This window comes from Protopterus annectens, chromosome 10.part0 (assembly GCF_019279795.1).
Source record: "Protopterus annectens isolate FY-2018-M chromosome 10.part0, PAN1.0, whole genome shotgun sequence".
In the NCBI taxonomy this organism is placed as follows: domain Eukaryota; kingdom Metazoa; phylum Chordata; order Ceratodontiformes; family Protopteridae; genus Protopterus; species Protopterus annectens.
Genome location: NC_056744.1, coordinates 846993482 through 847065570, shown reverse-complemented (window position 1 = coordinate 847065570; position 72089 = coordinate 846993482).

Here is a 72089-nt window from a genome sequence, read left to right as displayed (position 1 = left end):
ACCATTCCCATTATAAGAACATGCTGCTTGTTGAATGTCTTCCCTGCTATCTCTTCTTCTAAATCCCCTTCTCTTTGTCCTATTAATAGTCAATCCCGTCTGCACTAGCATGTGTTTCATAACCAGCAACATCACCTTTTGTAACCGTTGCTTATCTTTTTTTATTAAATCATTAGCATATATAAAATGTCTATGAATAGTTTCCTCTCTTATCTGCCAAGACAAGTCCTCCCCAACATGCCATCTACCTCTGTGATGACCACATTATTGACAAAACAACACAAAAAATGGTAACATTCCCTTTCCAGCTCAGCATATCTGCATTACCATACATTCACCAATACAGAAACATTACTGTGCAGCCAAATTAATAACAGATAAAGTCCTACCACAAAAACACAGGTTAGTAAGGGAAAGGAGGGGAAAAATCGAATACTATCATGGAAGTATCAAATAGAGAAAACCATAAAGCAGTTAAGACAAGAAGTGTCTCTGTTAGAAGAGCATAGAAGAGGGAACAGTTAAAAAAAATATTCAGAAAGATAAACATGATAAAAAAATCAGAAGAGGCAAAAAAAACTTGGAAGATACATAGATAAATATAAAGGAAAAGTACAAAATAAGCAATTTATTGATGACACCAAAAATATTCTAGAAAATTGGGAAACAAGGTAAAAGGAATTGAAAGACCACCAAAAACAGAAGAAATAAATGCATTTTGGAAAAATATTTATGAAAATCCTATGGAACATAACAAAGATGCTAAATGGATAGAAGAAGTAACAGAAAGAATAAGATGTTCAAATATACAAGATATGAAATGGGATGAAGTAACGATCAGTGAGATTGAAACAAAGTTAAGAAAAGCCTCTAATTGGAAAACCCCAGGCCCAGATGCGGTACCTTAACATTTTTGCATGAAGATTTAGTCATGAATAAGAACAAATTTATATGCGCACCCCAAAAAGAGACCAGCCTGGCTAACAACAGAAAAACAATGCTCCTACTTAACAGTGAACCTGCAAGTTACCCTAAAAGCTATAGACCAATAACTAGCTTTCCAATGATGTATAAACTATACATTGGAAGTGACCGCAACAGAGTTTATAGTCATTTAGAAGAAAACTCAATTATGGCAGTAGAACAAAAGGGCAATAAAAGAAAGTCATATGGAACAAAGTATCATTTGTTGTTAAATAAAGTCATAGTGGAGAACTGTAAAAAGGGGAAGAATCTAAGTATGGCATGGATAGACTACAAAAAAGCATTTGACAGTATACCACATTCATGGATAAAAGAGTGTTTAAAAATGTATAAGATACACCCTACACTGATAAACTACATCACAGCAACCATGAAACAGTGGCAAACCACTTTGTAGCTAAGCCATGCTAAAGGACAAATTATTATTTCAGGGATAAAAATCCAAAAAGTGATATTCCAATGTGACTCTCTGTCACCACTGCTCTTTTGCCTTGCCCTTAACTCATTAAGCTGTCTGCTTAACAGATTAGGTCATGGCTATAATTTGGTTCTCAGAAAGCAACAGAGTGTAAAGACTTCTCATCTTCTTTTTGTCGATGATTTAAAACTGCATAGCTCATCAGATGAAGAACAGAAAGCACAACTGCAAGTAGTTAAAACTTTTTCAGATAATATAAGAATGCTCTTTGGTCTTGATAAATGTGCAAAAGCAACCTTTAAGGCAGGAAAACTGCAGCACCATGAAAACATTAATTTGGGTAAGAATGTGATATAAAAGAACTTGAGCAAGAGGGAGTGTATAAATATTTGGGAATTGATGAAGGATCAACAAAAAACACAAACAAATGTGAATAAAACTCAGTAAGGAATATTTTAGAAGACTTACATTAATCGTGAAAATAGCATTGACATCTAGGAACAAAGTTCAAGCTGTAAACCAATTTGCTCTTCCTGTCCTAACTTATAGTTTTGGAGTGAGTGACCGGCCCCAAAAGGTGTTGGATAGATTATACAGGAAAACAAGAAGGATGCTTCATGTTTATCAAATGATTTTTAAAAATCAGTGAATACCAGGATTAGATATTCCTCATTCTAAAGGAGGTATGGTCCTCCTTGAAATTGATTGCATGTATAGATCTGCAATTGTGGGATTGCATACATATCTGCTGACCTCACAAGACCCAAACACAGTGAAAGTTTTGAAACATAAAGAGAATAAATCTAAGATGACTTCCCTGCTTAGTCTAGCAGAAGCTTATCGGTGTCAAGTGGGAATGGAAATCAAACCAGAAGTAGATAAAAATCAGGCAGCAACTGATGAATGAGCCAAAAAAAAAAAAAAAAAAAAAAAAAACAAAAGAAAGAATATAAGGTGAAGGATTAAAAAGAATCTTCTTAAATCCCGCAGTATGCTATTTGCATTACAGGTTAATATACAAATGTTATACATATCCTTTAACTTTGTTCTTCCTTCCCTGGACATTTTTTTCATCATCTTAATGCCTTTGTTTTCATAGAGTAACCCCCTCTGCAGTCAAACTACTTGTGCTTGTTAAACCCCAAAGGTATTGTGTATCTTTATTGTGGGTGTTTTTTTCAACTGTAAAGAAAAAGTGTTCCTCTCCCACCACCTTTGGATGTAAGGAAACTTTCAGCTGTTTCACTGTCCGATTCCATTTTTTCAGCAATCTTCTGTTCTCCTCCATGACTCCAATTGTTTCTTGTTCATTTTGACTAACTAATGTGGTCTGTGTTCTGTGCTTAGAAAAGCATTTACAAGATCTACATCATAACAGTCAAACCATGTGTTTTCACACTTTCAAAACATTTCGGCACATATTTGTTTACAGTATGTCCTTTCTCCCTACATTGCTGTCATAAGCACAGAACACAGACCACACTAGTTGTTAAAGAGGAGAGTTATGCTTCCTCTCCTCATTTCCAAATTCTCTTTTCATCAACAATTTTATTTATAGTAAACACAGAATTACAAGTCTTTTAAATAATGCTCTAAATCTGTTTGTTCGACATCTGATGTACTGAACTGCAAAGAAATTCTGAGCTTCGGGCTTAAATGTAAACATGAGATTAAATAAATAGTCCAAAATTCCCTTTTCTCACAAGCTGCAAAAGTTGTTATAAACTTATAGGCCAAGTCATTAGATTCAAAAAATGTCTGCAAAACCTTCTGTACCAGATGTATTATGATGCTAACATCTTGAATGATAAAGCCCGATGGTTGTACATTTGTGTCCTCCAGTACATACTAACTAATAACAGCATCAGTTTTAGTCCTTATCGGAATAATAGACTTGCTGAATTTTTTAGTTATCATTCACTTCTCCACAGCCTGTTTTACTACAACTGCAGTGTAAGATCACCTATCTTGTATCTCAGTGACACTCTCTCCTGGAAGAGGATTGGAAAAGATGTCATTCTATCTTTTGAAAACAGAAGCTGCAACTGGCTTGTGTCCAAAGGGTAATGTCCTATTCATTATTGTACTACATGAAATAATATTTTCAGGACTAGGTAATCTGAAATAATTCTTTTCAGCACCTTGCCAACAAGTCCTCATGGCGTTAAAGTAATAGCAAAAATTTCTTCTGTAAAATACCATTGTTCAAACCATTATCATGAAGAATGGAACTGTCAGTGCTAGCAGGAGCCACAGTCTCCACGACATAGATCCTTGCTCTTCCTCAATCATATGATCAGAAGAGTAGGGAAAATCTCCTGGTGCCCTGACCAGATTTCTCCTAATCAGTGTAAATGTCATCTCAGATTTCTCCTGAAAAGAGACCACTAGCCTAGTGTGCCTAACATGGCCAACAAAAGATAATTAAATAAATAAAATAATTAATAAAAAAATGGTCAGGGCCATTATAAGTACAGAAGCACTGTGAGAAGAACAGTACCTGAAAGCATTGTGGCCCAAAGTAGCTGAAAAATTGCCAGTTAGCAGATTATGATTTGGTAAGGGCTTGGATATTGTTACATCTCAGCCATTCTTGACAAACATTAATAATACCCTTGTTATAACATATGTGCACTATATCTGTTATTTGTATTTTTTGGAGGCTGAGGATTCATTTCTTGGCAGTGCACATGCATGGTTCTCATCCATATTATTCATTAGTAATATGCACTAGAGATCCACTAGTAAATCACTTCTTAATACCCTAGGAGTCACCACTCGCACCATAATCAGCACGCTGCTATGTTATGACAACATATCCATTATGCCAGTATTAAAACAAAGGGCTAATGAAATTTAATGTTTGCTCAGACTTGCAGTATTTTAAATTAAAGTTTGATGCGTTTGTATAGTTTGTATTTTTACATACATAAACACATTTATTACCTTTGAAATGAAATTAAGTTTTTATAAGGTATATATTTTATATTAAGTTATTAACTGACTATATTAATCTATATACACAGTTTTAAGTTTTGCATATTTAATTAGGTATGATAATATAAATTATTGATGTCTGTTACTGAATTTATTAAATATTCATTAGGAGTGTGTAGTGATTGGATAGACAATGTGCTTTATGAGTATTTAGGAAGTGATGTTTTTGACTCTTATTAACTCTGAAGAAGCCATTTGCAAATGGCGAAAGTGCTTAGTTTTTAAGAGCACCGTAATAAAGAAGTGGATTTACTTGTCCGTTTTTTGGTTTTGGTACTTCTTATATAACATATACATGTAGCCTGCAGTGGATTTTTCTTGTCCGAGTCATATTAATAACAAGCCTTTGCCTATATATATGGCATGCTGGAATGTACTATATACGCCCTTGGGGTCCAGTGGACACTTTCAGAAGCTTAACCATCACAGAATGACTACATAACATGGACTAGCGAGTAATACTTTCCCTTAATGACTTTTCATAGGCTTTTTAATGGAAAGTTTCTGTTTTTTTTTTTTTTTTGTAATGTAGGCCAGTTACATGAACAATGGATGTAAGCATGGGCTGCCAAATGTCTTAATCACATTCCAGGTTTCAGTAATTATCTACAATTAAACAGGATGGTAATATGTAAACTTGAGAAATACACAACTGCTTTATTGTTCTGTGGCAGGTATCACACTTTAACAAATGATAAAATCAACAAAGGTAATATAATCCGTGCCATAATAAAACAAGAGCAAATGAAATTTTACTGTAGCATAACATTTGATGAATGCATTCATGCAAGGACAGCCAGCTGTTACAAAATAATATAATTATGGCATGACACTTGCAAACTTCTATCCTCTGGGTCTGGTGCAAAATAGTCAGTGATGGCAACATGTGGATATGGGTAGTTATCTTTGCTCTATACTATGGTTTAATATTTCCCAGTGCAATCCTGTGCCAGTTATCAAGTAAAACTGTCAAAAACCTGTGAACCCAACCTTCCCTGCAACAACACAGCTGTTTTTGCTCACTTTTGGTCTTCAGAGTCCACTTATCTCAGAACTGAAATTACATGGCTAAAAGCTGTAAGCACTGCAGAAGTGCAAACAACTCTCTAAACTGTAGTGTCCCGAAATGTTCACCTTACTGGAAAGAAAAAGAAAATAACTGTCACTTACACAACCATTCAGATGTTAATGTCTCATTAAAACAACAGCTAACTTTTTATTGCTAAGTCAGGACATCATATATTGCTTCCTGCATCTGTTCCATAAATCCCCAAGTGCCTTTGCAAGATGGCATAAACGTGTTTTAACTTCCTGGCAGTCTTTGTGTATAAGCTATGTAGTCCCAGATGTAAGACGGCAGCTCCCACAGGCTAGCATAGACTCCACACTTTCAGGGACTTGGAGACAGTCATTTCTTACTCACACATACCTTTATACTGCCTCGTGTGCTGATTTTCTAAACACACTGACAGGTTATTACTACGACTCAATAGGTGAATGTTTTATATTACTGCTGTAAAGATTTACAGTTGTTTGTCTGTGACCATGTTGATGTTTTCAAAGACAGTTAACTTCCAGTTTATGAATGTTTGAGAAAACTATGACAGTATACTTTCATTCAATTAATTAACTAAAGACAAAAGGAATGCTAGAGTTGGCACGTCCATTTGTTTGTTTAGTTCAGACGGATTAACTGCTTTAGTAATTAACATGCCCATATTTTTATTAATTCACTAAGGCGTAATTACAATGTTTTGCTGAAAATGCATTATTTTTTTTTATTTCCTCTTTCAACCACTGACTACATCTGTTACACATCCTGTGGTATTCAGTAACATTTACATTATTTAGGATATGTTTCTATAGCAGTATGGAGCATTTTCTCATTTCATAACCAGCACATTAATCCTTTATCCTTCATTACACACATGGCCTTGCAAATCTTTACTGCATTTAATTTGAAATTGTGTAAAGCTTATTTGTTTTACTATGGTAATCACAAGGAAAATGCTGTATTTCAATTATATTCCACGTCATACACTGCCATTTTATATTCAGGTTTTATGGTATATAAGGTATTAATTTCTCACTGTTGTGCTTTTCTAACTACTCAAGTTTTCATTCCATTTGTATGAGCGTATGTATGTGAGTGTATGTTCATCTTCTGGATGTAACTCAGTATGATATATATTTCATTAATGCATATATTATCTTGGCTGAATGCTTGGACATTTATTCATAGAGAGCTACGACACAGAAAGGTATCAAACCATGTAGCAAAAAGACTAGTTAACCTTAAGGGGTGATTTGCAGATATCCTATGGGCCTCCAGTAAGGAGATTTAAGGTATTAAGTGGGGAAGACTCTAGCTTGACTTAGTCTTTCTTGTAAATTTCACAGAATGGTTTGTCTGTGTTACCTTTTTTACCCTTTGGTGTGTGTGTGTGTATGTATATATAAGACCACGATGGTTTGCCAGAGATGGCCTGCACCTGTTGCCCTTGGGATTCCGGAAACTGGCTAAGACTCTTGCCACCCCTATAGTGCCGTTTTTAGGCAGGGTTCAAATGACAAATTCACCACCTTAACAGGTACAAGCAAGCAAAATCTGAGGGTAATGTTACTCAATGCTAGAAGTCTAAACCTCAAAATACATTCACTTGAGGCACTCCTTAAAATGGAGAACATCGACATCTGTGCTGTGACAGAGACCTGGTTCAAGGCTCCAGAGAGCACCTCTGCATTACCAGGCTATAATTCATACCAAACCTTTCGGCCACCTAACCTGGACCAAAACACTAAAGGAGGAGGCGTGTCCATATTCATTAAGGATATCCACAACTCCAGGCTAGTTGCTCAGCATAATGCATCCGAGATTATCCAAGTGCAACTAACTCCGGGCAAGACCGCAATCCAAATTTTAACTTGCAACAGATCCCCCACCATGCCCTAGAATTCCCACTCCTCATTTCTTGATACACTGGAAAATATTAGGGTACAACCCAACACCCTAGTAATGGGTGATTTCAACTACCCCACCATTAACTGGGAAAACTACTCATGTACCAACTTTTTTGCTCGACGTTTTCTGGAATTCATAAATTCTAGTACCTTGGATCAACTTATCCACACCCTCAGCAGGGCAGCAATATCCTAGACCTGGTCATTACCAGCATGGGTGACCAGTGTTCCACATCAGAGGTTAATTCCTCTTTGGTTAGATCCGACCACAAGCTAATCACCCTAGACATCCACATCCTGCCCCCACCCCCCATTAGGGAAACCACCATAAAAAATTTCTCCAAAGCCAGCTTCATGCTTCTTAAGACAGAAGTGCCAAACTTCACAACACCCATGCAGACGGACAATAGAGGTACGACTGCTGAATCCTATGCAAATGCACTTTATAAGCACTTACATGAATGCATGGATTGTGCTATCCCTAACAGAACCAAGATGCTATCCTCCAAAAAAAGGAAGCCAATCTGGTGGTCCCCTGCCATAAACAAACTCTACAAGAGAAGAAAGAAACTGCTGCAAAAAAGAGTAAAATCCCATGATTGGAGGAATTTCCTGGTCAGCCTCAGTAAGAAGCTGAGATCCCTCATAAAATCCTCCAAAGCTAGTTACAAAAACAAAATCGACACTGAATCTAAAGACCACCACAAAGCATTCTATAGCTATGTCAAGAATTTCAATAGCAACACTCAGTTCTGCTCTGAGTTATAGCACAATGGCACTAAATATACAGACCCAACTGATATTGCCAACATCCTGGCAGATAGGTTCAGTCCTAACTTTACCCCCTTCTCACCCCCTAAAGGGCCCATCTCTATACCGGAAGAATGCAAAGTTCCTGTAATCTTGCTGCACAGAGCAACACTCTCCAAAGCCAAGAACACAGCATCCATGGGACCTGACAACATCCTAGGCTGCATTTTACATGAAATGCAGAATGAACTTGCACCCCATATAAGCACCATGTTCAATCATAGCCTCACCTCAGGCTTTGTGCCCACTGAATGGCACACAGCAACAGTTATTCCACTCCACAAAGGGGGAGCCACCATGGACCCTGGGAACTACCACCCCATTTGCCTAATGAGCTTGGTCTGATATATATATATCAGCAATTTAAATAGTTTTGTGCTTGTTCAGGTGTTGGAGGGCAATAGATATTTCTGTGTTGGGATAGATGGGGTGACTCAGTGGGTATCTGGTGATGTTTAGTGTGTTTTTAAAAAGTATTGCAACTTCTCCAGCATTTTTGTGTACTCTACTCTATCATTTCTTATAATATTGTATCATGGGGGAAGATTTCTTCATCTTCAGTGTTTGGTTTTAGCCAAGTTTCAGTGATGATTAGGATGTCCGAGTTGTGTGCTGCAATGCATGCATGCACAGCGATCTGGAATTTTTTTGCAGAAGAGTCTGCGTTTTATGTGAATTAATGCTAAGTTGTGGTTAGAATTTGTAGGTTGTGTGTTGGTAATGGTGGGTGCTAATGGGTTAAATGGGGTTTGATTGGTTTGAAGGGATGGTCCATGGTTTGGGTGAATTTCTCTATAGAGTGGGAGAGTGGAAATGTGGTGAGAGAAGTTGTACCATTTTTATATTTATCTCTTAGGTCTGATACTGATATATTAATTTGGTAGTTCTCTTTGATGTGTCTGTAATTGAAGAAGGTCTGTGTTCTTAATGGATAGAGACTGTGTGTAATTTTGTAGCTGGTGGGTGTTTGTTCACTAGAAGTATAGAGTTGGGGAAAAAAGTGGTGGGGAGTAGTCTGGTAGGATGTGGCTGAGTATACTTTGTATAATTATGAGAGTAGAAAGGAGAAGTGACATATTTTACATAAGTTATGGGAAGATGGAGTTAGCTAGGTGGAAGTTATATGCTAGTTTTGTTGGAATTTCTTGGAGTAGACTAGGAGAAATGAGTTAGGTGGGCTTGTGATATCTAGGTGGAAGATATGTGCTATTTTTGTTAGAGTTTCTTGGAGTACATTGGGAGAAGTGAGTTAGGTGGGTATGTGATATTAGTTTGTATGTAAAGAAATTAGGCCTTTTGGATGCCTCAGTAAATTTGGTTGATTGTTTTTTATAGTGAGTGGGGATAGGATGGTATAAGTTTATGTACAGTGAGGGTGGGTAGGACTAGGGGGTAGTGTATGGTTGTGGACTGAGCCTGAGCAAAGTGAGGGTGAATGGAGTGGGCTGAGAGGGTGATACAGCTGCCTTGGGTGGGTGGGAATAGGATAGGGGAGTGGAGTGAAGTTGAATGTGTTGAGGGCAAAGGGAGCCGGCTGAGAAGGTGGTACAGCTGTAGGTAAAAAAAACAGCTATCTGTAAGCCTGAGAGATATACAGGAACAGGAAATATAATTGTATTGAAGTACTGAGGTGAAAGAAGAGATTTAATTGTGTTATGAGTATGCAAACTACCAATGTGTGAGATTGGTAGTTAGGAAAAAGAAAGTTTGGAAAAAATGAGAAAATAACTTTTTCTTTACTTTTAAAGCTAATACTGAAAGTAGAAGTTGTTTCCCATTAACTATCAGTGAAAACTTCAGAGTATGGAATAGGGAAGAAGCAAACTGACACAGAATTACTTATACAGGTAAAGAGGAAGAGTCACAAAAGCAGTAGCCAGAAAGAGCAGTTGAAAAAGTGCAGACTGCCGGCAAGAGTAGAGTGTAGCTCATTAATTAGAGAGGGACGGGAGGGGAAAGATAAAGGTGCAGTGAAGGCTATTTTTGATTCTAGTTAAAAAAGCCTAAAAGCAGACCACTAAGTACTGACCAAGCAGAGAAGAGACATTAAACTTGTTACCATTTTCAACAGAGCATGACTAGGATAACAAAATGAACAAGTAAGTTCCTCTTACACTGAGTAAAAAGAAAACTCTGGAAGCATTTGCAGGCCTGGATGCTGTAATTATTCTGCTGTAGTCTTTGGGGGTGGGTGCAGTCCACGACTATTTGGCTAGTGCAAGTAGCTGTGGGTGGACAGTTGTATGGGGCTAACTCTGTATGACATATATTCTATTAATGAGTATGTTATCTTAGGTTATCTGTGCATGTTAATGTTTGGGCATTTATTCGTAGAGAACTATGACGCATACCATATATAATAACTGTGTAAGTAAAATATAAATAATTAATTTATTGTAAACAAGGCTTGTTTCTTTTGCTTAGCCGTATCATGGGATACTTGATCATTTACTAGTTGACTTGAATAGAATTTGAATGTGGATACTATCTGGTGCGCATCCACGCCAATACTCAGCCTGTTCTGATGGTGTGTCTTGAGATCCAAAAGGAATTACAATCCATAGGACACCAGCTTTTTAAGACAACATTTTCATCAATAATCTCATACAAGATTGAGTTGAAAAGCAGAAAACATGAATAAAAGGAAGAAGCCTGTTTTTGATGAGTAGGTCTCTTAACTGATAGGTAACCTAATCAATGTCAATTTTCATATTGCTACAGACTTAAAAACTGGCATCAGTCTTGGAATTTTCTTGACAAATTACAATGTTAGATGGTCACTGAGAAAGCTTAATATGAACCCACTTTTGTTATTGAGAGGATGAGAACATAGTATCCATTCTGGAGTGTATGATTACACTCCAGTATCAGGAAAAAGACAAGCTTGTTAAGTACCTTTCTGATGTTAATCACCCTTGAAGCACTGCTAAGGTTTGGTATCATGCTATGGATAAACAAGGGACAGTGTTGGCTTAAAATGAACAGTGGTAGAGGGTTAAACAGATTTTAAAAGCTGTTAGAACTTCACCCTGCCATACTTGTAAAAAGTGTAGCATAACAAAGTGGCTGACAGCTTTTAAAGCTATTTGTTCTTCAGAGGTGTACTTCATTTTTGACTGTTTGTTTTACAATCCTTGAGTGTTTTACAGTTTTCAAAAGATTTGAAAGCTAGTAAAACACATCATACTCATACAGTTTTTTTTCGCATATGTTAATGCAAGGAACAGATAAAGCTCTATGCATTACAAAGAATTATAATTGAGTCTCACTGATAACAACCCTTTCTTATGTATTCTCAACGTAATTAATAAGTTGGTTATGACTGGTGACCAGAACATAATCCTCAATATTTTACATCTGGAAGCTATTTATGTTCTGTGGAAAGGAGGAAAATTCATTTAAAAAACAATGTGCATTTAGAATCTCACATGAAAAAATTCTGGAAGTGGCATGTAGCTCAGAAAACATGAAAACACAAAAATAAAAGTATAATAACAACAGTATACAATTGTTTGTTTGTTTTACATTTTGTTGACCAGGGTTGTCCAGCTGAGCTGATAGTCCTTTTTCAGCAGAAACCCGGGGAGAAAAGCTCCACAACATTTACATTTAAGATTTAAACAATAAAAAAATAAGTAAACAATAAGACTTTGACAGTACTTAAGCTGAAAATATACGAAAGGAAATACATAAGGCTTGAAGAGAGATCATAAATTAAACACTGTAAGATTCAAGAGTAGTACACAACTATAGTTTGATACAGTACACAAGTAGTAAGGGGGAAATTGCATGAATTCTGTAAAATAGTAATGGAACGAGGACTGAACAGGTAGTACAAATTGCACGCAGTATACTCCATGACAGCAACCTGAAAAGCTGCCAAGGGTATGTTTGGAAATGTCTCTGATGTCACATGTCCCATGCTTTAAGACTCGATTACAAGAGATAGGATGAAGAGAAGTAGGCTCAGATGTCATAAAATGCACACTTCAAATTGTCATATGGCTTGGGTGCCCGATAATGATTCCTTTTACAATGCCATAAAACACATGCTTGAAATACTCAGCAAACTGAAATACAATGCAACAATTATTTCTAGGAGTTATCAAACTTATTGTCACATGTCTGAATGCAGCCATATGTAGTTACTCTTAATAACTATCCTAAATACAAAGGAAAATATAGATATTGATAGCTGTTGATAATAGCTAAGTACTGGTCTGGGAGTAACAAGAAGCTATTAAAGCAGCAACAGTGACTGAGCAACTGAACTGCAAGTAACAAAAAATTATTATAAACAACAATCACAGCACTGTATAAGGCAGTGCAGATGAGCTAATAACAACAAAAGTTCCTATAAACAGCTCACCACAACATAAAGCCAACTTGATCTACCAGTAGCAACCTTTAGCAACCATGTAGGCTAGATGAAGGACTAAGATGGATGTAAGAAATGTTGGATGACATCCACATCAAAGTATAAAAATGTCACACAGACAAACCATTTAGTAAAAATTGCAAGTAAAACTCAGCCAGGCTAGAGTTTTCACTATGTGATACTGTAAATGTCCTGTAATTGAAGTCCATGGGATATATGCAAATGACAGGTCTACGGTTAATCGTCGAACAACACATTCATCAAACGGCTGTTCGTCAAATACTAATTGTCAAAACCTCTGTTAATCGAATGGCCATATCCTCTTAATGATTTTTATCAAATGTTGATAGTTAGCCAACATAAAGGAAGCTTTACAAAATACTTAATAACTGGTTATGTAAGCTATAGGGAAACCTGCCCTTTTTCCACTGTAGTGCAACCTCGGAATTGGTATATATAATTAGTGGGGGGTGTTGGAAGCACAGCCCCCCCCCACACATAACAACTGTATGCTGCTGTACTAAAGTTCCTCTTGTTGGGGCTGCACCTCCCACACCCCCCAACTAATTATATGTACTAACTTTGAGGTCATATTATAGTGGAGAAAGGACAGGTTTCCCTATAGCTACGTTACCAGTAAGCAAGTATTTGGTAATGCTTTTTTATGTCTGCCAGTTATCATTGTTTGATGAAAATCATTAAGATGACACTGCATTTGATTAAAGGAAGTTTTGACAGTTAGCATTTGATGAACAGCTGTTTGGTGAACGTGCTGTTTGACGATTAACCACAAACCTATAAATGACCCCTTAAAGATGTCAAGTGTTTCAGCTACATGACTTCTGAATCCCCATGACCTTTTTTACTTTTTTAAGTCTTTATGATTACATTCAGACCAATTAATTCAAATACCACCAGCTGTGGACATGCATGTTTCAGCCTTTTTCTTAACCTTGTCAGCACAGCATAAGTTGAAAGTTTGGCTATCATTTAAAAACACATGGTCTTTAAACCCAGCTGATGCCCATAAAAATTAAGGTGCCTGCTGAAACATGCACTTCCACATCTAGTGGAGTTTGGCTTCATTGGCCTGAATGTAACCACGTGGTCTTTAAAACCAGCTGATGCTCAGAAAAATTAAGTTGCCTGCTGAAACATGAACGTCCACATCTAGTGGAGTTTGACTTTATTGGCCTAAATGCAACCATAAAGACTTAAAAAAGTAAAAAAAACGTCATGGGCATTCAGAAGCCATGTAGCTGAAAGACTTGATATTCTTAAGGAGTCATTTGCATATATCCCACAGACCTCCATTAAACAAGGTTTTAGGTATCACACAGTGAAAACTCTAGCTTGGCTGAGTTTTTCCTTGCAGTTTTTACTGAATGCTTTGTCTGTGTGGCCTTGTAACCCTTTGGTTTGGATGTCAATTGGGATATTTTGTAGGCATCTTAATTTCTATAGGCATCAGTTGGGTTTAATGATCCTTTGTTTCTAAAGTATTGCCAAAACTCTCCACTTATGCTCTGCTGGCAAGTTCAATAAAAATGCTGAAGCATGCTTTAAATCCACTGATGCCCATAAAAATTAAGGTGTCTGCCAAAACATGCATGTTCACAGCAAGTGGGGTTTGGGATTATTGGCCTGAGTGTAATCATAAAGGCTTAAAAAGGATTGGGCATTTAGAAGCCATGTAGCTGAAACAATTAATGTCTTTAAGGTGTCATTTGTATATATCCCATGGGCCTCCATAACAGGATGTTTAAGGTATCAAATAATGAAAACTCTAACGTGTCTGAGTTTTCTTGCAGTTTTTACTAAATGTTAAATAACAGTTATAAATGCTTTAAAAAAATAAGTAATTTTGTCATTATACTGCAACACACCCCACTTAAGGCTATAACAAAATGATGTCAACATATAAATAATTGGTTTAATTGGATAAAGACTAAGAACACAGGCTTACATTTAATTTACTAACAAATATAGCTAGAAGGATGAACACAATGATGTACTACTCTAAACAAAGAACATGCATGTTATCCTAGTCAATATAATATATTACATTACCCAATGCAGAGTTAAAGCTGTAGTACAATAAATAATACATTGTGAAAGTGTGTGTGTGTGTGTGTGTGTGTGTGTGTGTGTGTGTGTGTGTGTGTGTGTGTGTGTGTGTGTGTGTGAGTGCGTGTGTGTGTGTGTGTGTGTCTGTGTCTGTGCAAGCATGCTGTCAAGTATATGCATGCATATGTAAATGTATAGCGGAGATGTATTTCAAACATCTCATTCCTGTGATGACAAAATTAATTGACGTCAAAGGAAGTCAGAGCAGCTCATCAGATCTTTAGAAGTCAATGGGTGTATGTTTGTGTTGTCTGCATATATATATATATATATATATATATATATATATATATATATATATATATATATATATATATATATATATATATATATATCTATACACGCACACATGTAACTGATTTTAATGAAAGCACCAATAGTCAGCAGCAAAAACATCAACCACATACGTTTGAAAATACAAAGGGTGACACTGCATTATACATGCACAGAGAAACAGCTTCCCACACTAATTAGTTTTTCTAACTCACAGATCACACAATCACCGGAGAAAGGGAATATTCCCATACCTGTGGATTGTTGTTCTTGCATAATTTGTTGACCATGGTTGACTAGGTATACCTATCAACTTTACCCACATTTGATATTTTCAGGTACACCTATTCATATATATATATATATATATATATATATATATATATATATATATATATATATATATATCACATGACAGCCAATTGCATCCTGCATGCTATGTCAGACCACATCTAGTGGTGCATATCCAAAGACTCCCTTACTTTCTGAGGACCAGGCTAGCAAAGATGTGAGCCTATGTTTCATCCCATCTTGTTGCCAGAAACCATGTCACTTGATATCTGAACATAGTATATGCAGTTGTATAGAATACAATATAAGCCTATTGTCATGCTGTTATATTTTACACAGCTTTATGAAAACAAATGGAGTTTCCTGAGAAAGGTTCCACAAATGATGGCATATGCAAAGGGAAGCCATGTTATGGTTGTGTGTACCTGAGTTACATCACACATCAGTTTAATTTGTATCATCACACTAGTAGAATGTATCATATAGTGTATCGTGCCTTTATCTCACTACAAGTATGTGTTGCAAGTGGAACTAACCTGACAATCATACATGATGAAGAATAGGGTAAGTGGACACATCTGCAACATCTGTAACATTAAAGCAAAAATAGAAAGGCAAATTATGCAAGCAAGGCAAAAATATTGTGTTAAACTGCATGCAGTTCTGTGTTATAAATAATGCCCATGCTTTTGTGTCCCTGATTTGGCTGTAGCAGCAACATTAACATCATTTGAATATTTTTAAAGCATTTCAACTTCTTGGTAAAGCTGTTATAGTTTAATCTTGCTCAGTAGTAATGCACAGTCTTTGGACCACCTCCTGGTTACCCTAATGACTGCCCCTGTTATAACTGTGGCTGAGATTTCAAAAATTATGTTGTAATTTTACTATGCCTTCCCCCAAAATGGACAACATAACTTATGTATTCATAATACTTGCTAGTGTACTCATATCTGTAAAGAGTATTTTTGATTTATACCTTTTGTAATGGTAAATGGTGACCTATTAACCCTCTCTCTCTTTAAAAGTAGGTAGATGGGGTTTAATCAAGGCACCAAACCTCCTTACAAATTATATTATCTGAAAATATGGTTTACAGATATGGTTGACCAGAGTTATGTGTCCCAAGGAACTGCCACTTGATTGTTATAGTCATGCTACTAGTAAGACAATTCTATCAATTCAGTTCTATAGAGAATTTATATGGAGGGGAGTTGGTATTGCAATTTATGTTATGCTACTGTGAAGATGGGCATATAGCTTGCTGCATGACCATATGTGAGCTGGTGTGGTAGGTGTGCCATGGGCATGGTGAAGAGAAAATTTACTGCTAGCATCATTCACCAGAACTTGAATGGAACCAGGTATTTTCACAAACTGATAATGGAATGTGTTACTTGGGTTCCAAACAATGAAGAAGGAACTTCTCAGTTTGTAGGGTGTGATGTTCATTCACTTCATGAATTATGTTAAGCATCTAGTTCATTAATAAAAATCGAACTGTAAAATGCGTGCTGCAAAATAATAAAATATAAAATAGTAGGTAGTCCACAGTTGAATTAAAAATGGTAGGTAGGTCACAGTTGAGTTAAAAATGGAATATCATGTATTGAAACACACAAACAAGTGATCCAAACTGAATATAATGAAAAACATCACAAACAGTCCTTATTTATATATAATCAGGTTATTTGGAGCAAGGGAGTGGTTACAGAGGGTGGTTCTGTTAAGAGCAATACAAGCATTACAATCATTCCTTTAACCAATTCCTTCTTCCCCCTTAACACCATAGTGTAATCAGAGGCAGTGTTACCTAAAACTGAAACTAAAAAGCTAGAGACAAATTTCAATATAAGACCAGCTTATTAACACTTTATATAGGGTACCAAATAATCCAAACTATGTTAATCAAGACACTAACAAAATGATTAGCTAACTAACTAACAAAAAGATTTACCACTAGATATCTATCAGAATAAATATTAATAATTATAAACTAAACTACCTTTCCATCAAATAAATAGTTCATCAGGTTTGTGTGTCAATAACAAATTATAAAATGAATGAACACATGTATAAATCTACAAGTGAAAACTTAAGTAGGATGAAAACCAAAACTATAATTTCTGAGGTGCCAAAACTATAATTGATAAGGTGCCTAGACATTGTTTTGTTACTTGGGTTCCCATTCAAGCAGCTGTGATATGTGAGAATTGAAGCATAACTTTTAGGAAATATAAACTAACTCTGAAATTATCTTAGTGTATTCCTTCTTCTCTGAGGTACAGCGATCTCAGAGTTACGCTATATAAAGGGGGGGTGGAGCTGCAGCCCCTCACATCGTAAGGTGCAGGGGGCCTGCTTTATATGTGTAGAAGTAACATTTAAGTTCATTGCTGCTTGTGCTAAATTGCACTTAAATTTTCCTAGTTCCAGGACTTGCATTACTGAGTCTCAAACTTCCGTTAGGGAGCCGTGTTACTTTTTATCATCTCTGTCTTGTGCAGGATTCTTACAATTTAGTTTACCTTTTGAAAACTGAACCCGGTGTCTCAGCACATGATTTACGTGTAAACCAGATAAAGTATACAGTACATGATATCATCTGATCCCTTGATGACAGTTTATTATGAAATATTCTTAAAAATGGAGAAATGGAATATGAACATATTTTAAATATTTATCTGTGACAATTCAGAGAAAAACTATCCTTTTCCTGCTGATAATGGAGTCACATTTCTGAGATGTGAACTTTTGAAGAGAGGATCACAGTCTCCATATATTGTGTTCCTAAAGTATCCTTCACGTTTCTATATTTATTTTCTGTTCAGTGACAGAATGCTTACATTTATAAGATTCAGCTGCAAGAAGACACTGATTCCAGAGAATAATCTTTGAAGCAGTTTACAACATATACACCTACACGCATATCATTTAACAACAGGGTTATATGAAATCAACATTTATCAAGTGCGTCCTATGTTATGAAGTAAGTCTCGTGTCCTTCCTGATATAAAATGTCAAAGTAAAATGCTTTCATTTGACAGATGAAATCTGCTGAACTACATTTTATCTTTTGCACTGATCACTGAGTGCCAATCAAGCCCAGAAATGTCATAGCCATTGATGGAAACATTTTTCTTTCTTTGCTCCTTTTGGGAGTACGAAATCTTCTTCAAGACATTTAAAATACAGAAAGATTGTCTTCCTTAATCTCCATCAGTGCAATGTAACACAACATGACATGCGGCCATATAACCTTGATCAGAAAGACAGTCATATTATACATATAGTCTTTTCTCTTTTATTATTTTTTTTTTTACAGTTGCTTCTTTTTGAGTTTGGTGATAATCCCTATAAGGCATAAATGTCTTTTCTTGCTTATTAAACTGCAGAGGTGCCCAAGTTAGAAATTTATTTTAGTCCATTACTAAGGTAAATCGTAACATAAAACATATTTGTTTACTTCTTAGCTATGTTCTCATAACTGGTTTACCCGGAGAAACGGCAGTCACTGTAAATAGCTTTTTGGAATTATCAAGAAGATTCTTTCTCTTGTATGTACAAAAACTATAGTTAACTGTTATTTTGAATATTTATTTTGAACATTATGTTGGTCAGTATCCCTGAATTAGAATTTGTTTTTCACACTCCCACTGGAAAAATTGAGCTAGTCATACCATAAACAGACTTATATTTTATATCATTTAGAACAGTGTCATCTTAACTATCACAAAATACAGCAGCAGAATAGTAGTGGCAAATGTAAACAATGTATAAATGTGACATTAGTTAAGGAAATACTATTATGTCTTTGCATAGCATATGCAATTAAGTTCTTGTGCCTCTGCTCTGTCTGGATTAATGAGTTTCTTTCAGCATTTTGGTTCCTAGAAGCAACAACCTTTTACCTCTGCCTACAGTATCATGAGAATTCTAAAATGGATTATAGTACTTAGTCCGTACATAACAGGAAGGTAGGGATTTCCTTCATGTTTCTTGTTTCTCTTGAGCTAGCATAATATTTTTTTTCTACAGAATGATATTTTTTTCCAGTAGTCCCTACTGTGCTGTTGGCTGCTGGATAGTTTCAGCTGACAGAACCTACTAAATTACTTCTTTTTTCTATACACCTTCAATCAAAAAATATTTTATCTGAAGCATTGTTATTATTTGTTGTGCTAGGGATGAATGATCATTTGATGCTTGCCTTTTGACTGTCAATATTTGCTAACTGCAAATTCTGACTTTAACAAAAATGTTGCTGCTTTTGCATTCAGAAGATTTTTACTGCCAAAGTGAGATACATTATCCACTGACTATTGCATTTATGTTACATTTAATACTGAATTTCTCATGCAGGTTGTGACTTAATTTAATCAAACCATGTACTTTGACATTTATATGTATCCTTAACAACCGCATTTTTATAGAAAAAATAAGTTACTCAAGAGTCTTTTGTTACTGGCATGCTTTTTCCATTTAAAATAAAATATATTGCAGTCCTAAGTATCATATCTGCATTTTATTTCAGATAACTCCATTATATTCTGCTCAGTTTACTTCCCATAGAAGATAACTGTATAATCAGTTTGAGTGTTTATTCTTACTGGCCATCAGGGCACTTGAATAATTACTTCTATTCCCTGATAACACTTTGATCAAAAGAATAGACTGGGCATAGCATGTATTATTGTACATGCTGACAGGATCAAATGCTTTGGCATTTTGATGAGGTTTCTTTGCTTGTGTTTGCAGTTTTAACAATTACGGAAAATTTGTAACTTGGAACAAGGGCCACATAAGGGAAAAGAAAACTGATTTCAATTATTTAATGTTGCTATTTAAACATTTAAACAAGTAAAGGTACTTAAAGATTAAAACTTATAGTCTATCCATTACATGCACCCAGGTGTTACAGCTGTGCCCAATACAACTGTATTTTGTAAATTACTAGCCCGTGCATCTATCATCTGTACAACATATCATCAAAATATTTCATTTATCTACACTCTGGTACAGCATCAGAAAATATGTTTCCAAGGATAAAATCTCTCTCCATAAAATAGCCTTTCCTAAACTCTCCATGAAAATCCTTACTTCCACCTCTTCTTCTCTCTCCCTGTCCTTCCTCTCAGTTCCATCTCTTGTACTTACCATCTGACAATGTCATTCATATGCACCATTCCTCCTTTTACATCTCTATTCTCTCTCTCTCCCAGTGTATATGCATCAAGCCCTATGAGATTTCTACCATGCTACCATTTTAACTTTCCACAATATGTTCTCTGCTACTTCAGACATTACTTTTTTTACTCAGTGACAACAGAAATGGACAGTGTACCAGGTGTGACTATATCCATGCATATGCATGTGCAAGGTGAGTTTAATATGTTTTGAGTGCTGTCTTCTCATGGGCCATCACACTCAGCATATATGTTTTTACTGGTTTCCACAGGAATGTACATAACTGTAATTTTTTTTACTTTTTTTTACTAATTCTTTATTGCCTTTTATTTTGCCACACTTTTGACTCAACAGAAGGTAGTAAAAATGGCCCTTCAATCTGTGATCCTTATGTCAGTTCTGATTCTTGTCAATGAACAGCCTGATCTTATTGTTTAATCCCAACAGCTGTCATAAATACACTAAATATGGCTGACAGGCATATTGTCATATAGATTAATGAATTATTCCACACAGTTCTCGCCTCAGCTGGCATCCTCTGTTTCTATTCTGTCTGGAACTTCCTGATCCATATCATTATTTTTGCTTTCATCCTATCTTGCACTTCCATTTCCTCTTTTACCTTCTCTCAGGAATGACACAAAAAACCTTACTGAAATCCAAATAAATTATGTCCTTAGAGCTTTGTTTATTCACCTGAAAGGTGAGGCAGTTAAAGAAAGGGAGGAGAAGATGTTACAGAAACAGAAAGTTAAATTTAGTCAACCAGAAGAAAGAAGGAAATAAAGGATACAAGAACACGAGAAGAGTAGACAAGATTAATGACTTGGAGTATTGTTTTAGTGATAGCAATATAAGACACAAGCAATCTGGCTGTCAAGAAGTGGGAACTACAGCCAATGATTCAGGAAATGAAGTGGACATTGTGGGTATAACACAGACACTTAGGTCACTGATAGGAGGGGTGGGACATGAATGTGCCTGCTTATAGTTTCTTCAGGAAAATCAAATAAAGAAGAGATGGAGATAGAGTAGCAATCTGTTTAAAAGAGGGCATCACATGTGAGGACAGAGAGGAAGAGGAAAATTATCTTGTGAAGGAAATGAGGGAATAGACAGGCTCACAACATAGAGTAAGCTGTGTATATGGTACAACAAAAAGAAAATGCTAGTGGACTGCTATTTAGTATTGTCTATAGACATGTCATGGGAAGAGGATATGTGAGAGGTAGAAATACATAGAAGGACAGAAGTAGGAACTGACATAGCATGAAGAAAGTTGTAATAATTAATTATATGAGTGCAAGGAACAGGGTAGAGAGAGTTTGAGCTGAATGAGGTCTTAGACCATGGATTCAGGCAATTTGTGTTGAGCTATACCAGAAAGAATGGAATTAAGGACATGTCCCTAACCAAGAAAGAGTAAGGAATGTCTTGTTAAAGATGCCATTAGCCAACAGTGGCCATACCACTATGTGGAGAATGTAAGAATACAATGTCAAAGATAGTGTGTGGGATTTTAAGGAAGTGAATTATAAAGAGCTGGGGGTGTCTGATAATGATGGATTAGTGGACTGGGGATAAATTCAGGAACAAATAAGCTAAGGGAATGGGGGAGTGATATAGTACTCAAGGACAAAGGCAATGGTTTCAGTAAAAGGAAAAAAATGCAAAAAAGAGAAGAAAGCCAATGTGTATAGCCAGGAATGTGATGCTAGTAAATGGTTTAAAAGATGAGGCATGAATGAGGTGGAAGGGAGGGTTTAGTGATGTGGAAGAAAAGTATAAAGAAGCAAGAAAAAGAGCAACAGAGGTAGTGAGTCAAGAGGCACAAGTTGAAAGAGATCTGGAAGAAGGAGCCAGGAAAAGGAACAAAGGTGTGTTTAGGTAAGTAGCAGAAAGAAGAAGGTAGGGGAAAGATATGCTTAGGCTGAACAAAGATATGAAAAAAGCAATTGAAAACTCAGGATGAGGTATAAAAGCAATACTTTGGTTCAGTTTTACCAAAAAAAAGCAAGGTGAAAGAGTTAGGTTGTAAGGGAGGTAGGGTGGGCAAAGTGGGAGTAGGCTGAGAGGGAAATGGCTTCCCTAAGAGAGACAAAGCAAAAGGACCAGATGGGCTGCCTGCTAAGGCAATCAGAAATCTTAAGAATGTGATGGTAGATTCCATGACAGTTTTCTTCAACAGATCACAGGTTACTGCCGGTGTACCTGAGGACTGAAACATAGTGTTTTGTATGATGGAGAAGAGAGCACTTAAAATTCATGAAACTGCAGACCGATAGGCCTTACCAGTGTTGTAGCAATTAAGGTCATTGCCTCATATATGGGCTAGGATGGCAAAGAAGTGAATTAGTTGAATATCCCCCCCCCCCCCGCCTGCAGTACAGAATCCCAATAACTTACAGAGAAATTTTTGAGCACAATATCCAGGTGAGAAGTATTATAACACGAGGAAATACCATAGGGGGAGTGATACCGGCTCCAGGAATATCAGGAAAGGACAGAAAAGAGGTAAATGGTATTAGTTTGCCTTATGATAATGTAGCATCTTTTTGTAATGAAACTAGTTCAGACTATATTGTGAATTTATCTGCTTATATCTTTTCTGATGATGAACTCAGAGTTCTTAACTGTGGACTCAGATTTGTAACCACAGTTCTCCCTCATTTGTATGAACTAAAGGGTGACATTTTTAGACTGGTTTGAAAAGTGTATTTGAAAAATTATTTTCTCAAACATTCTGAGAATGAAAATGGATGAACTGTTGATTCCAGCCATGATTCAGATATGAGCTTTTATTCTTGTAATTCTGATATGGAAGTTAATGCATATTGTTGTTTAGATACAAGTAATGTGAAGTATAAAAGTGATTTCATGCCACCTTTTAGCCATAATATTATTCAACACTTTTCAGCAAAGTTAAACTATAATGTGCAGGCCAAATATAAGGAATTTATGACAAATATTAACAATGTGGAATTTAACCTAACCAAAAGACAATGGAAAGCTTTGAAAGGGTTGGGTAACAAATGGGAACTAGTTTTTAAACACTCAGATAAGGGTAATAAATTAGTTGTTATGCGATTTTCACAATATTTGGGAATGTGTTCAGAACATTTAAATAATACAAATGTTTATAAGATTGTGAAAATGCATGATTATTCATTTTCTCAATTTGAATTGAAAGGCTTACTACAAAAGGGCTATAAGTTAGGTTATTTATCAAAGAATGATATAGAAAAAAGTTTAGTGTTGAGAATTGCACTATGACCTACTTCTATTGTTTACCAAAAATACATAAAAATAGAAATGACCCTCCAGGCTGCCTGATTGTTTCTGTTTGTAAGTATTTTACAAGGAATATTGGATTGTTTTTGCATAATTATTTATTACCTTTTGTTGAAAAATTGCAATCATATGTAAAAGATACCTTTGATTTCTTGGAAAAGATTTTGGATGTGGCCTGGGGGGAACTGGATAACAATAGATGTGTTGAGTTTATACACTAATATTCAGCATATGTTTGATCTTGAAACTCTTGCATTTTATTTAGGTGGGAGTCCAGTGTCTGTTTATATTGTTGAGCTTATTTATTTTTGTTTAGTTAATAATTATTTTGAATGTAATGGAAATCTATATAAAAAAATACAGGGAACTGCCATGGGGGCATCTTTTGCCCCCATGTATGCAAATTTATTTATGGGTTTGTTTGACATGGAATATATTTTGGGTGTGGAATTTTATAAAAAATATGTTATTAAATACTTTAGATTTATAGATGATTTAATATTTATTTTTAGAGGGGGGTTAGATGTAGCATATGATTTTATACAGAATTTGCAGTATAACAGATTCAGTCCGTGTTTTAGTGGCCTGAAAATTGGTCGTAAAGTCACATTTTTGGATGTTGTATTGGAAGGGGTAGTGGGTAATGGTATACATACTAGAATATGTAGAAAAGTTCATGATGGTAATCAATATTTATATAGTTGAAGTTGCCACCCACCACATACTTTATCTGTTCTTCCACATGGAGAGTTTTTAAGATTATGACATTTATGTAATAATGATGTAGAGTTTTATGAGGAATTACAGCATACTATAAATATGTTTGTGAGGCGAGGATACGATGTGAAAAATCTAAAGAAGGATATAGCTAATCTTACAAATAGGTGTAATAGAAATGCTGATATAATAAAAATGGGAAAATTGTATGTTTAGGAGTAAGGACATTGACAAACAAAGAATTTTATTTGTAACTACATATAGCCTCTTTAGTGAAGAGGTGGTAGGTTTGGTGAAATATTATTGGGGCTTTTTAACTCAGCATAAGGATTTTTGTAATGTATTAGTAACGAGCCCAGGTATCTCTTACAAAAGGTGAAGGAACATCAGGGATATTATAGTCCATGGGAGACTTTTGCTACCTGTGGAAACTCCTGACAGGCATGTATTTAGGCTGGGGACTGTTCCATGTGGTAGATGTTGCAGTTGCAGGTATGTGGTAAAATGTTTTGATTGGATTAATGGGAAGAAATATAAGGTGGTAAATAATTTTAAATGTGAATCAGAAGGGATAGTGTATGACTTAAAATGCTCATGCAATAAATTTTACATCGGAGAAAGTAAAAGGGCATTTAAAATATGGCTACAGGAGCATCTATGGGACATTAGAAAACCTAGATTAGAAAGTCCTGTTGTAGCCCACTTTAAGATTTGTCACAGTATGAATGTAGAGGTGCTTTGGGCCATGGTTCTAGATCAAGTCTGGTGTGGTCAGTATGATAATACGGAAATTAAATCTAAGTTGCTATAAAAAAGAATCTGTTTTTATATTAAAATATGATACATTGACCCCCAGAGGTTTGAATTTAGAATGCAACTGGAAAGTTTTTATTTGAATTTTTATTTGATTTTTTTATCTAATTACAATAATTGGGTGATTTATTTATTGATTTAATTGTGTGATTGTTTAATTACTGGATAATTATCTTAATATATAAAGGTGTTCTTGTGCTGTTTATTTTTATACTCCGTAAAGGCTGTTTGCTGAGGCGCTAGGAGAAATAAATAGTTTTTGGATTATTTGGCCTGTGCTTCTGTAGTTATGGATTTTATATTTTGTTTAAACAATGACCCCAATGACAACCAAAGCAAAAATAAAAAAAAATAAAATCACTGTGTTGCAGCCAAAACTCTCCACAACCTTCCAAAGGTATTAAACATTTTATTTAGACATAAAAATGTTTAAAAAGTATTCATTGAGCGCTTTCATCCCCTCAGAATGGGGACTTCATCAGAATACATGCCTTCTATTAAGTCCAACATTTATAGCCCAATGTGTTGATGACATCACAGCCACACAAATGCATTTAAAGACACAACCACTTTTTAAAAAAAATACAGCTTAAAAACATTTATAAACATCTGAAACCATATTTACTGCACTAAAAATAAGCTTTCCTAACTTCATTGAAATTTTTAACATAGCCTTTTGTCCCTAGCTCTCTTAATTAACAGGGTTTTACAGAAATAATTTAATTTAAACCTATGCCCTCCCCTGCCTGCAACTTGATCTGCCATTTGACTTTTTTTCTTCCATTAAATTTCTGTTGTCCCCCCCTCTAGGGTTAACTAATACTTTCTCTAAGATTACAAAATGGAACCCCTGAAAATTCCTACAGACTAAAGAATGCCTATACAGTGCATTGTTATTCTTAGTGGATATCTGGTACACATGTTCATATATCCTATTATGTAATTGACTTTTGGTTTTGCCAACATAATATGCTGGACATTCCTTACACAGTGCAAGGTATATGACACCTGATGTGTGACAGATACCCTTAACAAATTCTACTTTTGTTTTAAGGGTATTTTCTAAAATAATCATTTTACAATCTACTATATAGCAACATTGTAAACAGGATCCACACTTTATAGTACCATCATACTTGTCAACTTGTGTGTTCTTTACATATTCAAAACTTTCTTTTATGCTTACCCCAGTTTTGTATACATAGGAGGGTCTCTCTCCTATAACCCTTCTCAAATCTCGGTTTCCCATGAGAATGGCCCAGTTTTTTTCCAATATATTTTTCACTTTCCCTGTCTTCCCCCAGTATGGTAAAATCATAGCCTTTTCAAAGTTTTTTTGCCTCTGAGGTGACTTTCTAACCATGTTAAAATTTCCTGATTGGGGTTTGAATCTCTTACCCCATTCCCTTCTAACATAGTCCACATGTTCCTGAACCATGCCCTGTGGGTATCCTCTTTCATAGAACATTTCTGCAACCTTCGGTAATTCATTCTCAAGGTCACCAGCCAAAGATGTCATTCTAGCAACCCTTACCATACTGGCTTTTTGGTGGGGGGGTGACTACTTGTGTATTCAAGGAAGGAGTTGCTGAATGTAGGTTTTCTGTATATTTTAGATGTAAAACCACTTGGAGTTTTGAAAATCTGAGTGTCAGGGTAACTAATGGACAAGGGGTTACTTGTGTGATTGAATTTTAAGAAACTGGTAGTGGAATTCAGATACATAACAAATTCCTCCACTCTAGCTATGGAACTATTCCACAGTATAAAAATGTCATCCAAAAATCTTACGTATAATTTTGACATTTTGAAAATACTCACATCTAAAGACTTTATTTACCTCCCAGTCAAGGAGAACCAGGTTTGCAAATATGGGAGCACATTATTTTTAGTGCAGTAAATATGGTTTCAGATGTTTATAAATGTAAAGCTGTATTTTTTTTAAAAAAGTGGTTGTGCCTTTAAATGCATTTGTGTGGCTGTGATGTCATCAACACATTTTATTTTATTTTATTTTATTTTTATTTTATTTTACATTTGTTGACCGGGATAGTCTGACTGGATACATGACCATTTTCAGCGGAGGCCCGGGGAAAAAAGCTCCAAGGGTAAGCAGATACAGCATTACATAATACCAGCATTACATATTACAAACAGACTATTTACAGAGATTACATAAGTAAGCAAGTTAATCAAGTTCAACAGGTTAGAGTTAATCCCGAGCGTAAGTCAGGATTAAATTAAATTACACAGTAAGATTGTTAACAGATTTTTACACATTCTAGAGAGAATTAGCCAGGCTTGATACATTGACATAGCCAGTTAAGTGCCAAATGTTGTTTGAGTCTAGTTTTAAATTGACCTAAGGTAGAAAGTAAGGTAATATCAGCTGGAAGAGAGTTCCAGGGCTTACTTACAGAGTTTGCAAAGAGAGAGAGTCACCGGCTGTGTTATTAGTTTTGCTAGTCTGAATTAGTAGTTTGTTAGAAGATCGAAGCAGTCTAGGATTGTTAAAGGGGGTGATAATATTTTTAAGTGCCGGAGTATTGTCTGGATTATAGAGGATTTTATAGGCCATAATCAGTTGGTTATACTGGATTAGGCTGGGTAGTTCAAGCCACCTGAGCTGATTTAGATTGATGCAAAAATGTGTCCTAAAAGGCAGCCCAGTGGCAAACCTGGCAATGTGGTTGTAGCAAATTGAGAGTTTGTTAAGGACAGTCTTGTTTAAATCTGAGAGTAGAGGGGATGCATACAGAAGGGTTGAAAGAAGGTGAGAGCGAGCTATGGCAATTTTAGCTGGAGGGGTTAGGAAGGCTTTTATTCTGTAAAGTGACCCTAGTTTTTTATTGATGGTTTTGATAGTTTGGTTAACATGTAGGTCGAATTTTAGATTATTATCTATGATGACACCTAATAGTTTTGTAGAGGGGTCAGGGGAGATTATTGTGACATCATTTGAATTTATGGTAAAGGTGAAAGCGGTAGACCTACGTGTTGGTAAAAATAACAGCATTTTAGTTTTTTGGGGATTTAGGATCAGGCGACGTTCAGAAAGCCAGTTTTCTATTATATTAAAGGAGGTCTAGGTAGCTGACCATAACTCTATTGGAGATGTGGCCGAGCAAATCAGAGTAGAGTCATCAGGATATTGACTACAGCTGACCTTTGGGATGACAGTATAAAGGTCGTTAATGAAGATGGAGAACAGCAAGGGCTGGACTTAATGTTGGACTTAATAGAAGGCATGTATTCTGATGAAGTCCCTGTTCTGAGGGGGATGAAAGCGCTCAATGAATAATTTTTATACATTTTTATGTCTCAATAAAACGTTTGATACCTTTGGAAGGTTGTGGAGAGTTTTGGCTGCAACACAGTGTTTTTTTTATTTTATTTATATTTTATTTCTTTGTCGTTGTGGAAAAGAAGGGAATTCTCTTTGACTTCTATATTTTCACCAGTTTATACAGGGCCAGTCAGAGCAATTGTGGGGCCCAATCTGGATCATTTTGGTGGAACTCCCTCATCTGACATCCCCTATCTACTACCACAAACATTCCTCTATATTAGCTTCTTGGACTTCAGACTATTTCATATTAGGCACCATAAATATATGCTGTTACTGTGTATTAAAAACAAAATAGTATGTTCATTTGCTAGTTTCTATTTTGTCATAAGACATGCTAGAGCAGAATTAAAGTATCAGATGCATGGATTAACCCCCATATTCAAAATTTCCAGTAGTTCATCTTTCTGGGTCTGCTTAACTCACTCAGGTACACTATAGGGGGCCTTTTTGATGGGTCACTGTGGTCCTGTGTCTACATGGTAATTCATCAGGTGAGTGCATGCTGGGTTATCAGTCAACATAATCCTAAATTCTTGTAGTACCATCCTGATCTCCTGAAACTTGTTATGAAAACCTGCCCACTTCCCCTTTGTCCTCCCTGGACACATCATCTTTTTTTTATTTTTTCTCTTTTTTTATTTCTCTTCTCTTTTTCTTCTTTGTCTCATTTGACTCATGACTTACTCTTCGTCAGATCTCATGCTCAACAGTAGCACATCCTGCAAATACTTTATTCTTTGTATATTATTTTCTCCATAGAAACATTATGCTATATGATGTTATAAGAGTATACATGTACTTCTTTACTGATTTTGCTGGCTGTGTTCTTGTATTCCATGTACTTATCATTGTATTCATTTATACTTAATGTGATCCTGACTTACACCTTTCTCCATGCTTCCTTTTATATTTCCAGTGTTGCACTGATGTTGATTAACGTTTAATGTTTGTTTGGTTGTATTTCCATGGTGCTGAGACCAAAAATGGTCTACATGGATCAGTGCTCTACCCTGATTAACAAACTTTAATAAAATACTAACAATCTTTGTAAGTTAAGTACTCTTCTCGTTCCAGGGACTTTGAGACGTGTTGCAGACTGCAGAAAGCATACCATGCTATTAAGAAATAGGTGCATTTTGAAACATCAAACCTGCTGAAATTTGATTCATCACAGTTTCCAGCTCTTGCCTTCCACCCAAAGTCCTTGGATACTGGGAAGTACTGGACATGTTGGAAGACTAGGAGGCCCAAAAAGTTAAAGTTTCTAACCTTCGTTATACATTCTCATCCCATATTATCTCTTTCTTCCTTTATTGGGTTCTAGTCATCGTCTGTGCTTTCTCTGAATGGTTGGAGTTCCTTACCAAGTTAATTCTCATGCCTTGTTATAGCTAATATGTTGCATAACACTGTTGAGCTTCTTCAGAATGCCCAACTACAACAACAACAGTACAGTATTAATAATAATTATAAAATTAATGACCTCAGGCATCTCCTTAGAAATGCCATTGCTTATCCTCCTACTCCTCTTCCTCCTCATCATCATCAATCCCCTTTTTCCCCATTTAATACATGGGATTGAGGTGTTGCGTCAATTATTATCATCTCTTTTGATTCAATGCCTACCTCCTACCTTCTTTGACAGTCATAAATGACTGCTGGACACCTTCATTTACTCTAGTCTTCTTCCTGTTTTTTTCCAAATATTCTTAATCTGATTGTCATTTGCTTTCCTGCATATGCACGCAGACCACTGCTCTCTTTGAGTTTTCCTACAATTGGAGATACATGGGCTTCAGCACTAGTGTCCTCAATTCTTCATCTGCCCCACAGTGTGCATCCTACCACCCATCTCAGACACTTCATCTCAATTACCTCTAGCTTCCTCAGCTCCCCTGTTTTCACTGCCCAAGTTTCTGTACCTATACACAAGAACTGGTCACACCATTGTTTTGTACACCTTGCTTTTTATCTTCTTTGGAGTTCTTCATACCCTGTTCCCGACACTCTTTGCCAGTTGGCTGCAGCCCCTTTAATTTTAGCTTTGACTTCCTCATTCAGACTTCCCTCTTCTTCAAACATCCCACCTAGGTACTTGAAGCTTTTAACTTATTCCACTATTTTCCCTTTTATCTCAATTATCAGCATTTGAATTCCTCCATTTGCTGCCATTACAACTGTCTTATCTATAATCAGTTTCATCCAGTGTGTCTTTAGTTTTATATTCCATTCCCCTTTCCTGTGCTGAAATTCTTGTTCAATATCTGCCCGTAATACTACATCATCTACATGCAGCAATTTTGTTGATTTGTACCATCTGACCTATTTGGTAATGTAGTTCATCACCAGTATGAACAGTAATGGGCTCAGAGTTAAACTCTGATGTGCAGCCACTCCCACTGGGAACCCCTCTCTGAGCCCGAGCACTGTTTGTACTTTTCTCATCGGGTCCTTCTTCATAGGCTGCAGTAATTCTACAAATATTTCTGGGACTTTGAACCATTGCAGGTCAGCCCAAATCAGCTTTCTTGGGACTTTGATGTATGCTTTCTACAAGTCTAGGAATGCTCCATTGGACTTTTTCTTCGTCTCTAGCTTCTTCTCAACTATCTTTCTCACTGCAAACACTGGGTCAGTTGTGTTACATTCTCATCCAAATCCAAGCTGCTCATCTCCCATCTTACATTCTACTAATTTGTGTATGTGTCTATCAAGCACCCTCTCCAGAACTTTCATGCAGTGTGACAGGAGTTTAATACCTCTGTGATGCCTACAGCTGTGAATGTCCCGTTTGTTCTTGTATACTGATACTAGTATGCTTATTTTCTAGTCATCCAAGATGAGCCTTTATCTCTCTACTGTTATAAGTACCCTCAGTAGCCATTTATCTCCAGGTCATCCAACATCTTGATCATTTCTGCCATGACTTCACCTGAGGCTGCTGCTTTCCCTGCTCCATTTTCCTTAGTGGTCTTCCACTAAGTGACCTCCCAAACCTCTTGTATTAGAGGCATATGGGATGTTAGTGCAAGTTCTAGTTTTTCTGGAGTTTTCATTTTGTTTTTATTAATTGTTTTTTCAGTGACCTTCTCACTCATTGTTTTAGTTTGTTGTTTGGGATATTTTTGCAGTGACCCTAATGATAATGGACATTAGCTGGGTATAACAGCCCTGTCTTTCTAATCCTTAGTGAAACACTCTGCTTGTGCTGTGCTGATTAGGTCATAACAAGGGAGAAATATGCATATTCACAGCTAATGGGGTTTGGCTTCATTGGCCTGAAATTGTCCATTAAAATGATGAAACAAGTCATGGGCTTTCAAAATTGCCAATTAGCTGAAACACCTGATGTTCATAAGGATTATTTGCATATATCCCATGTGCCTCTGATAGAAGAGGTTTGGGAGGTCACTTAGTGGAATTTTGCTGGAGTTTTCATTTTGTTTTTACTGCTTAGTGTAGTCTGTCTTTTCTAGTTCTCACTTTTTCCTGCACTCTGTCTTCTTTCTTTCTTTTGATGACTTCCTGCACTTCTACATTCCACCACTAGCTTTTCTTATGTACCTTATTTCCTTACCTGGACTGGCCACATATCTATTCTATAGTCCTCACACATGCTGTTTTGAAGTGCTGACATTATTATTCAACTCTACCTATTTCCTCTTCATCCTGAGGTGCTAGAGCCCTGGATATTTCCTTGAACTCTTGCACTTCCTCTCCTGGCAACTTCCAGGTCATCAGCCTAGTTTCTGTTGATCTCAGACACTTATCTGACCAATGCTTGCAACTGATTGTGGCATCCAGTGGTTTATGCTGAGGGATGACTGTTCCAATGGGGATGATTTTGCAATCTTTAATTGTACTACAGTGCCCTTTCCTTACTAGGAGGAAGTCTACTTGAGTTGCATGTTGGCCACTCTTGTATGTAATCCTGTGATTGTTTCTCTTGCTGAACCATGTGCTGGCCACCATCAAGCCATTTGCCAGACCGAAGTCTAAAATGGCATCTCTTTCTTTATTCCTGTTGCTCCACCCATGTAGACCCAGACAGTCCTCATATCCTGTTCTTTCTGTCCTTATATGCATACTCAGGTTCCCATTATAAACAGCAACTCATGTTGCCATATTTAATCTAGTAGGTCCTGCAACTGCTGTCTGAATGCACTCTATTCCTCCTGTCACAGCCCTGCTGTGGGGCATAGGCTGAGATTATGAATACTGCCCGATTCTTACACTGGAGTCTGATTGCCATCAGTCTGTCACTAATTCTGATAACATCCCTCACTGTCCTCTGAAGCCTCTCTTTCACCACATTTCCCATGCCATGTCTGTTCTGTCCTCCTCCTGAATAGTAGACTTCTAAGCCAAGTGGTTTTGCTGCACTGCCCTTCTAACTTGCCTTCTGGATACACAGGATGTACAGCCTCCTTCTTACCATCATGTCATCCACTTTCAAACTCCATCCTGTCAGTGAACCTTAGCAATCCATCACTTTACAGGTAGTTTGAATTATTACTTACCCCCTCTGAGGCCTTCACTGATTTCCACCGATTGCCTCTCTGGTTTCTTTGCATTCCACCTGGTTTACACCCCTTGCACTATCTCCCTCCCCCAATACAAAGTCTATATTAGAATCCTGCTGAGCATGGAGCCATCTTTAAATTTCTAGTCTCCCACCAGGACACAAGTGTTCTTCAGCAATTACATTCTGCTTGCTGGTAAGCCATTAGACCTCAGGAATTTGTTTAAAGTGTTCAGAATTGTAAAGTAATACTTACTTTTTTCTCTTGTCTTGGTTGGCTCTGCCCCACTCCGTTCGCCCTCACTAACGCTCGGGCTCTCTCTGCTCCCTTGCCCTGTCCCCTATTTCCTCCCGCCCCCACTACCTCTACATTTATAGTAATCACAGCCACACCCACAGCTCACCCTCACATCACCACCACCATTCACAGCTCCTCAAGTCATATCACATTATACCACACCAACTTGCTCCACAAAAAATTCTCCCAATCATTCTCATTCCCACTAGGCATTTTTTACATCACCCACACTACTTCCCCATCCACATATAGTGCAGCCCTATAATGCCTATTCAGACCCCCCACCTAGAAACAACTTAAACTTTATAACCATGACTATCACACAACTAAGTCTAGTCTGTATTCTCATAATTCTTTACAACACCACAAGTTATCATTCTAGCAATATCCCTAAACTTAGAAGCACAACACTACATTATACACTCTCGTATACAGACACCACACATTATAATAATATCTGCCCACAATTATTCAAGAACTACATAATGGACCAATTCAGAACTAAACACATATGCTCTCATTTCTGCTCCAAAAAAACACAATACTTTCTCACACTCCTCACCAAACTCCAACACCTGTATAACCATTTTAACTCCAGGCTCATCATAAGTGGGGATATCCACCCCAACCCAGGCCCAAATCCATCCTGTCCAACACAAACTGCTCCAACACAAATGTCAGAACATAACACCCCCACTTTCTTCATCCCTGGGCAAATCAACAACAGCAGCAAAACCAACCATCTTTTAATGCTAAATATTAATATTAGAAGTATCAAAAATAAAATACCTGAACTCCAGGCCACAATAGCACACAACTCCCCAGACATAGTTGCTTTAACAGAAACCTGGCTAAATAAAAACATAGCTAACTCAGAAGTTCTCCCTACCAGCTACAATATCATTAGACAAGACAGACCACTTCATAAAGGGGGTGGAACTGCCTTACTGTACAAGTCCAACTTAACTGTCCGTCAATTGCCAAACTCCTACCCCTCCCCCAATAATTGGGACATACTTATCTCACAACTTCAACTTCACCCTAAAAAGGTCATCACCACAATTGTGATCTATATTCCACCTGCTAGCCTTGAAGACTTCTTATCCTGGTGTTCTTCCACATACTCACAAGAAACGCTTATTCTGGGGGAATTCAACCTAGATTGGTTCACCTGTATATCAGAACCACCAAGTAATCTAATAAATCTCCATGGCTACCAGCAGCTAGTCCAAATTCCAACTAGATGTGACAAAAAATCTAAAAGGGAATCCATCCTTGACTGAGTCCTAACTAACAACCCCACATTGTACCCTCACACAGGCAGTCTACCAGACACCGTAAGTGACCACAACATAATATACTTTATATGTAGTAGAACAAGCATATGCAAAACCACTAACTATATATCCACTAGAAACACAAAAAAATTCTCTCCTGAGGTCCTCAAAACTTTACTCTGTAACTGTGACTGGATCCCCCCTAAAAACCCTCCCACTTGACCAGGCTGTAGCATATTTCAACAAAACATTTCTTCAACACCTAGACACTGTCACTGCATTGCGCAAACTCAAGGTTAGAACCTCTACAAACCCCTGGTTCAGTAAAGAAACCAAACAAATCCTCAAGTCTAGAGACACTGCCTGGCTTTACTATCAAAAAAACAAAGAAACACAAAGCCTAACTAAGTACCAAGAACTGCGCAACCGTGCAAAAAAATGCATTAGGCAGGACAAAAAATCCTATTGCACAACATTACAAAGTAAATACCAACACAACCCGCAAACATTTTGGAAAAATGTAAACCAGCTACTAAAATCCACCCAAAAGGCTACCCCCAAACCAACCACCCCTGACACTAAAGTTCCCATCGAAACATAATTCACCTCCCACTTTGTGAACTCAATTCTATCCTTAGTATCACAGGACAGTTCCTTCCTCACTATTCATAGTTTCATAGTTTCATAGTATAGTACTAGGCTATCTGCCCTGGGGCATTTGTAAGCCTAGCCATAGTGATGTGGCATTTGCCACCCCATGAAATGCTACAAAAATGTACAGAATAAATTTAGAATACTGTGTCTAGTAGTGACACAATGAAGGTACCCTTACATAATAGAATTAGTTTACTGTGCCCCTGTCTAGCAGTGACACAGATGTGACCCCTGGGGTAAACTTACAATCTCCCATCCTTCATCAAGATTTCTCTTGAAGAGAGTCAGTGAGGGGCTCTGCCTAATACGAACTGGGATCTTGTTCCAAAGCATGGGAAGCCTCTGGGTTATGAATCTATCCCTCCAGCATGTCCTATTCATACTTGTGCCAAGGTTTAAGTCTTTAGCTGTCGTGGTCCTGATGGACTTGGATTTTTTGAGGTGGAGCATGTCCATCAGATCCTGATTGGACATGGCCTTGTACGCCAGGCAGAGATCACCTCTGAGCAGGCGGTATGATACTGAATAGAGCTGAAGTTTCTTTAGTCTGGCAGAATAAGACATATGTTGGAGACCCTTGATCCTCTTGGTGAGGTACTTTTGTGGTCTCTCCAGCTGTTGCAAATGCCGGGTGAGGTACATACCAAATGGGGCATTGTACTCAATCATGGGTCTGATGAGGGAGGAGTATAGGGGTACAATGACATCCTTGGATCTGGATGTGAATCCCTTCATGATGAGGTGTGCAAGGTAGAATGTTTTTCTAACCACTTTGGCAACGTGGGTATCAAATGAGAGGTTGCTGTCGACTTGGGTCCCTAGGTCTCTGATTACTTTTTCAGTACTCAGTGGGTTGCTGTCTATGTGATAATTTGTGGGTACTTTGTTTTTCCCAAAGGGGATGACTATACATTTTTTGGCATTTAGTTTAAGGCCGTGACTCCGGCACCAGTTGTCCGTTTCTGTGAGGCCTTTTTGTAGGATGTGTGTGTCTGCTGGTGTATCGACTATGGTGCCTAGTTTGCACTCATCTGCGAACTTTGTCAGCCACAGCCCTCCTGTGTTTGCTTTAACATCTGAGAAATAAATGCCGAACAAGAGGGGTCCCAGGACAGATCCCTGTGGGACACCACTTGTGACTGGCTTTGAGTCTGACATTGCTCCAGTGATTTTAACTTTATGGGTTCTGTCCTTTAGCCAGTTTGCAACCCATCTAGTGACATAAGGGTTTACATTTAAGCTGTTGAGCTTATCTATGATGCCTAAGTGGGGTATTGTGTCGAAGGCCTTAGCCAAGTCCAGGTATGCTGTATGGACTGCTTTGCCCTAGTCAATGGCTCTAGTGACTGTTTCAAAAAAGTCAACCAGGTTTAAAAGGCAGGATCTGCCCTTTACAAAGCCGAACTGGGTGGGGTCAAGTGTCTGTAGGTCCCCTATATCTCTGTTTATGAGTTCCATAATGATTCTTTCCATAGCTTTGCAGACCAGGCTGGTTAAGCTTATGGGGCGGTAGTTTCCAGGGTCTGTAGAGGCACCCTCCTTGTGGAGTGGGACCACTGTTGCTGTATGCCAGTGTTCAGGTACATATCCCGAAGTAAGGCTAAGGTTAAATAGCATTTTTATGTGTGGGTTTAGCTCCTCTTGGAGTTCATGTAACACGCAACCCGGGATACCGTCAGGTCCCATTGGTGCTGTGTTTTTTGCTTTGTTTAGGCGGTTCTCACTTGGACATCTGAGATGACAGGGAGATTACATTCAGCTGGGATAAGTATTTCTTCTTTTGGGGGTGAAGGAGGGGAGAAATTTGCACTGAACCTATCAGCCAGAATGTTGGCAATATCTGTGGGTTCAGTGTATTTTTTATTGTTGTGAACCAACTCTGAGCATATCTGAGGGTTTCCGCCCAGGTTTCTAACATAGCTGAAGAAGGCTTTGTGGTTATCTTTAGTGTCCTTAGCGATTTTTCTCTCAAAGTTGGCCTTGGATGTTTTTATGAGAGAACGTAGTTTTCTCCTAATGTTGATCAGAGATGTCATCCCTTCACGGGATTTTGCTCTGACGTGCAGTAGCTTCCTTCTTTTGTTATACAATTTGTTTATGGCTGAAGTCCACCAGACAGGACGCTTACCTTTGGTGGAGAGGGACTTGGATTTGTTTGGGATTGCATGATCCATGCATTCTTGGAGATGTCCATAGAAAGCATTTGTGAAGGATTCGGCATCGTGGGATGTGGTATCCACTGGCACAGTGGGCTTAAAGGATACCATCTCAGTCTTAAGAAGAGTGAAGTCTGCTTTTGAGAAGTTTTTCACTGTGGTCTTTTGTGCTGGGGGTGGAGGTGGGATATGTATATCCAGGGTGATTAGTTTGTGGTCGGATCTCACTAGTGAGGGGTATACTTCCGGTGTGGTGCATTTTGTCCCCATGTTTGTGATGATTAGGTCTAGTATATTATCTCCCCTAGTGGGAGAGGTGACTAATTGCTCCAGTGCATTTGAATTTATGAATTCCAGGAACCTTTGGGCTAGGGTATTAGGGCTAGAATAATGTACCCAATCTATGTTTGGGTAGTTGAAGTCTCCCAGTATGATGGTATTTTGTGATACATTCATATCCTCCAATGTCTTCAGGAAGGCTGAGTAGAGTTCTTGAGATTGGGAGGGTGGTCTGTAACATGCTACCAGTTGTATAGCAGTTTTGCCTATGGTTAGTTGCACCTGTATGGTCTCTGATGCTTCATGTGTTGCTACTAACCTGGAGGTGTGGGTGTCCTTGATGAATATGGACACTCCCCCTCCCTTTGTGGTTCGGCCCGGGTTTTGGGGCTGAAAAGCATGATACGAGGTATAGCCTGGTAGCACTGGGGTGCTCTCAGGAGCCTTGAACCAGGTTTCAGTTACTGCACAGACGTCGATGTTCTCCATGCTGAGGAGTACATCAAGTGCCTGCATCTTGAGATTTAGACTTCTGGTGTTGAGCAGCATTACCCTTAGTTTTTTTCCATTATTGTTTTCTAAGGAGGTGGGTTTGTCTTTTGAGCCTTGCCTAAAAAGGCACTTTGGGGGTGGCAAGAGCCTTAGTCAATATCCGGAAGCCCAGTGGTGACAGGTGTAAGCCATCCTCATGAAGCAGCGTGGCTTGTCCAACATGTCATCCCAGGCAGACAGACATTGGATCCCCTTAGAATGACACCAGTACTTGAGACAATTGTTAAAGCTGATCATCTTGTCTTTGTATTGTGGTATCATTCTTGGTGAGGGCAAGATGCTGCTCAGGGTCAGGGTCATACCAGCCTGGGCTACATAATCGGAGAGCTCCTCTATGTCTCTTCTCATGTAGTCCAGGGAGGTACATCTCAGGTCATTCACACCAGCATGGACAATGACAGAGTCATATTTGTACTTGCTTTGGAGTGACTTGAGTGCTTGTGTTATGTGGCGGATCCTAGCTCCCGATAGACAGCTCACAGTCACCTTCTCCTTGTTCAGCCTGGTCAGCGGGACGTCAGTGTGTCTGACTATAGAGTCACCTATTACTAGTGTATCAGGCAAGGTGTTTGGCCTTAAGGGCTGTGATTGGTTGACACACTGATTTATTGAAGTATGTGTTGCATGTGTTTTGTTTTGAGGTGGTGGATTTTTGGGTGTCTGCTTTGGGAGCCTCTGTTGTTTTGGTAAGTTTTTTGTTAGAGCCTCCGAGTATGTCTTTGTGTTTTTATGTGTTTGGTTTGCAGTTGTGGTAGGTCTATGTGGGACTGGGATTGTTGTGTGTGTGGTTGCCATCTCCTCCTGTCTGGTCATGCCAGCCCTGAGTTGAGAGAGTTCAGCCTCCAGTTTGGCTATATAGTTGCATCTCTCACATGTATTTGTGTTTGTTGGGAGGAGGAGAGGGTTGTCTGTGTACATGAGACAATTGTAGCATTGTCTCAAGATATCCAGATTGACCAGCTGAACTGGAGATGATGCCAGTAATCTACCACTCGACATGCTAGAACTGTATAAGGGAGTGCTGTACCTTTAAGGGAAGTGGATATTCATAGGGGTGGTAAGTAGATGTAGTGCTTTACTTAGTATGAGAGTGCTTACTTAGTAGAGAAGTATTGAGAACAAGTGCTAGGCTTATAATATACTAAGTAGTCTGGTTATACTAAGAGTAGAGCTTCCTTAAGGGAAAATTTGAAGAGCAGACTTGGCGGAGCCAGAAAAAGTTTAACCTTGTTTAACCGCTATGCGCACAACCGCGCAAAGCCGTGCAAACGCGGATTTTAAACAGTGAACTATAAAAGAGCTAGAAATGGTCCAAAACAACCAATTACTACAGCTTCTTGTGCTGAGGTCACTTCCTACATTTTCTGTGTGTCTCCCCCCTAACACAAATAACACTAATACAAGCTTTACCCTCAAAACAGTTTCCACCACTGCAATCAAAAGCATGCTGTCCAAACTAAAAACCTCATCAACAGCTGCCGACCTACTCCCCAGCTATTTCTTGAAACTCACAGCAGATGCTATTGCTATCCCAGTCTCCACTCTCATAAACAGATCAATTGTTGAAAACTATGTGCCCAAACTCTAGAAAATATCCTATGTTACACCCATAAAGGCGGGACCTCCACTGAACTTAATAACTACAGACCCATTGCTTTACTCTCTCCCCTGGCCAAAATCCTAGAAAAATGCATCCATACCCAGATGCTAAACTATCTCCTAGACAGCAACATCCTGTCACCTACTCAGCATGGTTTCAGACCTGCCCATAGTACCACTACAGCCCTCCTCTGCTTCACAGACACAGTAAACCATCTCAGAAATGAAGGCCTACAGGTGTCAACTCTTTTTTTGGATATGTCCAAAGCATTTGACACAGTCTCATACCAAATCCTGCTAAACAAACTAAACCAATATCATCTATCAAATTCCACTCTTACCTGGTTCCAAAGCTACTTAACTGACAGGTACCAAGCTGTGAAATGGGAAAATTCTCTCTCTCCTCAGCTGCCCATAACTACAGGAGTCCCACAGGGTTCTATCTTAGGACCACTACTGTTCACAGTCTTCACAAATGGCCTCCATACCTCCACACAGCATGCATCTATAATTCAGTATGTGTGCTGCACAAAACATTCCCACCCTCCTGCAAACAACTCAACTAGCATTCTCTGATGTTGAAAACTACCTTACCAAAGCCCAACTTATCCTCAATCCAAAGAAAACTCAGCTTATGATTATAAACAGTTCTAACAAAAACACTAACAGTCAATTCACTATCTACTCCACAAATGCTACTCCAATTGCCCCAGTGGCACAGGCTAAGCTATTGGAAATAACCATAGACTCCCACCTAAAATTTGATAGTCATCTCAACTTAACTATTAAAAACATACATGCCAAACTGGGGTCACTCTACCGTACCAAACCATTTCTTACCAACAACACAAGATCAGCCATTGCTCGCTCCCAGCTTCTATCCACCCTACTCTAGGCATCTCCCATTCTAACTAATCTAAACAAAACTAAAATAAGCAATATGGAAGCTTGCTATAACAGAATTGCCCGCTTTGCTGCAAATTGCTCATATAGAACTCATCACTGTACTGCTTTGAGACAGCTCCACTAGCTTGAACTGCCCAACCTCCTAACCTACAGTCAGCTCTGCCTCTGTCATTCTATTACCTCACCAATGTGTCCTGCCATCAAAAACCTAGTACAACATCACTCAGCCAAAAGGCCTCTTAGATCATCAAGCAAACTACTACTAGAAGTCACCAACAGCTACAATAGCTTTGGAGATGCACTATATAGTAGTTCAGTGGCTAAAAAATGGAACTCTGTCCCTACTAGCATTCAAAACACATCATCCAAAGCCTCCCTTTAAAGACCCCATCAGGCAACATCTCAAGCAAAGTTGGCAGTGCCATGATTGCTCCCCAGGCTAGTGAAAATGGATAACATATACATACTAAATCTAGAGCACTTGATAACAGTTTTCAATCTTGCTCACAAACACTGGCTAATCTGCAATGTATGTACTGTACCTGTGTACTATGCATGTGTTCTACCTATGTTCCACATTTCAGCTGTACACCACAAATCTATTAATTACCTTTATTTTTAAAATTAATATTTTTTTGTTTGTTCTCTCCACTGTAACTGTTTATGTGCCGCATACCACTGTAAAAACATGTCTCTTGTAATTTGTGTGTATACTGATCACGTCTAAATAACTAAATGTGTCTGGGGCTTTTCTTCCCAGGCCTCTGCTGAAAAAGGGCCTTTTCAGCTCAGTCAGACACCCCCAGTTAACAAATGTAAAATAAAATAAAATAAATAAAATAAATGTTTTGGCAGGTTGATTGGTTTTACATCCAACTTTCATTAAACTGAGCTATCCCAGGTAACCCAAGTTAGGCAACTGGACACCAGATGGCTAATACCTTATTGACTCACACTGAACAATAGGCACACATACGCCCCTCCCACCTTTAGCATGGATCCTTGGCATAGGTCAGAGTAGGCCAGAACCTCAATCTAATTATCAATAGCAAATATCATTGCCCATTTTTGGTGATATTAATTGTTGTGTATACGACCTAACATAACTATTTCTGAAAGTTTCTTTTTATTTGATTAATTGTTAAACTGTGAAAGTAGTCTAATATGTGCATGTCTGTTCTAGTCATATTCCAGGATGCAATAGTAAGAGCAAGTAGAGTAGTTTTAAGCTTCATGTTTTGGTAAGGGAGAGGAAATTAAAAGGTCTTAAGGAAGCCCACATGGATGTAGCTGGAACATGTAAAACCCACAGTTTATTCACCTTTGTATAATACACTTTCCCCCCAAAACTCCTCTCCAGTACAGACCAATCCTTTTCTAGCTTTAATTGTATGCTTTTATTCCTCACATTCTATACGTGGCTTAAACATCGATACCCCTGCAGTATATTTTAATGAGATTGTTTTTGTTAATGTTTTCCCGCTATCATCCAAGTTAATCATGTTTTTTCATCTCTGCCTCCCACCACTCGGCACATACACCTCATATTTTATTTCTCTGAGATTATTTTGCTCCTGTCTGATACTGCAGCAAGTATTTCTCTGCCATACTGTTGGACTAGTAATAAGTTATCTCATTTTCATTGTATCTTCGTTTGTTTATTTATGCATGCTTTCTAGTGTCTGATTTCTTACTGACTAAGATTGACTGTTCCACAGTTATTTATTACAACTGTATTCATTAGCAACCAGTGATAAACCCCATGTCAGCAAAAGAAGCAAAAGAAAACACAGTACCGTTCTATCAGTCTTTAAATTAAGCCTGGTCTTATTATCTTCGAGACAGTAACTGGAGCAGTACACAAAACGATATGGTTAGGCCGACCAGTTTTGTGTTGGAATCCTGTTAAACACTTTGCAACAGCAACTGATTACTTTAGGAGAGTAAGTTTCTAACACTGAGTGAAGCTGCAGTTACTAATAACACTGGAGTAACCACTAGTGAAGAGCATGATGGGAAATATTCACTCCTAACAAGACTTGTATGTATGAAGAGAGTAAGACTGCATTATGAAAATGCCTTGCATGTTGATGTAGTGTCTATCATGCACATCTCTGGACTACATAAGGCATAATGACCCTGTCATAGCTTAGCACGGGACTCTGTTGGGCCAAATAGGTCCAAATGGCCAAATGCTGACCCTCACTGCATATAACTATATTACAGGCAAAGTATGTTCTATTATTTATTTTAATTTATAGATCGTACTATGTAGGAAGCATCTGAAGGAAGATCCAAATCAGAGCCATGGACTAAAACTAAATGCCAAGAAATGCATAATAGTATCCTTTGGGAACTCATCCATCCCTGGTAACTATCATATTGACAACACACCTCTTAGAGCTGACCTAGTAGTCAGGGGCTTAGGAACACACATAGATAGTAATCTAGCCTTTGATCATCACATGTCTACAGTGGTGAGGAAATCATTCTATGTTGCGCAACTTATAAACAAAGGTATGGGATCTAAGTCCAAGGAAGTCATTGTTCCATTGTATTTGGCATTCATCAGACCTATCACCGAGTACAATGGCCCCTTTTGGTATGTACCTAACCAGGCATATCCAACAACTGGAACTTCCACAGAGGTTCCTCACTAAAAGAATACAGGGCATAAGTAATATGTCCTATGCTGACTGCCTCGTGGCCCTATCCCTGTATTCTGCCTCCTACAGGCTTTTGAGGGGAGATCTATGCCTGGTCATTGTCAGACCCCACTCTGATGGACCTCCTGCATATCCACAAAACAAACAGTACCAGAATTACCCATTCTAAATACTTAAACCTTGCCTGCGATATAAATAGGACCTGCTGGAGAGATAGGTATGCATCCCAGAGACTACCCCATCTCTGGAACAGGCTCCCTATCCATGTGAAGCAGAGTTCCTCCCTAATGCAATTCAAGTGCAACTTGGACGATTGGATGGGAAACTGGAAATTCATCCCTGGTTTGGCATCTATGTCTCTAATGCAAACAGGTAGTCTGTAAATGGTTCATCTCCCAGGCCCATGCTTACACTTATCAAGGGTGTTAGAACTTGTCAGAGATTCAGGATGCATGGCTAGGCTTAAAAAGGCCCTTGTGGTCGTTAGCCTAGTAAACACCTATGAACCTATGAAGAAATGATTATATGGACATTCGCATGTTACTTTCACCAATAGTTTTAGCATTACAGATCAGCTACTTAATAGCTATATACAGAGTTCTAGGGGCTCTAGCAATGGATGTTTATGGTTTAAGTTATGCTAAGGAAATATTTAAATGCCAGTGTTGTAATGTCTATCAGTATTTGTCAGTTGTTAAAGCAAACAGACATATCCCAAATGATAAAACTTTAGACATTACATAGTTGATGGGTTGTAGGACTAGGAGCACAGGGATGCCACTCCATAAAGGTGGTCCTCACCATGGATCCTGGAAGATACACACTCATTAGACTGATGAGTCTCATTTGCAAAGTCATGGAATAGTCATTATTGACCTGGTAACTAGGATATTAGAACATTTTGAGACTTGACTCCTACAAGTTTGGTTTTGTTAAGGGTAGATCTTTTCTAATGAATCTGGTAAACTTCTTTAAGAGAGTAACACAGGTCATGGACTGAGGTCATCCTTTCCATAGAGCGTACTTTGACCTCACCAAAGCATTTGATACCATACACGTGCTAACATAATTAACAAGTTAAATGTGGTCCAAAAAATCCCTATGTAGTTAGGTGGATAGCGAATTGGGTGAGGGAAACAATTCACACACTAAGGATGGCAGTTGAATCCTCAGAGAGCATGAAGGTAACCAGTGAAGTACCTCAGGAATCCATACTAGGACCTCTTTTATTTGGCATATACTTCTCTGATCTTCAAATCAAAAATGGGGATCCCTGGTTAACCAAGTGTACAAATGATTGCAAACTGGATGTTATTCTCAAATTCCCTTCTGACATGCAAAAGCCACAACTTGAACTTACAGATGTTAATAGTTGGTTCACAGAAATTGGCTTAAAAATAAATGCTAAAAAGTGCAGTAATGTTGCATTTGATAAACTATTCCTCAACCCTGCTTATAGTATAGACAATACTCCACTCCTAAATAAAGATAGTGCAAGAGAGGTTGGAACATGGATAGATAATTCCTTCTCCTTTGATTATTACATTGCAACAGTGGCTAAAATGTACTTCTGTTTGGAGCAGATGATGATGAAGGGTATCATATCCATTTACAAAGAAATCCTTAGTCTGCTATATTCTGCAATGATCAGGACCAACATAGAATATAATCCTCCATTTTGGATGTATCTTACTGGACATATTGGGCAGTTGGATCGACCCCAGAAATTCCTAATAAAATGATAATGGGCTTAAAAGACCTGAGCTACCAGGAGAGGCTGGAGGCTCTATCCCAGTATACAGTGTCCTATAGACTCCTTAGGAGTGATCTGTGCCTTGCTTTTCAGGCCATTAGAGATTTGTCAATCAGTCCAGGATCTCTTTTATCTTCACAAATCAAACAGCCCAGTGAAAATTAGAACCTGAATCTGCTTCAGTGAATAAAGAAATGACAGTGGGCAGAAATGTTCATCACAGAATGACTATCCCTTCACTGAGACAAACATCCACTCCAGGCCAAGCAATGTGACATACAATCTTTCTTTAATAAGGAGTTAGACAGTTGGAAGGGTATTTACAATCTCTCAGCATGACTGGCCTATCATTCCTTGAAAAAGCGAAGTAAGGTCTAAGTGTAGGTACTGGCAAAGTGTAAATGGCCACATGGCCCAGTTGCTTTGTATTTTATATAATTTCTATGACTTTTATGGTATAATATGCACTTTCACTCAAGTGTGTATATATAAATATATGTCTATATATATAGATATATATCTATATGGCTCTATTTCACAAAGTTGAAGTTTCAAAACTTCAGACTGAAAATGGTCGAGACCATAAGATCAAAGCTTTGAAACTTTGAAATTGTAATACAAAAATAAAAACAAAAACATTTTTTTTGTTTATGTTTTTGCACAAGCCCCCCTGCAACCCCCAACACCCTCTGCTAAATAAATATACCAACTCCGAGATAGCACTACAGTGAGGAAAATGGTAAATTTCCTGTTCTGCGCTGTACGGCGATCTCCATTCAAAATGTTTGAAGCTTCAAAACTTTGATGTTTTTGGTCTCAACCATTTGCAGTTCAAAATTTTGAAACTTCGAGCTTGTGAGGGGAATCTCTATATATCTATATATCTATATTTCTCTATCAGTCTATCTATCTATCTATCTATCTATCTATCTATCTATCTATCTATCTATCTATCTATCTGTCTGTCTGTCTGTCTATGTATAAACTAGGGCAAACTACCAGACTGTTTACATGGAGGATGCAAGAGTGCCTGGGTGACGTCAGACTCGGTAAGAATCTTGATTAAGGAAGCATTACTTTTCAAAGCTTGATACAATAGTAGTCTTAGGGATTTTCATCACTACATAGGTAGTTACAAGGTATGTTGTACAGGAGACCATTAAGGAACCTAGTCCAAATTCCCAACTGCCACAAGGCACTGTTTAGTTAAGTGACTTGCTCAAGCTCACATAGCAGAGAAAGGAAGGCTGAGGAATTCAAATCCTATAGCACAAGAAGCAGCTCATTAGCAGCTCATAGCCCTAATCCTTTGCACTAACTGCCAGACACGGCTGTATACATTTTTTAAAGCTGTTTCAGTCTGAAGCAGAACTGTTTTTTTTTTTAAGTTTCCCACTGTATGTTCTGATGACATGAAAAATCACACCTGAATACAAGTATTTGTTCTAAGGAAGTGATGTATGGCTTTTGTATTACAAGTGATATAACTTCACCAGTGTCGTGTCCAGCTTGTGAATAGTCTGAGAGTAATGTAAAAACATAGTGTTCACTGTATCATTATAGTCCCTTGAAGTCTACTATTTTCGAGGTGCCAGAAAGTTTTATATCACAATCTTCTCAATAAAGTTTTTGAATATTTAGTTTTTACTTGTGTTTTTCTTTTAACCTAACAGTAATAACAGAAAAAGTCATTTATATAAACTTGAAGACACAGCTAGTTGGTTTCCAAGAAGAAAACAGTCACTAGAACATCAATAATATGTTAATGGCTAAAAAAGCAATCACTCAATCCTGATCCAGTTTTATGACTGTGTTATAGAAGAATCTGACAAAGAAGCTCCAGTAGACATAGTCTATCTGGTTTTCAAGAAGACCTTTGGCTGAATTACACATATTTAACTGCTGGGAAAGTAGGAGAGGATAGGAATAAGATCGTGACTAATGCATGTCATTGCTCCATGGCTGAATGGTAGAAAATCGAAGGTTGTGGTGAGAAGGACAGTGTCAGGAATAAGCAAAGTGACCAGGTCAGTACTGTACAAGCTTACACTGAGTCCAGTAACTGAGGGAATAGAGAACAAGGTCAACCTCTTTGCCGAGGACACAAAGTTTGGTACAGAAGAATAAGACTGAAAGAAAAATATAGAATAGAAGGATTTGGATGGAAAGGTGCCAGTTGAAGTTCATTGGAGAGAAATGCAAATTAATACACCTGTTCTAATGCAACTCTAATGTGTGGTATCAGCTGTAAGAGTGGAGAGTGGAACTGATGGCAAAAGAGCAGGAACATTATCTGGGGAATTGATCACACCTCAACTGGACAACCAGGAGTAAAGTGAGAGGGTAGTGACAGCAGCCAGAAGAATGCTGACGTGTGTCCTCAGGGCAATGTATTTCAGAAGCATAGAGTTAATGCTCCTGCTTTACAAGTTTCTAGACACCTTGTTTATAGTGGTATACAGCAGGGATGAACTAAATGGTCATTGAAATAGTTACTCATAAACCTCGTCTTCTGAAGAGGTTACTAGATACACTGAGGCAGTAGTAGTTTGAAGAGATTTTGGTTAAATGTAAAGAAAGTACGCCATCCATAGCTGGTTTTTGTACCTACTTTGCCTTCAGTCCTGATGATAACTGTGATACTGTCTCCATAGTTGTTATGTCACCTCCCAAAAACTCACAGGAGACTTAGAAATAGATCAACTCAAGATCACTATACATAAAACAAATGACCAACTTATACCCTAATACAGGGCACCCCCCCATGTTTCTAGATGATCAAGCTAAATTCCTAAAAGTATTGGAAAAGCTTACTACAAGCAAGAACTTCATTGTTTTGGGATACTTTAACTACCAAGAATTAATTGACTTCACCGTGATTTTTTTTTACCTAATAGTAATGGCAGAAAAAAAAGTCGTGTATATAAACCTGAAGAAACACCTTGTTGCTTTCATTGAGGCCATACTTCTTTGCGATATAACCCATTTACTTTTATACATACATACATACATACATATATACATACATACATACATACAAATATTTCAAGCACCGGCATTAAAAGTCCTTCTAGCTTGTCAATATACCATAACACCTGTTCCCATAATAAGTCCCCGGGCTGTTCTTAAAAATATCTAAACTAGTACTTACTTTAATGTAATTTGGTAGTCTGTTCCATGCATCAGCTACTCTGTCAGAGAACCAATTAGTTCACTTCTCATTCCTATAGAATCTTCTACATAGGTTGTCTCATGATTCTCTAGTACTTTTTGATAACCCCAAACATTCCCAGTGGTAATATAATAAAAAAAAAAAATGAAGCGAACCACACCACGACAATGAAAATGCATACAATTCCACAGTGTCAATGAAATATCACCAAATAAAATGTTTAATGTTAGCGCTTTCACAGTTCACAATGACTGCTTCATCATCTGATGACCTTTTAGATATCTATAACAGATGCTGTACAAGTTCAGATATTTTAGTCTTTCATAATAACTTAAATTTTCACATCCATGGATGCCCTTGGTATATTTCTGCTGTACTCTTTCCAGTTAACTCATGCTTGTTTTCCTATAGGGTTTCAATATTGTTATTCCATACTCAAGTTTGGGTCTAATGTAACTAACAAACAATGACTTTATAATTTTTGATTTCCTAGACTTTATAAATCTTTTTATACAACCTATAGTTCTATAACTATCATTACCCAATTGGTTGATATGATTAGAAGAACTCATAGCTGAATCTACTCATATACTGAAGTCCTTAAATGAGTCTACAGTTTCAATTGCTGTGTGCTGTATTAAATATTCACCTTTCAATTTATGTCTCCCAAATCGCATATGCTTAGTTTGTGATGTATTTATCAGCATATTATTCTTCTGTGCCAAAATGGTCAATTTAGTCAAGTTCTTCAGCAGACATGCCTTATCTGTAAAACATGTAATCAGTTTACCCAATTTCAGGTCATCTCTATATAGACAGTAGAATACCTCAGAAGAAAAAGTTAGGTTTGCAAAATATAATCTAAACAAGTAAGGGCCTAGGACAGAGCCCTGTGGGACACCCTGACTGTAACCAAGGATTTCACCTGTCCAGTTGCCGTATGATACTTGCCATGTCCTATTTGTAAGCCATGCAGCTATCCATCTTACCAAGAGTACATCAATACCTAGTTGTACTAATTTATTGATCAGTGTTTTGTATATGACCCTGTCAAATGCTGAAGTTAAATCTATATAAATTACATCGCAGCACAATTTTTCATTTGTAGCTGTTATTATATTGTTATAGAACATCATGTTACAGGTGGTAATAGATCTGTTTTCAACATATGCATGCTGATAAAGTCCCAACCTATTCAGTTCTGACAATAACTTATCCAATATTGCCTTCTCCATTATTTTTCCACAAAATGAAAGTAGACTTAAGCATGTATATGACTCTGGGTTTCTCCTGTTTCCCTTTCTCTTGAAGACAGGTTTAATAAGTGCATGTCTCCAGTCTTGAGGAATCTCCCCATATTTATATGACCTAGTGAATAAGAGATATAATGGTACCGTAAGTTCTTGCTGAAGTGTTCTCAGGTCATTCTTTACTAATTCTGTCTCCTTTCTGTGCTTTGGTTGGATCAAGGTTGTGCAGTTCTTTTTCAGTATAATCTAATTTGATTCCAGTATCAGGTGTTACCTGGATGTCACTAGGACAACAAATTACCCCTTTTGTGGAGCCAAACTGTTTTGTATAAGATTTTGTAAATATATTTATAATCTGTTGTGTCTGAGAATAAATTTTAGAATCTGCACACAGTTTATCAATTTGTGTGTCTTTACTAATTCCATATTGTCTGTATCTATAAAAGGTTTCCTATTATGCTCAATATCTTTATATAAATTTTCTTCACTTTTTTCTTGATCTTGTCTCACACTATACTTAATCTGCTTGTCCAGCTTATTTCAGTTTTCAAAGTTGTAGTTTGACCTCTCTTCCATTTCTTATATTTTTTGTCTGTCATCTTAATCGTGAATCTTGTTCTTATGGAAATATATCCCCCTGGTGTTGTATGCATAGATCCTGATGTTAAACATTTATTTTTTTATTTTTTGCACTCTAACAATTTCTCTTTCAAAACTTTCCATATTCCATCTGCAGTTTTTCCACTGAACACCTCACTCCAGTTAGTTTTACATAGTGACTGTTTTTGCTTCCATATAATTTGTAATTCACCTTCTGTGCATTGGTTTAGATTTCAGTTTGGCCGAATTATCTAGCAACAAATTAACCTTTATAACATCATGATCACTGCACATCAATGGTGGTAAAACTTGAGTTGAAGTAACGGTAATTTCTTTAGGGACACAAATAATGTCTAGTATGTTCTGCCCCCTGGTAGTTTTTTTTACAATCTGAAGCAACTGTCGTTTCCAGAATATACATTGTGAATAATTTCCTTACTAATGTTGTTGAATCAATATTATTCCAGTCTGTTTCTGGTAAATTTAAGTCCTCAGCTAATATTATTCCTTCCTCCTGTGTTTCATGCAAGAAATGTATGAATTCCTCTAGGTCATCTACACTTGACTTTGGTGGTCTATATGCTCCAACAATTGTTATATGTTCCATGGTTGCCTTTATTGTCACATTTACACAGTCTATAGCATCGGTGTTATCACTGAACATGTAATAATCACAGAACTCATGATTACCTTTAATCCCTATCCTAATACCTCCACCTGATTTTTTGTTAGAATGTCTGTTACAGTAAAACATTTATATCCTGGCAGAATTGGTTTCCAGTCATTGTTCTTTAACCATGTTTCACAAACAATAACAACATCAACCTTGTGCGAACATAACAAATTTTCCAATAAAAAACTTTATTATTAATGCTCCTAGCTCCTTTTATGACATAAAGCACTTCAAATTATTTGTCTATGAAATTGATGCTTTCGAGCACTTGAAAGTTCATGCTTAAAAAAAATGAGCAATAGGAAGATGAAAGCATTACTTAGAATTGTGACTTAGCAATCAGAAATTAAAATATTCAGCTTTTCTATTATATCTGCACTTAAAACTATGACCTGAGTGCAGTTTATAACTGGACATCCAGACTTTGTATTCAAAACATTTCCTAGAAAATGTTACATTTTTTCAAAGATATAGCCCTGTATTGACAGGCTCCATCAACAGTACTACATGGTCATTAGAATGTGCCAGGCTGCCAAGCTGCATTATACTTGTTTTCCATGGAAAGGGAATATAGGATTTCTGTTCAGGGTAGAGAAAATAGCACATGCCGAGAATATACATTTATTGTACTGTCATTACACTACTAGTAAAAATGATTTATTCTTCATCAAAAAATAATTTTATGGCTGCAAATCTGGCATGACCCAAACTCTATCCACTGAGAGGAACAGTCTCTGGTATTCATACTAAATGATGCTGTTGTGGCACAACTTGCCCTGCACTGGAGACAACTATATCAAGTTGTGCTGTAGTGCCGCTTATTAACTAACAGACCTTCATATTCCAAAATGGGCAGCATGTCATTCCTCAGGAATTGGTATGATTATGAACAGCATAATTATGAACTGTAGTTGGAACAACTATGCAGAGGAGCACCTACCACCTGTATATCAAGAGGACTAGACATAGCCACTGACCCACAGTCCAAAGACACACAGTCCAAGGACAAGTGTATACACACACTCACAAACTCACACACACACACACACACACACACACACACACACACACACACACACACACACACACACACACCACGCGCGCGCACACTATAGTATATATATGAACTGTAGTTGGAACAGCTATGCAGAGGAGCACCTACCACCTGTATATCAAGAGGACTAGACATAGCCACTGACCCACAGTCCAAAGACACACAGTCCAAGGACAAGTGTGTACACACACTCACAAACTCACACACACACACACACACACACACACACACACACACACACACACACACACACACACACACACACACACACACACACACACACACACACACACACACACACACACACACACACACACACACATACACACACACACACACACACACACACACACACACACACACACACACACACACACATACACACACACACACACACACACACACACACACACACACACACACACACACACACACACACACACACATACACACACACACACACACACACACACACAGTCACACACACTATAATAAGTATTCATACATAGGCACTCCACTCATTGACCCAAATAAGCACTGTTCTTATGCTCTCTCACATGGACACACAGTAACATACAGACATACTCAAACATACTTTCTTGCTCTCATAAACTCCCATTCACACATAGCATGATTTATCTATTTCAGTTATCTGTGCAGAGTAAAGAGGATCCACTTTACCCCACACAGATCCCCTCTATTCAAGGGTGTAGGTGTGCACTACAAGAATGACATGCATACCTATACGTCTGGATCTCTATCCTGACCAGCAATTATGTAGTTTGGGCATATATGAATCCTACATATGGAAGTGCACTAGGATGGTCATTTTTACAGATCTTTTCCATAGACTACTATATTAGCATGTGGCAAACTGAGCCACTCTACCTAAAATGAACAGAGATGGTTATAGGCAGTGAGGGACCTCTATGAATCAAAATGATCTTGTTTAGTATACATGACAGCCTGTGCTCATGTTGTATTCTTCACAAGCTGACTTTGAGTACTGGTCAGTGCACTATAGTCAAATTTAGCAATGAGCTGTATTATCACAAGGGTAGTGTAGCAGCTTCAGGTACATTTTCTACCTATTTATCCTAACGTAATTCACTGAAAGTTTTTTTAAAGAACTTTCAGAGGGTTTAATATATGTTTTTTTAAATATAAGTACCAAAAATAAGGTTTCACTCGTATTTAGCTGGCACAGTATGGCATGTTGCTTCTACTAGGGTTCTATTAAGGGTGTATGTAAGATGTCTGCTTAGGGTGAGGAGTTCATGCTGAATATATCTTTAAAATGTTACTATTATGTCATAATGAAAAATCATATACATTTTCCCTGAGTAGGAACGTTTTTTTGCCACTGGATTTATAATTATTTCCTTCCCAATTTAGAAAGATATGTGATAAAGCACATTGCATGAAGATAAAACTGTATATATGACTTTTGCCTGGAATCATTCATGAAATACATTATGTTGTTGAGGGTCATGTTGTATTATTCCAAGGAATTTTCTAGAATATTTAAAACAGTTTCATATATATATATATATATATATATATATATATATATATATATATATATATATATTGTTACATACCAAAAGTAATTTGATATAGCCATAGGTTCTCTTCACCAGCATGACATCTATAACCTCAGTAGCTTTAATGTATGTTTTATCTTATGATATGTTTCTTCAAATGTGTATTTATTCTAAACAGAATGCTTCATTGTATTGTTGCTAGTCTTCTTATGTTCATGATTAATGAAAACTGGAAATGAGTAAGACAAAAATAGGCACCTCAAATGACATTTTGCAACTTCTTTAGGTTAGTGTAATCCTGCAGTTAGTATATACAAAGTTATATAGGTTCAGGAGATATGCCCCTTGCAAAAATGACAAAAAATGGTACTTACTTTTCATTATCTTGTTTAGATTTCTTTATATATATTAATTTATGGTCAGTTTATCTTTCACAGCAATACTGCTAAGAAGTTTAACTTTTCTTCATTGTGTTTCATTATGATATAATGGTCACTGTGTCCACTGGGTGCTATGCTTTGTACTATCATCTGAGTCATGACAAAAAAGAAAACGCATACATCTAATGTTTTGTCAAGCTGAAAAAAAAACTTATTACATATCTTATTTACATAATTACTGGGATCCTATGGAAAAAATAAAAAAAGTACTGTTTCTCAAGTCTTATAGCAATGAGCTCATATTTTATTTGTTCTGGCAGACATGCACCTATTGAAATCATGCTGGCCACTTTCCTTAAATGCTAATAAGTTGTGCAGTACATTGTATAAGGCTAACCATCCAGGTGTGTTACCCCAAAAATTCAGTAAACATGTTTTGAAGAAATGCAGAAAGATTTGCATTTGCAGGTTGGATGAAACTAATTTCAGAACAGCCATTTGAAATTGACAATGCACAATATTTGCTGAACAGTCAGTTGAAAACAAAAGTATGGTAATATCTAGTTATCTATTGTCTTCAGGCTAACAAATATAACAGTTCTCTTTATATTTTGTGGCATATAAATGACACAAATTGATTTGTTTCATTAACTTTGAGATGCAAATGCATTTTTTGAAGCAAGGAGTAACATTTTAAAAATAATTATGCCTGTGACATTCATTTAGATTTTATCACAATATGTCAGTCTGTTTAGGAGCTATAACTATTTATATAGAGGATCAAAATTATTTGAAGCAGTCAACAGTTTAGGGGCAATGCTATGCAAAATGGTTATTAGTAAAGAATTAAACATTTGCAAAGTTTCAACATGCTCAGCAATATAAACTGTAAAGATAAGAAAAACAGTCACAAAGATAAAGTTCATTTTTGCTTTAATTCATATGTATAGATTATATAAATTTCAGCCTAACCAGAGGGAGCATCTGGTCTTAAGGTATATCTTTCTTTATTTGGTGATGCATGGTGTACCGACAGCAGAACAAGGTTATTGTCATGTTATTGGTATGATTTTATTTATTTATGGATGTGTCTATGTATGTTTATTAACTCTGTAAATAAACTGTCCAAAAGACCCTTTCTAGTCATGACCTTGGCTCATAAGCTAAAGCATATAGATAATACATTTAAAACAGTTATTCATGACTTATTTGTTATATAAAACATTCAGTAATAAATGCAATTAAACAATGATGTCTTGAAGTATGAAAAATACAAATGGAAACAGCAGTTAATGAAGTGAATTCATAGTGCTACATAATAATTGTATTTTAGGGCATGGTAGTAAATCTGTAGTAGTATACAACTAATGCATTGTCCAGATATGAATGCAAATTTTTGTCAGTGAAGCATGTATATTATGATTGTTTCTATAACTTACTTTTGATTTGTTTGCAGCACATGGAAAACGTGGCTACATTTCTAATTTGAAGGGAATGAGAGTTCCAAATTGTTTGAATCACTTTTAAAAAAATGCTTTCTTCTCAATGGAAAGATTAGTTGCAAGGCTTATTTTCTTCAAAGAGAGTACTTAAAAGAGTGTGATAAGAATTTACATCTAAGGGGAGGACAATAAAATTCATCAAGAAGTTTGTATATTAACATGCTGAGCAGAAATGTGGATCTTTGCAGTACTGGTAGACACTTAGCTTTTTTTTTTTTCAAAACAGGTTTATTGTTTTAACATACAAGAGAAATATCATAACAATTTTATACAAGTAATTAAAAATAGATATGATTATAACATTCAACAAAACAACTAAAGTATTTACAAAGACATCCACTACAATCAGATCAATTAATTAAACTAAAATACCATGCTATTGAAATTAGGATTTTTTTAACAAATTTTGTAAATTATCCCATACAATATAATAAGATGTTTTTCTAGTTGTTCTTGACCTAATTGTGTTTGTTTCCATATGGCACACTATATTCATAACATTTTTACATTCATTGAACGAAGGAGGTGTATCTGAAATCCAATTTCTGGTTATTATTTTCCTAGCCACTGCTAGAATAGACCATAACAAGGGAAGCTTAACCTTTTTAACACTTTGAGGTACAGGTGTGTTGAATAATATAAGAGATTTAGAAATAATGAAATTATCTGTAAAAAGAGCCTGCAAAAATTCATTAATTGACTTCCAGTATTCTTTCAATTTTATACAGTCATAAAACATATGAGCCCAGTCAGCATTAATTTCTACACTACATCTCTTACATAGATTATCATTATTATTTATTTTATTCATCATCAAAGGTGTATAAAAAGATCTATTTAAAATTTTTCATTTATAAAGTCTCCAGACAATGGAAGACGTAGTTCTATAGGCAGATTCCAATATATATTGTTTATCTTGTTGATTTGGTGGGTCCCCATTAATAGAAGTGAAATAATTCCAGTATGTATCTACACTGTAAAAAGTTTCTTGTCTGATAATTTTATGTATGTATGAAAGTTTACCTTTATCAGAAACTTTATGTTGTAAATTTAATATCAAATAATCAATCAGTGTTGGAATAGATTCTTTAACTGTTATAGACATTAGATCTATTTTATTAATGAGATGTTGTCTAAAGGTCTAAACCTCTAACCAGCAAGTTTCTCTTAGATCAAATTCTTGTTTTAAGAAATCTAGATTTTTAACTTTATTATCAGATATCAACTGATACCAGTACTTTAGATCATTATCTATAGCTAAATGAGTTCCTTCAGAAGTAGATGACAAAAGCATACCCTGAGTATATATTATAGGAATATAATAAAATTCCATTCCCTATACTTAGGGTGCATGAATATAAAGTTACGATAGCTAATAATAATATTTAATGGGTAACAAACCATATGTTTAGGTGTAATAGGTGAAGTACAAAATTCCTTTAGTAACCATAACATGGAGTTATTTACAATCATATTTTTATGTGTTAAGGAGATTTTCATGAAGTGCATACTAATTAGCTCCCAATAATCTTTCCATTTTATGACATATGACTGATCTATTAATAAAGTAATAACTTTTACAATAGAAGAGAGAGTATATAAATTAAAGTCTGGAAAAGAATTACCCCCTTGAGACCAGCTATTAGTATGTTTCTTTAATGCAATCCTAGGTCTATTTGGCGCCCATAGGAAATTTAACATTAGTGTATTCAGTTTCTTGATAATTATTTTTGTAGGTGGAAGTATTATTGATTGTATTAAGTATAAAATTTTGGGGAATATTATCATTTTAATAATTGTAAGTCTCTCCTCCATAGTAAAAAACATATTATTCCAGGTATTAAAAAGATTTTGTATATTAAGAAAACAGGTATTATAATTATTATATATAATAGATTTAATATCTGTAGATAGTATTATACCTAAATAAGTTATCTGACCTGAATTGGGTACATATTTAGTAAAATCACTAATGAGAATATTTTTTCGTGTATATAGGTAGTATTTTAGTTTTTTCTTCATTGAATATTAAACCAGAAATACTTTTAAAATTCATCATTTTATCAAATAGAGACTGCATAGAAGAATTATATCCTGCTGATGTAATTAGAACATCATCTGCAAAAAGTTGAATTTTGGATGTTGTATTTTCATCTATTTCAAAACCCTCTATGTCAGTACTGTTTCTGATCAAATTAGCCCAAGGCTCCATTACTAAAGTGAATAATAGTGGAGAAAGTGGACATCCTTGTTTTGTACCTTTAAAAATGGGTATTTTTGTGAAACATATGTTCCTACCTTAATATAAGCCAATGTTCTTTTGTATAAATGCTCAATTAGATTTACAAATGCATCTGAGAAGTTTGTGCACTTCAGTAAGGTAAACAGATAGTCCCAACTTACTGAATCAAATGCTAAACTTATATCAAGACTAATAAGTGTTAAATCTTTCTTTTTCCTATTTGCAAAATCAATTAATGTTAAAGTTCTTCTTATATTATCAAGAGTATTTCTATTTACAATGAAGCCTGTCTGATCTATATCTATAATGCCGGGATGATTGTCTTCAATCTATCAGCAAAAATACTCATAAACATTTTATAATCAACATTAAGTAATGAGATGGGCCGATATGAAGTACATCTAGTTGGATCTTTATTAGGTTTTAAAATTGGTGAAATAAATGTATATTGCCAAGATGGGGGTTATTAACTCAGTTTGGGCCAAAATAAAACCTTATGTATTAATGAATATGTACTTTTAGAAAGGATTTTATATATCTCTGGTATAATACCATCATTACCCGGTGCTTTGTTTGATTTAAGCTTATTTATTTGTGTAATAACCTCTGTATATGAAATACTTTTGTCCAATAGTTTAATCTGTTGTTTATTAAGCTTTTTATTCATGTTTGTGGTTATAAACTCCTTTATTTTATCTTTAGGTTCCATGTTAATGTTATTATGGTTAATTTTGTGAAAGTGATTTCTAAATTCATCTAGTATTTCTGGTATACTAGAAACATTCTTCTTTTTAGTTAGAGAAAAGATTTCTTTGATATGGTTTTGTTTATTCAACCTTTTTGTTTTATTTTTAAGTCTATGTAAGTATTTGGGGCTTATTGAATAAGACAAAAACTTGTATTTCTCTAAAGTTATTTTAACTTTATGAGTTAAAATTTCTTTGTATTTCTCATTTAGTTTGTTTATTTCTTCAATAACTTTCTTGTCCATAATATTTTCTTTATTATTATGTTTATAAGAGTCTAATTTACTTTGAATATCTAACAATTCCTTATCCCAAGATTTCTTTTTATTATTATACCATCTGATACTTTGTCCATATAGATATGATTTTAAGGCATCCCAAACATAGACAATGGAGACTTCAGGAGTATTATTTATGTCTAAGAAATGTTTTACTTCTGAAAGTATATATTCTTTATAGTCTTTTAGTTGAGTTAAGTATGCTGGTATCCTTTTGATCTGAACATTATGAGTATTTTTATCATGAATTCAAAAACAATTGAATTATGATCAGATATAGGACATGAAATGATTTTGGAATTAATTAAATCTGTTACCATCTGGTTAGAAATAAAGACCCTATCTATTTTGAATAAGTTTTGTATCTGTTAGAAAAAAAGGTGTATGGTAATGATTTTGAATCTATCTGATTATTAATATCATTCAAATGATAAGAATTAGCAAAATCATTTAAATGTTTTGCATTAGATGTAATTCTTCTTTTCCTATAGTGGTAGTATCACTTTCATGTAGTATACAATTAAAGTCACCAGCTAAAATAATATCTCCTATAGAGAATGATATGATCTTATCAAGATGATGTTTCACTGTATTAATACCAATTCCAGGTATCCAATATACATTAATTAAAGTGTAAGTCTTCCCATTAATTTGTATTGTAACCATACAAAAGATTCCTTTGTCATCCTGATAAGACTTAATGGTTTTAGGAATGGGCATACTTTTATTCCATAAAATAGCCACTCCTCTTTTTTTCTGAGTGTGCTCTGAACTAACCAATACTGTATATTTGTTTGTGGCTAGTTTATCAATATCTTTTTTCAAGAGATGGGTTTCTTGCAGGAAGACTACGTTGGCCTTATGTAAATTAATGTATCTTATTAAGCTTGCCCTTTTACACGGATTATTCAATCCATTAATGTTTAAAGAAATTCCTTTTAAAGATGTCATTTGGCATTTTTAAAACTTAAGAATCTTATGATCAAAATAACAAATAACAACATAAGTAATGTTGCATCTCCTCCTTTAGGTGTACCTTTAAATATAGCTGTATTTATTGAATCTCTTATGGGATTTTGTATAGGATTCAATTTTGTTTGTAGTGACAATGAGTGTACAAAATATATTGTGGATGTCAAAACTATATACATATAACAATGAACAAGTGAAAATAATGTAAGGATTAAACCTTGCATCCAGCCTGAAGTTAAAAACTCCAACTTAGAGTAGTATTTACCACTCAAGTTAACCCCCTACCCTAAGCAGCAGTGCCTCAGCTACCACCTTATCAATTTAATACTGGTTATATTTAACTTAGATTAACAGCTTTCAATTCAATTATCTAGCAAGACAAGACTACACATTTGATAAAACAGCATCATATAAACTAAAATAAACTTTTTTTTTAAAACTATTCATACTACTATATACATCTATGTAATATAATACACTTGTATTCAAATAGCATTCAAATAATCTTGATATTAGGAACCAAGAGGAGAGAGAGAAATAAAAGACGTGAAAGAGGGAGAGAGAGTGAAAGAAAGAGAGAGAGAAAAAAAAAAAAAAAAGGGAAGGCATATTTACATATTAATTTATTCAAAGTATGTAAAAATAAGTTCTAACATTCATTTAAATCAAAAACTTTGGCTAATATGGTTCAGACATTACATATATTAAGATGCATCTATTTTTTGTCATGTAAATGCAGTCAACAGCTTCCAAAAAAAACCTTGAATTGCTTGTATATGAGCATTTTACTCATACTCATTATTGTCAATAAAATAAAATATTATATTTATAGAAATTGTTATAAATCATACTGCATAGTTATGCAAATTCTCAGAAACACTTGCATTATTGTAAAAAAAGCCATCTGTATTTTGTATGTCTATACTACTGCTTTAAAATATATCACATGACAATTTCTTCCAGAATAGAGTTATAGAGTTATTTATGCTTGTCAATCAGATGAATTAAATGAGTTATAGTAATGTATATGTTTGGAACATAAGTTTCTAACACAGATTAGTATGCTGCAGTCAAGTAGATTTTCAAAAACACTTGAATAAATGTTTCATTTTCTATGCCTTCTAAAATAAGACATTTACTTACTACAAGAAACTGCATCATTTAAAATCATTATAACTGACATATTTTATGAATTATAACATAGATATTTAAGTAATTATATAAAATAACTCACATTTAGATGTTAAAGAGTTCATTTTCCTTCACACAGTCGCATTTGCATCAGTTCTACTTCCTGGTAGAGTGTTCTTCCTGAATCTGCAATGTGTCAGTGTGATATCTGGGTCAAAGGTCAAATTGACTGCTTTCAGCTTCTCTGTGAGAATTCTGAGAGTTGAAGCTTTTGAAACAACTCGAGGACACTGTTCATGAGGTAGCCCACATCCCAGATTGTCTCCCTTAACATTTTGGTGGGAAACTTGTTAAAAACTAGTGACAAACATTAATTTAGCAGTGTAAATGCATCTAAACATGACAAAACGTTCGCAATGTATTTTACAGGTTATTACAGCCTCTATGTAAGTGAAATTAAGCCCAAATTTATTACTAAGTAATAAAACTCAATATTTTTGTCCCATCTCAATTTTTATGCAAATCTTATTATTTACTGTGTCTATATGATCAAAAGCATTTCTATATATTAATATGAAAAAAAAATAAAGAGAAAGAATAAAGAAAAGAAAAAGAGAGTAGAAAATAAAAGAGTGTAAAGCAGAAATAAAAAAAATGTAAGAGAAAGCTATAAGAAGTATATACAATGGAATATTACTTACTGTTTATATAAATAGAGTTAAAAATAAAACATATTATTTACTATTATTTAGTTCTAATTATTATTAGTTAAAGCATGACAGATTATTTACAAATAAGCATAAGCAGTATAATCAAGAAAGTATAATTAGGAATAGCATTTGAAGAACATATAAACCTTTTACAAGGAATAAATATGTTATTCCATTTATCATATTTTCATTATTATTCTCTCCCTGCCCTCCCCCACCCTTTACCCACTACATAATCTAAATAGAATGTCATTGTTTAAACAAAGAAAAGAAGAAAAGGAGAAAAAAAGAAAAAAAAATGTATCAAATTACTGACCTTACTTCTCTTTTTCAGAAAGAGAAACAAATTGAATAATAGCTTGTTATTAGTTCCTCAGATATTTTGACTGGTTATGAAACAAAACATTTCTTTGCACACAGAGAATAACTTTGATTAAATCGTTTCAGAATATTTGTGGCTTTCTGGAAATGCAGGAACTATATTTAAAAAGATTAATAATGAAGTAAAATGATGAGAGAAAAAAAGAAAAAAAAACATAGAACAAATCATTTGTTTTTTAGTCTCTTCTTCTTCTCTGAAGTCTTCCACGAAGTTTCAGTTGCCAGTCTCTTTAATGAAGGACTAGCCCATTCCATTTCCTCTATTTTATCCAAAATCTTATTTTTTTTGATAAACAGTAAAGCAGAGTCTAAGTCATCAAAAATTTTAGGACCATCAGGAAGGAAGATTTTTAGCTTGGCAGGAAACAGAAGGTATGTTTTAAACTGTGCTTTTTAAGCTCCCTTATTAGTGGCAGAAAAACTTTTCTTTTAGCTATTACCAAGGAAGAATAGTCATTGTCAAAATGCACAGTTGTCTCATTAATCTTAACAGGAGCTTTAGCCCAAGCAGATTTAAGAACCATCTCTTTATCAAAAGATGATAGAAATCTAACTATAACTGATCTAGGATAGTTTTTGTTAGAGTTAGTATTAGCTATAGATCTATATGCTCTTTCGATACCAAAAGAGAATGCTTCTGGTAAGTCTAAAGTTTTAGGGAGCCATGTTGTTAAAAAAGAAGTAATATTGTTACCTTCAATATTTTCTGGCAGTCCAAAAATCCTAATGTTATTGCACCTAGATCTATTTTCCAGGTCATCCAGCTTTGTTTGTAAATGTGTATTTTGTTTCAGCAGAAACTCAATGTTGATTTGCTCTTCTTGGATTCTATTTTCCATGTCATTCACAGCTTCTTCTATGCCTGTCATCTGGATCTTCTGTTGTTGCAGGTCTATATGTAACAAGTCTATTTGTTTTGTAGATTTTTCTATGAAGATATCAATTTTAGTATCCATTTTATCCATCTTAGCAGTAAGTTGCTGGATTATAGTTATCAGAGACTGAAGTTCTTTCTTGATGCTGGAGTCTTGAGAATTTGTCTTACTGGAACTCATTTCAGACTGATAAACTGACAGGAAAATTTCCAAAGTGATTTCTGACAGGAATATTGTTAAAATTTCCTTTCTTTTTTAGATATAGTTCAAGAACTATATAAAACAAACATATTTAGAAAGAAAATTACTTCAAAAATTAATTTTTTAAGTAATTAATTCCTATCAGTGTAATGAAATTGGTGGAGCTGAAGAAATCTGCTGCTATCCTGTGTTCATCCTTGGCCACGCCCTGACACTTAGCTTTTTGAATATGTTTGCAGTGATGTTCATAAAACTGGGATGAAGAATCAGTAATAGACATGATTCTTAGAACCTGTTTTACTAAATCAGCAAATATATAGCTTACGTTGAGGTACTACTGTTTTATGGTAAAGTTATATTTAGTCAGCGGTATTCAGGTTTTTTTCTGCCTCATTGGTGGTGCTGGTGGTGGTGGATGTTTATCTATTTACTCAGAAGGTTTTCAGACAAACAAAAGTTTCAACATGCTCAGCAATATAAACTGTAAAGATAAGAAAAACAGTCACAAAGATAAAGTTCATTTTTGCTTTAATTCATATGTATAGATTATATAAATTTCAGCCTAACCAGAGGGAGCATCTGGTCTTAAGGTATATCTTTCTTTATTTGGTGATGCATGGTGTACCGACAGCAGAACAAGGTTATTGTCATGTTATTGGTATGATTTTATTTATTTATGGATGTGTCTATGTATGTTTATTAACTCTGTAAATAAACTGTCCAAAAGACCCTTTCTAGTCATGACCTTGGCTCATAAGCTAAAGCATATAGATAATACATTTAAAACAGTTATTCATGACTTATTTGTTATATAAAACATTCAGTAATAAATGCAATTAAACAATGATGTCTTGAAGTATGAAAAATACAAATGGAAACAGCAGTTAATGAAGTGAATTCATAGTGCTACATAATAATTGTATTTTAGGGCATGGTAGTAAATCTGTAGTAGTATACAACTAATGCATTGTCCAGATATGAATGCAAATTTTTGTCAGTGAAGCATGTATATTATGATTGTTTCTATAACTTACTTTTGATTTGTTTGCAGCACATGGAAAACGTGGCTACATTTCTAATTTGAAGGGAATGAGAGTTCCAAATTGTTTGAATCACTTTTAAAAAAATGCTTTCTTCTCAATGGAAAGATTAGTTGCAAGGCTTATTTTCTTCAAAGAGAGTACTTAAAAGAGTGTGATAAGAATTTACATCTAAGGGGAGGACAATAAAATTCATCAAGAAGTTTGTATATTAACATGCTGAGCAGAAATGTGGATCTTTGCAGTACTGGTAGACACTTAGCTTTTTTTTTTTCAAAACAGGTTTATTGTTTTAACATACAAGAGAAATATCATAACAATTTTATACAAGTAATTAAAAATAGATATGATTATAACATTCAACAAAACAACTAAAGTATTTACAAAGACATCCACTACAATCAGATCAATTAATTAAACTAAAATACCATGCTATTGAAATTAGGATTTTTTTAACAAATTTTGTAAATTATCCCATACAATATAATAAGATGTTTTTCTAGTTGTTCTTGACCTAATTGTGTTTGTTTCCATATGGCACACTATATTCATAACATTTTTACATTCATTGAACGAAGGAGGTGTATCTGAAATCCAATTTCTGGTTATTATTTTCCTAGCCACTGCTAGAATAGACCATAACAAGGGAAGCTTAACCTTTTTAACACTTTGAGGTACAGGTGTGTTGAATAATATAAGAGATTTAGAAATAATGAAATTATCTGTAAAAAGAGCCTGCAAAAATTCATTAATTGACTTCCAGTATTCTTTCAATTTTATACAGTCATAAAACATATGAGCCCAGTCAGCATTAATTTCTACACTACATCTCTTACATAGATTATCATTATTATTTATTTTATTCATCATCAAAGGTGTATAAAAAGATCTATTTAAAAATTTTCATTTATAAAGTCTCCAGACAATGGAAGACGTAGTTCTATAGGCAGATTCCAATATATATTGTTTATCTTGTTGATTTGGTGGGTCCCCATTAATAGAAGTGAAATAATTCCAGTATGTATCTACACTGTAAAAAGTTTCTTGTCTGATAATTTTATGTATGTATGAAAGTTTACCTTTATCAGAAACTTTATGTTGTAAATTTAATATCAAATAATCAATCAGTGTTGGAATAGATTCTTTAACTGTTATAGACATTAGATCTATTTTATTAATGAGATGTTGTCTAAAGGTCTAAACCTCTAACCAGCAAGTTTCTCTTAGATCAAATTCTTGTTTTAAGAAATCTAGATTTTTAACTTTATTATCAGATATCAACTGATACCAGTACTTTAGATCATTATCTATAGCTAAATGAGTTCCTTCAGAAGTAGATGACAAAAGCATACCCTGAGTATATATTATAGGGAATATAATAAAATTCCATTCCCTATACTTAGGGTGCATGAATATAAAGTTACGATAGCTAATAATAATATTTAATGGGTAACAAACCATATGTTTAGGTGTAATAGGTGAAGTACAAAATTCCTTTAGTAACCATAACATGGAGTTATTTACAATCATATTTTTATGTGTTAAGGAGATTTTCATGAAGTGCATACTAATTAGCTCCCAATAATCTTTCCATTTTGCGACATATGACTGATCTATTAATAAAGTAATAACTTTTACAATAGAAGAGAGAGTATATAAATTAAAGTCTGGAAAAGAATTACCCCCTTGAGACCAGCTATTAGTATGTTTCTTTAATGCAATCCTAGGTCTATTTGGCGCCCATAGGAAATTTAACATTAGTGTATTCAGTTTCTTGATAATTATTTTTGTAGGTGGAAGTATTATTGATTGTATTAAGTATAAAATTTTGGGGAATATTATCATTTTAATAATTGTAAGTCTCTCCTCCATAGTAAAAAACATATTATTCCAGGTATTAAAAAGATTTTGTATATTAAGAAAACAGGTATTATAATTATTATATATAATAGATTTAATATCTGTAGATAGTATTATACCTAAATAAGTTATCTGACCTGAATTGGGTACATATTTAGTAAAATCACTAATGAGAATATTTTTTGTGTATATATAGGTAGTATTTTAGTTTTTTCTTCATTGAATATTAAACCAGAAATACTTTTAAAATTCATCATTTTATCAAATAGAGACTGCATAGAAGAATTATATCCTGCTGATGTAATTAGAACATCATCTGCAAAATGTTGAATTTTGGATGTTGTATTTTCATCTATTTCAAAACCCTCTATGTCAGTACTGTTTCTGATCAAATTAGCCCAAGGCTCCATTACTAAAGTGAATAATAGTGGAGAAAGTGGACATCCTTGTTTTGTACCTTTAAAAATGGGTATTTTTTGTGAAACATATGTTCCTACCTTAATATAAGCCAATGTTCTTTTGTATAAATGCTCAATTAGATTTACAAATGCATCTGAGAAGTTTGTGCACTTCAGTAAGGTAAACAGATAGTCCCAACTTACTGAATCAAATGCTAAACTTATATCAAGACTAATAAGTGTTAAATCTTTCTTTTTCCTATTTGCAAAATCAATTAATGTTAAAGTTCTTCTTATATTATCAAGAGTATTTCTATTTACAATGAAGCCTGTCTGATCTATATCTATAATGCCGGGGATGATTGTCTTCAATCTATCAGCAAAAATACTCATAAACATTTTATAATCAACATTAAGTAATGAGATGGGCCGATATGAAGTACATCTAGTTGGATCTTTATTAGGTTTTAAAATTGGTGAAATAAATGTATATTGCCAAGATGGGGGGGTTATTAACTCAGTTTGGGCCAAAATAAAACCTTATGTATTAATGAATATGTACTTTTAGAAAGGATTTTATATATCTCTGGTATAATACCATCATTACCCGGTGCTTTGTTTGATTTAAGCTTATTTATTTGTGTAATAACCTCTGTATATGAAATACTTTTGTCCAATAGTTTAATCTGTTGTTTATTAAGCTTTTTATTCATGTTTGTGGTTATAAACTCCTTTATTTTATCTTTAGGTTCCATGTTAATGTTATTATGGTTAATTTTGTGAAAGTGATTTCTAAATTCATCTAGTATTTCTGGTATACTAGAAACATTCTTCTTTTAGTATAAAGAAAAGATTTATTTGATATGGTTTTGTTTATTCAACCTTTTGTTTTATTTTTAAGTCTATGTAAGTATTTGGGGCTTATTGAATAAGACAAAAACTTGTATTTCTCTAAAGTTATTTTAACTTTATGAGTTAAAATTTCTTTGTATTTCTCATTTAGTTTGTTTATTTCTTCAATAACTTTCTTGTCCATAATATTTTCTTTATTATTATGTTTATAAGAGTCTAATTTACTTTGAATATCTAACAATTCCTTATCCCAAGATTTCTTTTTATTATTATACCATCTGATACTTTGTCCATATAGATATGATTTTAAGGCATCCCAAACATAGACAATGGAGACTTCAGGAGTATTATTTATGTCTAAAAATGTTTTACTTCTGAAAGTATATATTCTTTATAGTCTTTTAGTTGAGTTAAGTATGCTGGTATCCTTTTGATCTGAACATTATGAGTATTTTTATCATGAATTCAAAACAATTGAATTATGATCAGATATAGGACATGAAATGATTTTGGAATTAATTAAATCTGTTACCATCTGGTTAGAAATAAAGACCCTATCTATTTTTGAATAAGTTTTGTATCTGTTAGAAAAAAGGTGTATGGTAATGATTTTGAATCTATCTGATTATTAATATCATTCAAATGATAAGAATTAGCAAAATCATTTAAATGTTTTGCATTAGATGTAATTCTTCTTTTTCCTATAGTGGTAGTATCACTTTCATGTAGTATACAATTAAAGTCACCAGCTAAAATAATATCTCCTATAGAGAATGATATGATCTTATCAAGATGATGTTTCACTGTATTAATACCAATTCCAGGTATCCAATATACATTAATTAAAGTGTAAGTCTTCCCATTAATTTGTATTGTAACCATACAAAAGATTCCTTTGTCATCCTGATAAGACTTAATGGTTTTAGGAATGGGCATACTTTTATTCCATAAAATAGCCACTCCTCTTTTTCTGAGTGTGCTCTGAACTAACCAATACTGTATATTTGTTTGTGGCTAGTTTATCAATATCTTTTTCAAGAGATGGGTTTCTTGCAGGAAGACTACGTTGGCCTTATGTAAATTAATGTATCTTATTAAGCTTGCCCTTTTACACGGATTATTCAATCCATTAATGTTTAAAGAAATTCCTTTTAAAGATGTCATTTGGCATTTTAAAACTTAAGAATCTTATGATCAAAATAACAAATAACAACATAAGTAATGTTGCATCTCCTCCTTTAGGTGTACCTTTAAATATAGCTGTATTTATTGAATCTCTTATGGGATTTTGTATAGGATTCAATTTTGTTTGTAGTGACAATGAGTGTACAAAATATATTGTGGATGTCAAAACTATATACATATAACAATGAACAAGTGAAAATAATGTAAGGATTAAACCTTGCATCCAGCCTGAAGTTAAAACTCCAACTTAGAGTAGTATTTACCACTCAAGTTAACCCCTACCCTAAGCAGCAGTGCCTCAGCTACCACCTTATCAATTTAATACTGGTTATATTTAACTTAGATTAACAGCTTTCAATTCAATTATCTAGCAAGACAAGACTACACATTTGATAAAACAGCATCATATAAACTAAAATAAACTTTTTTTTTAAACTATTCATACTACTATATACATCTATGTAATATAATACACTTGTATTCAAATAGCATTCAAATAATCTTGATATTAGGAACCAAGAGGAGAGAGAGAAATAAAAGACGTGAAAGAGGGAGAGAGAGTGAAAGAAAGAGAGAGAGAAAAAAAAAAAAAAAAAAGGGAAGGCATATTTACATATTAATTTATTCAAAGTATGTAAAAATAAGTTCTAACATTCATTTAAATCAAAAACTTTGGCTAATATGGTTCAGACATTACATATATTAAGATGCATCTATTTTTTGTCATGTAAATGCAGTCAACAGCTTCCAAAAAAAACCTTGAATTGCTTGTATATGAGCATTTTACTCATACTCATTATTGTCAATAAAATAAAATATTATATTTATAGAAATTGTTATAAATCATACTGCATAGTTATGCAAATTCTCAGAAACACTTGCATTATTGTAAAAAGCCATCTGTATTTTGTATGTCTATACTACTGCTTTAAAATATATCACATGACAATTTCTTCCAGAATAGAGTTATAGAGTTATTTATGCTTGTCAATCAGATGAATTAAATGAGTTATAGTAATGTATATGTTTGGAACATAAGTTTCTAACACAGATTAGTATGCTGCAGTCAAGTAGATTTTCAAAAACACTTGAATAAATGTTTCATTTTCTATGCCTTCTAAAATAAGACATTTACTTACTACAAGAAACTGCATCATTTAAAATCATTATAACTGACATATTTTATGAATTATAACATAGATATTTAAGTAATTATATAAAATAACTCACATTTAGATGTTAAAGAGTTCATTTTCCTTCACACAGTCGCATTTGCATCAGTTCTACTTCCTGGTAGAGTGTTCTTCCTGAATCTGCAATGTGTCAGTGTGATATCTGGGTCAAAGGTCAAATTGACTGCTTTCAGCTTCTCTGTGAGAATTCTGAGAGTTGAAGCTTTTGAAACAACTCGAGGACACTGTTCATGAGGTAGCCCACATCCCAGATTGTCTCCCTTAACATTTTGGTGGGAAACTTGTTAAAAACTAGTGACAAACATTAATTTAGCAGTGTAAATGCATCTAAACATGACAAAACGTTCAATGTATTTTACAGGTTATTACAGCCTCTATGTAAGTGAAATTAAGCCCAAATTTATTACTAAGTAATAAAACTCAATATTTTTGTCCCATCTCAATTTTTATGCAAATCTTATTATTTACTGTGTCTATATGATCAAAAGCATTTCTATATATTAATATGAAAAAAAAATAAAGAGAAAGAATAAAGAAAAGAAAAAGAGAGTAGAAAATAAAAGAGTGTAAAGCAGAAATAATAAGAGAAAGCTATAAGAAGTATATACAATGGAATATTACTTACTGTTTATATAAATAGAGTTAAAAATAAAACATATTATTTACTATTATTTAGTTCTAATTATTATTAGTTAAAGCATGACAGATTATTTACAAATAAGCATAAGCAGTATAATCAAGAAAGTATAATTAGGAATAGCATTTGAAGAACATATAAACCTTTTACAAGGAATAAATATGTTATTATTCCATTTATCATATTTTCATTATTATTCTCTCCCTGCCCTCCCCCACCCTTTACCCACTACATAATCTAAATAGAATGTCATTGTTTAAACAAAGAAAAGAAGAAAAGGAGAAAAAAAGAAAAAAAAATGTATCAAATTACTGACCTTACTTCTCTTTTTCAGAAAGAGAAACAAATTGAATAATAGCTTGTTATTAGTTCCTCAGATATTTTGACTGGTTATGAAACAAAACATTTCTTTGCACACAGAGAATAACTTTGATTAAATCTTTTTCAGAATATTTGTGGCTTTCTGGAAATGCAGGAACTATATTTAAAAGATTAATAATGAAGTAAAATGATGAGAGAAAAAAGAAAAAAAACATAGAACAAATCATTTGTTTTTAGTCTCTTCTTCTTCTCTGAAGTCTTCCACGAAGTTTCAGTTGCCAGTCTCTTTAATGAAGGACTAGCCCATTCCATTTCCTCTATTTTATCCAAAATCTTATTTTTTTTGATAAACAGTAAAGCAGAGTCTAAGTCATCAAAAATTTTAGGACCATCAGGAAGGAAGATTTTAGCTTGGCAGGAAACAGAAGGTATGTTTTAAACTGTGCTTTTTAAGCTCCCTTATTAGTGGCAGAAAAACTTTTCTTTTAGCTATTACCAAGGAAGAATAGTCATTGTCAAAATGCACAGTTGTCTCATTAATCTTAACAGGAGCTTTAGCCCAAGCAGATTTAAGAACCATCTCTTTATCAAAAGATGATAGAAATCTAACTATAACTGATCTAGGATAGTTTTTGTTAGAGTTAGTATTAGCTATAGATCTATATGCTCTTTCGATACCAAAAGAGAATGCTTCTGGTAAGTCTAAAGTTTTAGGGAGCCATGTTGTTAAAAAGAAATAATATTGTTACCTTCAATATTTTCTGGCAGTCCAAAAATCCTAATGTTATTGCACCTAGATCTATTTTCCAGGTCATCCAGCTTTGTTTGTAAATGTGTATTTTGTTTCAGCAGAAACTCAATGTTGATTTGCTCTTCTTGGATTCTATTTTCCATGTCATTCACAGCTTCTTCTATGCCTGTCATCTGGATCTTCTGTTGTTGCAGGTCTATATGTAACAAGTCTATTTGTTTTGTAGATTTTTCTATGAAGATATCAATTTTAGTATCCATTTTATCCATCTTAGCAGTAAGTTGCTGGATTATAGTTATCAGAGACTGAAGTTCTTTCTTGATGCTGGAGTCTTGAGAATTTGTCTTACTGGAACTCATTTCAGACTGATAAACTGACAGGAAAATTTCCAAAGTGATTTCTGACAGGAATATTGTTAAAATTTCCTTTCTTTTTTAGATATAGTTCAAGAACTATATAAAACAAACATATTTAGAAAGAAAATTACTTCAAAAATTAATTTTTTAAGTAATTAATTCCTATCAGTGTAATGAAATTGGTGGAGCTGAAGAAATCTGCTGCTATCCTGTGTTCATCCTTGGCCACGCCCCTGACACTTAGCTTTTTGAATATGTTTGCAGTGATGTTCATAAAACTGGGATGAAGAATCAGTAATAGACATGATTCTTAGAACCTGTTTTACTAAATCAGCAAATATATAGCTTACGTTGAGGTACTACTGTTTTATGGTAAAGTTATATTTAGTCAGCGGTATTCAGGTTTTTTTCTGCCTCATTGGTGGTGCTGGTGGTGGTGGATGTTTATCTATTTACTCAGAAGGTTTTCAGACAAACAAAAGCTGATAGAACAGATTTGATAAATGGCATTTTCCAAGACTGTATTT